Source organism: Hylobates moloch, unplaced genomic scaffold, assembly GCF_009828535.3.
Source record: "Hylobates moloch isolate HMO894 unplaced genomic scaffold, HMol_V3 SCAFFOLD_6, whole genome shotgun sequence".
NCBI lineage: Eukaryota > Metazoa > Chordata > Mammalia > Primates > Hylobatidae > Hylobates > Hylobates moloch.
In genome coordinates, this window is record NW_026652281.1 from 112,046,538 (window position 1) to 112,117,962 (window position 71,425).

The 71,425-nt window shown below is 44.4% G+C and overlaps 2 protein-coding genes across 2 annotated transcripts in view; both read left to right on the plus strand.

Annotated features, from left to right (window-relative positions):
• Positions 1-6,446: 6,446 nt before the first annotated feature.
• Positions 6,447-31,600, plus strand: TXNDC15 (thioredoxin domain containing 15). Its single transcript, XM_032157947.2, has 5 exons — positions 6,447-7,031; positions 19,067-19,554; positions 24,927-25,090; positions 27,717-27,847; positions 30,887-31,600. Exons 1-5 carry the CDS (start codon positions 6,965-6,967, stop codon positions 31,081-31,083), a joined length of 1,047 nt encoding a protein of 348 aa, XP_032013838.1. The 5' UTR covers positions 6,447-6,964; the 3' UTR covers positions 31,084-31,600.
• A 4,576-nt stretch (positions 31,601-36,176) lies between these two features.
• The window catches only part of PCBD2 (pterin-4 alpha-carbinolamine dehydratase 2), a 51,063-nt gene continuing 15,814 nt past the window's right edge, over positions 36,177-71,425 (plus strand). Inside the window, exons 1-2 of the mRNA XM_032157950.2 lie at positions 36,177-36,601; positions 40,301-40,432. Coding sequence (XP_032013841.1) covers positions 36,518-36,601; positions 40,301-40,432 — 216 coding nt within the window. The 5' untranslated portion in view covers positions 36,177-36,517. The remainder of the gene's footprint in view (positions 36,602-40,300; positions 40,433-71,425) is intronic.

Consider the following 71,425-nt stretch of genomic DNA (forward strand, 5'->3'; position numbering starts at 1 on the left):
ATTGTGGCGTGTGTCTGTAATCCCAGCTACTCAGGAGGCTGAGGCAGGAGAATTGTTTGAACCCAGGAGGCAGAGGTTGCAGTGAGCCGAGATTGCGCCACTGCACTCCAGCCTGGGCAACAGAGCAAGACTCCATCTCAAAAATAAAAAATAAAAATAAAAATAAATAACTACAAAGTACTATTACCTCCTCATTATGCCAGGTGCAGAATGAATGATGACTGAAGCAGATTATGATTTTTTCAGAGTAACTCACTGTGGGGCTGTCAGAAAAATGCCAAAAAGAGGGCTTTTTTTTTAAAGCTGTGTTAAAAAAAATTTTTTTGGAAACTTCAAACATATACAAAAAGCAAAAATAGAATATAATGACCTTCTATGTGTCCATCACCAAGCTTTAGCAATTAAAAAGTTAAGACCTTTCATGAGTATACCTGCTTTTGAAATAAAAGCCAGAAAAAAATTAAAAAACAATTCAAAACCTATCTATTTGCATGTATAGCCCCACCCTCTCCCTGTCCCCCTGAGTTATTTTGAAGCAAATTCTCCAAGTCATATTTTATCCTAAAATATTTTAGTACATATATCTAAAAATAAAGCCTTTTTTTTTTTTGAGTTGGAGTCTCACTCTGTTACCCAGGCTGGAGTGCAATGGCATGATCTCAGCTCACTACAACCTCTGTCTCCTGGGTCCAAGCAATTCTCCTGCCTCAGCCTCCCGAGTAGCTGGGATTACAGGTGCCAGTCACCACCCCTGGCTAATTTTTATATTTTTAGTAGAGACAGGGTTTCGCCATGTTAGCCAAGCTGGTCTCGAACTCCCGACCTTGTGATCTGCCCGCCTCAGCCTCCCAAAGTGTTGGGATTAAGGCGTGAGCCACTGCACCTGTCCTAAAGACTTTTTTCAAAGCATAAGCACAATACCATTATTACAATTTAAAAAATCAACAATGTTCGTAAATATCAAGCATCTAGTGTGAAAATTGTCCTGTTCTAGCATTTTAAAAATGTTTTTTAGTTGTTATTTCTTTTTATTTATTTATTTATTTATTTTTCGAGAGGGAATCTCGCTCTGTCACCCAGGCTGGAGTGCAGCGGCAGATCTCCGCTTACTGCAACCTCTGCCTCCCAGGTTCAAGTGGTTCTCCTGCCTCAGCCTCCTGAGTAGGTGGGACTACAGGGGTGGGCCACCATGCCCAGCTAATTTTTGTATTTTTAACAGAGGTGGGGGTTTCACCATGTTGGCCAGTATGGTCTCGAACTCATGACCTCATGATCCGCCCACCTCGGCCTCCCAAAGTGCTGGGATTACAGGCGTGAGCCACCGCGCCCGGCTATTTCTTTTTATTGAAGTATAATTTACATATCATAAATTTTACCCATTGTTAATTGTGTGTGTGTGTGTGTGTGTGTGTGTGTGTGTGTGTATCCAATTAATCTAGCACAATTTGGTGGAAAGACTATCCTTTCCATTTTTTTTTTTTTTTGAGACGGAGTCTCGCACTGTCACCTGGGCTGGTGTGCAGTGGTGCAATCTCGGCTTGCTGCAACCTTCACCTCCCAGGTTCATGCCATTCTTCTGCCTCAGGCTCCCAAATAGCTAGGATTACAGGCGTCTGCCACCACGCCCGGCTAATTTTTTGTATTTTTAGTAGAGACGGGGTTTCATCGTGTTAGCCAGGCTGGTCTCAAACTCCTGACCTTGTGATCTGCCTGCCTCGGTCTCCCAAAGTGATGGGATTACAGGCGTGAGCCACTGCGCCGGGTATCCTTTCCATCTGGAATTGCTTTGTCATGTTTACTGAAGATCAGTTGACTGTAGATGTGTAGGTGTATATCTGAGCTAACTTGTCTAATTTGGTGATCTGTATGCTGATACCTATGCCGATACCACAGTCTTGATTACTGTAGTTTAATTAAAGTTTTGAAATCAGGTAATGTAAGTCTTCCTACTTTTTCAAAATCATTTTGGTTGTTTCATGTAGATTTTAGGATCAGTTTGTCAATTTCTACAAATCTCTAGTTTTTTTAGGAGTTGTATCTATAGATCAATTTGGACAGAATTGCCATCATAACAATATTGTCTTTCAATCCAGAACATAGTATGTCTCTCCATCGATTTTCATCTGTCTTGATTTCTTTCAGCAGTGTTTTTTATGTTTTAGTGTATAAAACTTGAACTTCTTTTGTTGAATTGAGTCTTAGGTATTTTTTTGATGCTACTGTGAATGGAATTTTTAAAATTTTTGATAGTATATATAAATACAGTCTATTTTCTGCATATTGACCTTCTATCTGGCAACCTTCCAAAACTCACTTATTATCTCTGGTAGTTTTTTTTGTTGTTGTTGTTAATTTTTAAATTTTTAAAAAAATTTTTTGGCTGGGTGCAGTGACTCATGCCTGTAATCCTAGCACTTTGGGAGGCCAAGGCGGGCGGATCCCCTGAGGTTGGGCGTTGGAGACCAGCCTGACCAATATAGAGAAACCCTGTCTCTACTAAAAATACAAAATTAGGCAGGCGTGGTGGTGCATGCCTGTAATCCCAGCTACTCGGGAGGCTGAGGCAGGAGAACAGCTTGCACCCGGGAGGCAGAGGTTGCGGTGAGCCAAGATCGTGCCATTGCACTCTAGCCTGGGCAACAAGAGTGAAACTCTGTCTCCAGGAAAAAGAAAAAAGAAAAAAAAAATTGCCAGTACATAGTAGGTGTATATATTTATGGAATAAATGAGTTTCTTTTTGTTTGTGTTTTTTGAGACAGAGTCTTGCTCTGTTGCCGAAGCTGGAGTGCAGTGGCAGGATCTTGGCTTACTGCAACTTCCACCCCACTGGGTTTTTTTTTTTTTTTTTTAGAATCGGAGTCTCACTCTGTTGCCCAGCCTGGAGTGCAGTGGCCTGATCTTGGCTCACTATAACCTCCGCCTCCCGGGTTCAAGCAATTCTCCTGCTTCAGCCTCCCGTGTAGCAGGGACTACAGGCACATGCCGCCATGCCTGGCTAATTTCTATTGTATTTTAGTAGAGATGGGGTTTCATCGTGTTGCCCAGGCTGGTCTCGTGAGCTCAGGAAATTTGCCAGCCTCAGCATCCCAAAGTGCTAGGATTACAGGCCTGAGTCACCGCACCCAGCCACCTCCCGGGTTTTAAGTGATTCTCCTGCCTCATCCTTCTGGGTAGCAGGGATTACAAGCATGGGCCACCATGCCCGGCTAATTATTGTATTTTTTAGTAGAGATGGGGTTTCACCATGTTGGTCAGGCTGGTCTTGAACTCCTGGCCTCAAGTGATCTGCTCACCTCGGCCTCCTAAACTGCTGGGATTACGGGCCTGAGCCAGTGTGCCTGGCCCAGAGATGTTTGGATACAGGCATGCAATGCGAAATAAGCATATCAGGGAGATTGAAGTATCCATCCAATCGAGAATTTATATCCTTGATTTACAAGTAATCCAATTACATTCTTTTTTTTTTTTTTTTTTTTTTTAGATGGAATTTCACTCTTGTTGCCCAGGCTGGAGTGCAATGGCACGATCTCGACTCACCACAACCTCCGCCTTCCGGTTTCAAGCGATTCTCCTGCCTCAGCCTCCTGAGTAGCTGGGATTACAGGCATGCAGCCACTATGCCCAACTAATTTTTGTATTTTTAGTAGAGACGGAGTTTTTCCATGTTGGTCAGGCTGGTCTCAAATTCCCGACCTCAGGTGATCAGCCCGCCTCGGCCTCCCAAAGTGTTGGGATTACAGTCATGAGCCACTGCACCCGGCCGACTAGTTTTAAACAAATTTTGTATCAGTATGAACTCATAGATGTTAACATATGCAGTGTATTTCAGTCTATTGAAATTTTTCATTTTTATGCTCAAATCATCCCATCTTTGGCAAGTAGGAGCCAGTTTGGTTCCTCAGTCATTCTGAATGACCCTAGTACCCTGGTATTCTTTTATTTATTTATTTATTTACTTATATATTTAAGTTTTGCATTTTGATGTAAGATGCCCTAGACTCATAGAAAGGCCTTTTGAGATAGCAAGACAAATTTGGCGGATTTAATTTCAGCCAAAGGAAGAGAATAATGTCAGCTTTTCTCTCCTCACCCCCAGAAATTTGAAAGAAACCAGGACAATTGTGAAGGCAGTTTTCTCACTGAAAAGAAGTGCGCGTTGGTGGTGAGACAGTTAAATAAGGATTCTAACCTGTGGACTGCATTTGTTGTCATTAGAGGGGGTATATACAGTATTTATTCAAAGATGCTCAAGCCTGTAATCCCAGACCTTTGGGAGGCCGAGGCAGGAGGATTGCTTGATCCCAGGAGTTTGAAACCAACCGTCAAACAGTGAGACCTCATCTCTAGAAAAAAATTAAAAAATGGGGTGGGAAGATCGCTTGAGCCCAAGAGGTTGCGGCTGCAATGAGCCATAACTGAGCAACTGCACTTGGGTGACAGAGCGAGACTGTGCCTAAAAAAAAAAAAAAAAAAAAATTGAAAGACAATTCTAACATCCAGTTCTAACACCTGTAAGCATATCTGTCCAAACACAGAGCTAAAGTAAAAACACAGGAAGGGGCCGGGCGCAGTGGCTCACGCCTGTAATCCCAACACTTTGGGAGGCCAAGGCGGGTGCATCGCTTGAGGTCAGGAGTTTGAGACCAGTCTGACCAACACAGTGAAACCCCATCTCTACTAAAAATATAAAATTAGTCACGCATGATGGCGCATGCCTGTAATCCCAGCTACTTGGGACGCTGAGGTAGGAGAATTGCTTGAACCCAGGGAGGTGGAGACTGCAGTGAGCCGAGATCGCGCCATTGCACTCCAGCCTGGGCAACAGGAGCAAAACTCTAGTCTCAAAAAGTCAAAAAATCAAACAAACACACATACAGGAAAGGAAAGGACATAATAATGAAGGAGTAGTAACCACAGGGCATCCATGTTGGAGTATCCAGATCAGCTTCCTTTTCGTTAATCATAAATCCCCTTGGTGCTCCGTCCTGTTGGCTTTTCATGTACCTGCAAATCATGTATGGGGGTATGAGAAAGACAGTTTAAAAAGGAAAGGTTTGTTGTTCCACCGTTAGGGGTGAGGGAGGTACTTAGCGAAATGATGACTAGTAATAAGCTCTAGAACTACGGGCTCTTTTATCCATGTCCATTGTTTCATATTCTTCTGGACCCACAAGATGGCACTTGAGGATCTATAACAGCAAAACCATACCAATGTATTTAGAATAAAAGAATCATCCACAGGGTCAGATTAATGATGCATCTTTCTGGCCTAACAGTGTCTCTTTGATGGGCATAGAGATAAGGGGACTATGGCTACACCATCAGAATTGTATTATTCATTTAATAAAGGCTACCACTTTGAAATGCCTCCTGTGCCCCAGGGCACTGTGCTCATCACTTTACATCTCATTTCATCTATAAGACTTTATATAACTTCATCTCCACTTTACAGCTGAAGAAACTGAACTTTAAGTTACATAACCTGCTGACTGTGAACTATCACGTGCTGAAGCTGGGATTCACCAATTGGCCAAAAAGCCCAGGTTCCCCTTACCATTGCTATGTTAACCAATAGATTGATGTATTTTAAATCAGTTTCTATTTTTTCAACCTCATAAGTTTGAAAAGCTGCACTCTGCACTGATTTAGCACTGGTGGCTGATTAAAACTTGACTTATTCCAGGCCGGGCGCGGTGGCTCACGCCTGTAATCCCAGCACTTTGGGAGGCCGAGGCGGGCGGATCACGAGGTCAGGAGATCGAGACCATCCTGGCTAACATGGTGAAACCCCGTCTCTACTAAAAAAATACAAAACAATTAGCCGGGCGTGGTGGCGGGCACCTGTAGTCTCAGCCACTCGGGAGGCTGAGGCAGGAGAATGGCGTGAACCCGGGAGGCAGAGCTTGCAGTGAGCCGAGATCGCGCCACCGCATTCCAGCCTGGGCGATAGAGCAAGACTCCGTCTCAAAAAAAACCAAAAAAACAAAAAACTTGCCTTATTCCATTTTAGCAGGCCCTCCCCGCCAAAATACCCCAATTAGTGGTGTCATCCTCTCTATTCCAAGAATTTTCTCTTAAGACTCCCGCTCTGTGCGTTTGCTTGTGAAGGCAAAGCCCTGTTCCTCATCTCCCCATCTATGCTTTCTTCATTCTAAGCTCTTTCCTATCTACTTTATGCTCGAGGTGGCTCCACCTCCACCATGAGCCAGAGCCAATGACGCTCATGGCCCCAACCATGCTTAAAGAGAAAGAGACTGCCCTGCAAGGTAAATCAGTTAAAACCAACCTCTCCTGCCCTGAGTGGATAGGTAGGGTTAGGGTTGCTAGATGTCACGAAGTTACAGGATGCTCAGTTTTAAGGTATATCCCTTATACTATAAGGGTTATAGTAAAAAATATTCATTATGTGAAATTCAAATATAACTGGGTATCAGGTATTCTACGTGGCAACCCTAGGTAGGGGAGCACGGGTTAGGCAAGAGATTAGATCTGCAGCCTCCGAAGTTTCTGCACCTCCATGGGACACTAGAACAGGAAGGCTCCTGGGCCTTTCTGGCTGTGGGAATGAAGCCTGGAAAACCTTCCTTAGGCGGGCGCAGTGCTTCAAGTAGCCAAGCTCTGACTTCCGAAGGAAGAAAGGAGGCCATGGGCCTCTGCCAGAGCCCTGCTCTGGACTCTGGGGTCAGCAGAGTTCAAAACGACCGGCAACGTCTGGCGCTTAGCTCCTAAAGAGGTCTACAGTCCAGCGGCGACGGCCAGCGGCTAGAGGCTGTCTGCCCGACTCCAAGATGGCGCCCGCCACAGCTGCCAGGTGTTAAGATGGCGACGCGGGGCCGCGCCCGCGCTCCCAGGCTCTCCTCCCCCAACCTTCCTCCTGCTGGTAGCACGACTCGCGTAGCCGTGCGCTGATTGCCTTTCGGCCTAGGCAGTGGTCCCGGCTGCCGGTCGACGACCGCCCCGAGTCATGCGGCTCCTCGGTTGGTGGCAAGTACTGCTGTGGGTGCTGGGGCTTCCCGTCCGCGGCGTGGAGGGTGAGTGTGGGCCGGGGCGGTGCATGAGATGATGGGGCGAGCTGAGGTCCAACCGGGCGACGCTCTGGACCTGCGCGAAGGCCGGCGGTGCGCGACTCGCCCCTTCTTGGCGTCTTCCCGGACGCGTCTCCCCGACTTCTCTCCCCGTGCACCGCCTGCTCGTGGCCCGCGAAAGGGGGCCGGCGGGCGGAGGGCCAGTGGGCGGGAGCCCGGGGGTGGTTGGGCCGCGTTCAGGCCGCCCTCAGCCCGTGGCTGGTAGCCAGGAGGGACAGTGCGGTAAGCGCTGCTGAGGCATACCTTCTGGTGATGAGCAATTTATTATTAATAACATCATATCAAATACCGACATTGTTGTGGCCGTATTATGAGCCAGGAACTGTGCATCGTGCTTTATTTACATCATTATCCCATTTAATGCTCCCACAAACCCTATCAGATCGGTTCCGTTTAGTGTCTCCATTTCACAGATGAAGATGCTGAGGCCCCGCCTAAGTTTGCGCTTCTGGTAAGTGGCAGAAGCCTGTCTCTCTGACGCCAAAGCCCACGCTGGAGTCCACGCTGCTGGACCACTGTCTTAAGGAGGCCACTCTTGCTCAGCTCCCTGCATGAAAAACAGACGAGAAACACGGGAGACTCCCGGTAACCCCCAGCTTGCCGGTGGGGAAGGCAGCCACCCTAGAGGCATGGCGAGGGTGGAGAGTGGAGGCCTTACTTTCATGCTCCTTCACCCCACTCCTCATAGTCCTGTTAAAGTCCAGACCCTCGGTCTTGCTTGTCTTTCAGACCTTAACAGGAACAGGCAGGTCTTTCTTTTCCCTGGGGTGTCCTGGATGGAGGCAGGACAGCAGAGGGTTGTGGAGAAGGGTGAGTCATAGTAACACAATTACCATGAATGAAAGCACTCACTGTGTACCAGGTGCTGTGCTCAGTGCTTTATGAGCATCATCTTTTGGAATCTTTACTGTTTTGTTTGTTTTTGTTTTTTTAAGAGATGAGGGCTTGCTCTGTTGCCCAGGCTGGAGTGCAGTGGCCGATCATGGCTCGCTGCAGCCTTGAACTCCTGGGCTTAAGTGATCCTCCCACCTGTTTCCCAAAGTGCTGGGATTACAGATGTGAGCCACTGCTCCCGGTTTATGTAATTTTTATTTTTATTTTTTTGAGATGGTGTCTTGCTCTGTTGCCCAGGCTGGAGTGCAGTAGCGCGATCTTGGCTCACTGCAACCTCTGACTCCCGGGTTCAAGCGATTCTCGTGCCTCAGCCTCCTGAGTAGCTGGGATTACAGGTGTCTGCCACCACGCTGGGCTAATTTTTGTATTTTTAGTAGAGATGATGTTCCACCATGTTGGCCACGCTGGTCTCGAACTCCTGACCTCAGGTGATCCACCCACCTCGGCCTCCCAGAGTGCTGGGATTACAGGCTTGAGCCACCGTGCCTGGCCTTAGTAATTTTTAAATGCATATGCAGTAGATGTTATCATGCTCATTTTATAGAAGTAAACTGAGACTCAGAGCCAATAAGTCCTTTGACAAGGTCATACAGCCAGAAGTTGAGGAGCCTTGATTCAAGCCCATGTCTGCCTGACTTCAGAGCCCAACCTCTGCATTTTCACTATACTTAACTGCCAGCCTTACAGAGGTGATGGCATGGGTTGGATATCTTCTGTTTCAGCCCCTCCACCCTGCTCTGTGCCCTGTGTGGCTGTCCTGTGCGGAATAAATACCAACTGTCCTACCGTCTTGCTTCCATTGTGTTGGAATGAGGGGAGAGTGAGGTCAGGGTATTGATTCTCTCCGCTCCCTCCCTGAGAGGTTATTGCAGGCTGGCTTTGCTCCCGGTGGAAAGCACTGAATTCTAGAAAGCTGCCCTCTGTGTTACCCTTGATGTTTCAAGGTTCCGTGACTACTTCTGTCTCCAGACTCTTAAGGTCTATGAGTGATAACTGGCTCCCCCTCTATAGTTACTGGCCTTGGAGTTCCTTACCATTGCTTTTCATTTCTCTACACCCAGCCTACACATTAGTGGTCCCTTCATTAAACTCTCCGCAACTTGCCCAAGTTAAACGTGCCGTTTCCTGGCAGAACCCTGGCTGATTCAGGGTTCAGCTTGGGTCTTTGGTCATCATGGCCAGGCCATGAATGGGGTGAAGACAGAAGAAACTTCACCAGCTGATTTCTTCTCAGAGTAGCTGGAAATCCTAAGGTTTTTTTTTTTTTTTTTTTTTCTGTAGAGGATGCCACTGGCAGATTATGCTGGCCTCAGATGCTGAGGCCCTGAGAGACTAAGCAACCTGGAGGTAGCAATGCTATCCAGGTATCTAGGAATGGAAGCAAACTCCTGGCCTCAATACCCCTATGCCACTCTTCCCTAGGCAGTCAGCTAGCAAATTCTTACTGAGCACTCATCATATGCCAAACACTGTGCTGAGCACTGGGGATCCAGTGGTGAGTCAGAGTAGCAGGCCTTTGGGGAAGGCAGCCACTAAATAACTACAAATTGCTAAGAAAATTGCAAGACTGAGAAATGCATCAAGGAGAGTCCCAGGGCGTTTTTGGGAGCTGTAATGGGAGACTTCCCACCCTGGTCTGAGGGTCAGGGAATGTGTCCTTACAGAGGTGACATTTAGGGTGAGATCTGAATGAGGAGGATGAAGGATTTGGCAGGAGGAAGCTTCCCAGCAGAGAAACAGCCCTCAGGAAGGCTTTAAGGCAGGTGGGGATAGGGGGAGTGTAAATGATCAGGGACTAGAGGGATCTGATGGCCACAGGTGAGAGTGCAGACAGAGGCCACACTGGGGCCTGGTAGCTCTGCTACAGAATGCAGATGCATTCGCAGGGTAGGAGAAGCCACTGAAGGAGTTTTAGCAGGGGAGTGACATGATCAGATATGCCTTTTATCTTTCAGTTTCACTTGTATTGCTGTGAAGATCAGGGTCTGGAGGGAGAATAGCAGGCTGACCAGGGAGAACAGTTTAGGTGGCTACAGCAGTTGCCCAGACGAGAGTTGGCTGTGGCCTTTGCTGAGAAGTGTTAGTCAGGATGGGGAAGGTAGATGGTTTGTGAATGTGTTTAGCAGGTGAATTTTTTTTTTTTTTTTTTTTTTTTGAGACGGAGTCTTGCTCTTGTTGCCCAGGTTGGAGTGCAGTGGCACCATCTCACCTCACTGCAACCTCCACCTCCTGGGTTCAAGAGATTCTCCTGCCTCAGCCTCCTGAGTAGATGGGATTACAGGCATGCGCCACCATGCCTGGCTAATTTTTTTTTTTGAGATGGAGTTTTGCTCTTGTTGCTCAGGCTAGAGCAATGGCACAATCTTGGCTCACTGCAACCTCTGCCTCCTGGGTTCAAGCGATTCTCCCGTCTCAGCTTCCTGAGTAGCTGGGATTACAGGCACCCGTCACTACGCCCGGCTAATTTTTGGTATTTTTAGTAGAGACAGGGTTTCACCATGTTGGTCAGGCTGGTCTCGAACTCCTGACCTCAGGTGATCTGCCCGCCTTGGCCTCCCAAAGTATTGGGATTACAGGCGTGAGCCACCGCGCCTGGCCTAATTTTTGTATTTTTTAGTAGAGATGGGGTCTCACCATGTTGGCCAGGCTGGTCTCAAATTCCTGACCTCAAGTAATCTGCCCACCTTGGCTTCCCAAAGTGTTAGGATTACAGGTATGAACCAGCAAGCCCGGTGTGCAGGTTAATTAATAGAACTTAGTTATTGTGCCTTTCCATCTCTTTGAATTGTAAACACCACTCATCATCATCATCATCATCATCATCATCATCACCACAGCCATTTATGGAGTGTTTAGCCTGTGGCAGGGACCATACACATCTTTTCTCATTTAATCTTCACAGTAGCCTTGTAATTTTCTACATTTTGGTGGTATTGTCTCCATTTGCTAAATGAGCACACAGTATTGCCTATGGAAAATATGGATTGCTGTCCCTCCAACCCCTGGCTATTTTTGGTCCCTCCTCATTTGGCTTTCCTGCCAGAAGCCATTGTGAAAACACCTGCAGCTGGTAAAGAGCCTTCTGAGAAAAGCTGGAAGGGTGTGAAGGTGCTGACCTAGGCTAGGGCTCCCTGGCAGAGTTGGCATGGTGTCCTCACACTTGTCCTTCAGACAACTTCTTTGCTGCCAGTGATGCAATAATTATCACTTTATGTATAGCTCAAACTGCGGTCTCTTAAAAGGCACATTACCAGTCGGGCGCAGTGGCTCATGCCTGTAATCCCAGCACATTGGGAGGCCAAGGTGGGTGGATCATTTGAGGCCAGAAGTTTGAGACCAGCCTGGCCAACATGGTGAAACCCCGTCTCTACTAAAAATAAAAAAAGTAGCCGAGTGTGGTGGTGCACATCTGTAATCCCAGCTATTTGGGAGGCTAAGGCAGGAGAATTGCTTGAACCCAGGAGATGAAGGCTGCAGTGAGCTGAGATCCCACCACTGCACTCCAGCCTGGACAGCAGAGCAAGACTCTTGTCTCAAAGAAAAAAAAAAACAAAAAAAACAAAGGCACATTACCAAGGGAGGGTTCAATGACTGTCACATAGTATGACATTTTTATCTTCGTGTGGAATAATTCAGTGTTTCATTTCTTCCTAATTCCTAAATGAAAACGTTGGTACCTGAAGGCGTAAGATTTTTTTGTTCCTAATCTGTACTGTGTACTTAAATATTTTTACAGTGTGCGGGGGGATGGAGGGGACAACATTCTTGAACTTAAAATACCAGCTCCATGCACCACTTACACTCCCTTTTGATTTTGTGCAGGGGCTGAGGGTCATCAGAGAGAACCAGATTAAAATTTGTGCCCTGACTTTTTTATCTTGAGGTTCTTCATTTTGGCATTCTTCATTTACTTGTGGAACCTAGAATGTTGATTAGGTAGCAAGAGCAAATCTCTGAAGAGCTGTGGTGTTTAGGAGTAGGGGTGGACCCCAAACCTGGCATCCTTTCTTTTCCAGACTCTTAGCCTCTCTGGCTTCATTTCCTGCTTTGTCTTGTGGATGACACAGAAAACGTGTGTTTGTTTTTTCTTCTGATCATACAGACAATACACACTCATTAACCAAAGGCTATAGAAATAAAAGGCTATAGAAATACTGCCAATGTGATCCCGCCCCTCCACCAATTTGGCAAAACTGCCTTCCCTGGCACCCAGCCCCTTCTCTGGATTGTAGTCATGGAAGTGCTTGACCTTCTGCTAAAGACTCACTTTGCTGACCAAGCCTTAAACTCTGTCCTATGTAACCTCCATTGCCACCTCTCCCTTCTTACCTGCTTTTTTTTTTTGGATACAGAGTCTCGCTCTGTCACCCAGGCTGGAGTGCAGTGGCGTGATTCTCGGCTCACTGCAGCCTCTGCCTCCCAGGTTCAAGTGATTCTCCCGCCTCAGCCTCCCAAGTAGCTGGGATTACAGGTGCATGCCACCACGCCTGGCTAATTTTTGTATTTTTAGTACAGATGGAGTTTCACCATGTTGGCCAAGCTGGTCTCGAACTCCTGACCTCAAGGGATCCGCCCTCCTTGGCCTCCCAAAGTACTGGGATTACAGGTGTGAGCCACCCGCCCAGCCCCTTCTTACCTGCTTTCTCATCAGCTTTATGTATCCTCAAATTGCTCCTATGTTCCAAATACCAAAATAGAAACCTCCCTTAGTCTTCCTTGCCTGTAGCGAATCTACCCTACCTTCTTCGCCCCCTTTATAGCTAGATTTTTGGAAAGAATTGTGTATATTTATCCATGTAGTTACCATTTTGGGTTCTCCATTTCTTTATGTGGATCCATATTTCCATCTGTTAACGTTTTTCTTCTGCCTGAAGGAGTTCCTTGAAGATTTTTGTCATGTGGATTTGCTGGTAATGAATTCTTTTAGCTTTTGTATGTCTGAAGAAGTGAAGAAATATTTATTTCACTTTTTTTTTTTTTTTTTTTTGAGATGGAGTCTCGCTCTGTAGCCCAGGCTGGAGTGCAGTGGCGCTATCTCAGGTCACTGCAACCTCCACCTCCCGGGTTCAAGTGATTCTCTTGCCTCAGCCTCCCGAGTAGCTGGGATTACAGGCACCCGCTACCATGCCAGGCTAATTTTTTTTTTTTTGTATTTTTAGTAGATACAGGGTTTCACCATGTTGGCTAGGCTGTTCTGGAACTCCTGACCTTAAGTCATCCACCCGCCTTGGTCTCCCAAAGTGCTGGGATTACAGGCATGAGCCACCATGTCCAGCCAAAATAATTTTTTTTTTTTTTGAGATGGAGTCACACTCTTGCTTGCTTTGTTTCCAGTGAAAAACCTGTTGTTATCCTTTGTTCCTCTCTACATGATGTGTTGTTTTTTTTCCTCTAGCTGCTTTAAAGATTTTTTTCTTTGTCACTGGTTTTGAGCAGTTTGATTGTGATGTGCTTGGTTGTAGTTCATTGAGTTTGGGTTTTGTTGAGCTTCTTGGATCTATGGATTTATAGTTTTCATCAAGTTTGGAAAGTTTTTGGCTATAATTTCTTCAAATATTTTTCCGTTCCTCTATTCTCTTCTCTTGCCAGTACTCCAGTTATCTGTACATTAGACCACTTGAAATTGTCCTATGGCCCACTGATGCTCATAATTTCTTTCCATTCTTTTTTTTTTCCTGTGTGTTTCATTTTGGATAGTTTCTATTGCTGTCTTCAAGTTGGCTATTTTCTTCTGCATTGTCTAATTTGCCATTATTCTTATACAGTGCAATTTTCATCTCAGACATTGTAGTTATTATAATTTACATCTTTAAAAGTACAATTTGGGCCAGGCGCGGTGGCTCATGCCAGTAATCCCAGAATTTGGGAGGCTGAGGCGGGCAGATCACTTGAGGCCAGGAGTTTGAGACCAGCCTGGCCAACATGGCAAAACCCCGTCTCTAGCAAAAATACAAAATAATTAGGCTGGGCGCAGTGGCTCACGCCTGTAATCCCAGCACTTTGGGAGGCCAAGGCGGGTGGATCACGAGGTCAGGAGTTCAAGACCAGCCTGACCAACATGATGAAACCCTGTCTCTACTAAAAATACAAAAATTAGCTGGGCATGGTGGCACATGCCTGTAATCCCAGCTATTCGGGAGGCTGAGGCAGGAGAATTCCTTGAACTGGAACCCAGGAGGAAGAGGTAGCAGTGAGTGAGATCATGCCACTGCACTCCAGCCTGTGCTACAGAGCAAGACTCTGTCTCAAAAAAAAAAAAAAAAAGCTGGGTACAGTGGCTCATGCCTGTAATCCTAGCTACTTGGGAGGCTGACGTGGTAGAATCGCTTGAACCCAGGAGTTGGTCGTGCCACTGCACTCCAGCCTGGGTGACAGAGCGAGACCCTGTCTCAAAAAAAAAAGAAAAAGAAAAAGAAAAAGGCCAGTCCTGGTGGCTCAGTGCCTCACGCCTGTAATCCCAGCACTTTGGGAGGCTGAGGCAGGCAGATCACTTGGGGCCAGGAGTTTGAGACCAGCCTGGCCAATATGGCGAAACCCCATCTCTACTAAAAAAAATACAAAAATTAGTTGGGCGTGGTGGTGGGTGCCTGTAATCCCAGCTACTCAGGAAGCTGAGGCAGAAGAATCGCTTGAACCTGGGAGGCGGAGGTTGCAGTGAGCCGAGATCGTGCCACTGCACTCCAGCCTGGGCAATAAAGGGAGACTCCATCTCAAAAAAAAAAAAAAGGAAAGAAAGCCAGGCACGGTGGCTCATGCCTGCAATCCCAGCACTTTGGGATGCTGAGGCGGGAGGATGACCCGAGGTCAGGAGTTCGAGACCAGCCTGGCCAACATGGCGAAACCCCATCTCTACTAAAAAATACAAAAATTAGTCAGGTGTGGTGGCGGGCACCTGTAATCCCAGCTACTTAGGAGGCTGAGGCAGGAGAATTGCTTGAACCCGGGAGGTGGAGGCTGCAGTGAGCTGAGATTGCACCACTGCACTCCAACCTGGACGACAGAGCAAGACTGAGTTTCAAAAAGAAAAGAAAAAAGGTTGCAATTTGATCTTTTTTTTTTTTCTCCTGAGACAGTTTTGCTCTTGTTGCCCAGGCTGGAGTGCAATGGCACTATCTCAGCTCACCACAACCTCTGCCTCCTGAGTTCAAGCAATTCTCCTGCCTCAGCCTCCCGAGTAGCTGGGATTACAGACATGCGCCACCAGGCCTGGCTAATTTTGTATTTTTAGTAGGGATGGGGTTTCTCTATGTTGGTCAGGCTGGTCTCAAACTCTCGACCTCAGGTGATCTACCTGCCTCAGCCTCCCAAAGTGCTGAGATTACAGGTGTGAGCCACCGAGCCCGGCCAATTTGATCGTTTTTATTTTTATTTAGTTATTTTTCTGAGACAGGGTCTCACTCTTTCGCCCAGGCTGGAGTGCGATGGCTTGATCTCAGCTCACTGCAACCTCTGCCTCCCAGGTCGATTTGATATTTTTAAATATCTTATATTTTGATATCTACTTTACTTTTTTAATGTAATACAGTTACAGTTATTGTTTTAATATCTTTGCTAATTCTGACATGGGTGCAAGTTCTGGGTCAGTGTGGCTTGATTGATTATTCTCATTATGTGTCCTATTTTCCTGCTTCTTTATATGTCTGATAATTTTTTATTGGATGCCAGACATGAATTTTACTTTGTTGAATGCTGGATATTTTAGATTCCCTATGCATATTCTTTTTTTTTTCTGAGACAGAATTTCTCTCCTGTTGCCCAGGCTGGAGTGCAGTGGCACAATCTCGGCTCACTGCAACCTCCACCTCCTGGGTTCAAGTGATTCTTCTGCCTCAGCCTACCGAGTAGCTGAAATTACAGGTGCCCTCCACCACACACGGCTAATTTTTATATTTTAATAGAGACAGGGTTTCGCCATGTTGGTCAGGCTGGTCTCAAACTCCTGACCTCAGGTGATCCACCCACCTCGGCCTCCCAAAGTGCTGGGATTACAGGCGTGAGCCACTGCTCCTGGCCCTGTATATATATTCTTGAGCTTTGTTCTAGGGTACAATGAAGTTACTTGAGAACAGCTTGATTCTTTCAGGTTTTGCTTTTAAGCAAGCAAGCTGTATTTTCTTTTTTTTTTTTTTTTTGAGATGGAGTCTCGCTCTGTCACCCAGGCTGGAGTGCAGTGGCGCAATCTCGGCTCACTGCAAGCTCCGCCTCCCGGGTTCACGCCATTCTCCTGCCTCAGCCTCTCCGAGTAGCTGGGACTACAGGCGCCCGCCACCACGCCTGGCCAATTTTTTGTATTTTTAGTAGAGACGGGGTTTCACCATGGTCTTGATCTCCTGACCTCGTGATCCGCCCGCCTCGGCCTCCCAAAGTGCTGGGATTACAAGCGTGAGCCACCGCGTCCGGCCACAAGCTGTATTTTCTTTAGGGTTAATAGTGCCCCACTACTCAGGCAGGTCCTTTTGTATACTCTACTCAATGCCCTGTGAATTACGATGTTTTCCAGTCTAGCTGGTAAGAAGAGGTACCATTCCCTGCTCTGTGTGAATGTTGGGTACTGTTCCTTCTCATCCTTTCTGGTAGTTCTTTCTCTGGCATTGGGTAGTTTACTCACATGCATGTGCTGACCAGTACCCTGCTGTATACTTCGGGGGGCCTCTGCAGATCTCTGGAGTCCCTTCTCTAGGTAGCTCCTCTCATCTGCAATATTCTGTCTTGCATGGCTTCTTGGTCTCCTTGGACTCTTAGCTCCATCTCTTCAACTGGGAGAGTCTGCTGGGCTCTGCCTGGATTTCCTGTCCCTGAGCCACAGTGGGAACGCCATCAAGGCAGTAAGTTGGAGCAGTTGTAGGGTTCTCTTCATTTGTCACCTGTTTCTCGGATGTCACTATCCTCTGTTGCCTGATAACTAATTTCCTGAAACTGTTGTTTTATATGTATTATCTGTTTATTTGGTTGTTTCAGTAGGTAAGGTAAATCTGGTTCTTGTTACTCCATCTTGGCCAGAAGCAGAATTCATAGATAATGTTTTTGAATCTCTGAATGAATCCACAGAGCTCTATGCCCTAGTGTGAGGTAGATCAGTAGGGTAACTGTAGTTCATAATAGCCTACTGTATATTTTAAAATAGCTAGAAGAGAAGAATTTGAATGATTCTAGCATAAAGAAAAGACAAATATTTAAGATGATGGATATCCCAAATACATTGATCTGATCTTTACAAATTGCATGAATATATTGATTATCACATGTGCTTTAAAACTATATACATCTGTTATGCATCAGCAACAAGAAAAAGCTCTACAGGGATATTCTTTGAAATCTTATACAAATGTTCATACCTTAGGAAGCCCCCAGACCTTCCGAACTTTGAAGTCAGTTGGTCACTGACACTCCAGTGACATGCTATTGGCACACAGAGCTCATCACCCAGCCGGTGGTTTCCTAACCACATGGTGAGCTTTCCTAAGGGCTGCTGGCCTCATTGGTTTCTGCTGATTGGTGCCTGGCACAAAGTCTGGCAGCTGGTGTTGAGTTGATAAGAGTTGGAGGGCAGGAGGCATTGCTACGGAGGTGAGTGGAGATGGGTAAATGGATGTACGAGACTACCTGGGACTCTTCCCTTATCTGAGCATTATGCTCAAGACCCACCTTCTAGCTCCAAAGTGGGGGAAAGTTCTCCTCTTCTTCCTCCTGCTGCTGCCTCTGCACTGCCGAGCCCATCTCCCAGCACTCCTAAGGGCAGCAGCCCAAGGGTGGCAGGCAGGAGAACAAGAGTCCAGCTGTCAGAGGCCACCTCAGGAAGGAGCTGCTGTGTGGCTTGAGCAGTGTTCTTCAGGCAGTGTGGCTCAGCATCCCCGAGGTATCATGGCAGGGAGCCTACGGCTCGTTCTGGAGTAGCAGCCAGAAAACTTTGCTCCCAGACTTGGCTTTGCTGCTTACTATCTGTGTACCATCGGACACTATGCTGAGCCTCTCTGTGCCTTGCCTCGTTACCTGTTCAGTGGTCTTGGTAACCCTTGTCTTGCCCATCTCACAGGACTGTTATAATGTGTGCAAAGATGCTTTGTTCTAGTAGAATGTTGCATAAAACCATGATCCTTTTCTTGGATATTATCAAACAAATGAAAATCTTATCAAAAAATGAAAGTGTTTATATTCTATTTTCCTAATTAGATATCTGAACTGGAATGTTTTTGGTTACAATCCACATGGCAAGCAGCAAGTTTAGGGCAGAGCTGTATGTTTGTCTATTATTTGACATTCATTATTTTGTTTGTTTTTTGAGACGGAGTCTTGCTCTGTTGCCCAGACTGGAGTGCAGTGGCGCAGTCTTGACTCATTGCAACCTCCGCCTCCTAGGTTCAAGCAATCCTCTTGCCTCAGCCTCCCTAGTAGCTGGGATTACAGGTGCCTGCCACCATGCCCGGCTAATTTTTGTATTTTTATTTTTATTTTATTTTATTTATTTTTTTTTTAGACGGAGTCTTGCTCTGTCGCCCAGGCTGGAGTGCAGTGGCGCGATCTCGGCTCACTGCAACCTCCGCCTCCCGGGTTCACGCCATTCTCCTGCCTCAGCCTCTCCGGGTAGCTGGGACTACAGGCGCCTGCCACCACGCCCGGCTAATTTTTTGTATTTTTGGTAGAGACGGGGTTTCACCGTGGTCTCGATCTCCTCACCTCGTGATCCGCCCGCCTCGGCCTCCCAAAGTGCTGGGATTACAAGCGTGAGCCACCGCGCCCGGCCCAATTTTTGTATTTTTAATAAAGACAGGGTTTCACCATGTTGGCCAGGCTAGTCTTGAACTCCTGACCTCAAGTGATCCACCTGACTTGGGGCCTCCCAAAGTGCTAGAATTATAGGCGTGAGCCACTGTGCCTGGCCTTCTTTGACGTTCATTAATGTATTAATAGTACCTGCTTGTGACCTTCTTCCTAACCTGGGAAATGGTGAGTAGCTCTCTGATAGTTTAATGAAAGCAGACCTTTTTGTCTCCAGAGGGGAAAATTTCGTGTTAGAAGGGAACTGTAATTCTTTGGGGTTCATTTGTTTTGAAGTCAAATATGACTCTGAATGTGCTGGCATGTTTTAGTTGCAGAGGAAAGTGGTCGCTTATGGTCAGAGGAGCAGTCTGCTCACCCTCTCCAGGTGGGGGCTGTGTACCTGGGTGAGGAGGAGCTCCTGCATGACCCGATGGGCCAGGACAGGGCAGCAGAAGAGGCCAATGCGGTGCTGGGGCTGGACACCCAAGGCGATCACATGGTGATGCTGTCTCTGATTCCTGGGGAAGCTGAGGACAAAGTGAGTTCAGAGCCTAGCGGCGGCACCTGTGGTGCTGGAGGAGAGGAGGACTCAAGGTGCAACCTCCGAGAGAGCCTTTTCTCTCTGGATGGTGCTGGAGCACACTTCCCTGACAGAGAAGAGGAGTATTACACAGAGCCAGAAGTGGCGGAATCTGATGCAGCCCCGACAGAGGACTCCAATAACACTGAAAGTCTGAAATCCCCAAAGGTGAACTGTGAGGAGAGAAACATTACGGGATTAGAAAATTTCACTCTGAAAATTTTAAATATGTCACAGGTAAGGAAAAATTATTTAGTGCTTTTCTCCTTTTCAGTACATTTATTTTATGATTAATACCCTATCAACTTTGAAATGGAAAGTCATGATCTTGATCATATTGTACGCGAGATAGCATTTAATGGCTGCTTCAGTGAAAATCGACTTTGCCCTCTGTGATGTTTATAGGGAGACGAGGAAATATAACTAGTGTTGATTATGCTTTTCAGGTGGCCTAAACCTAGTTATCCTTGGGCCAGTCCCACCACCAAACCTCACGATAAAAATCCTGGTGGACAGATAGTTGCTTGGCACTAAAATCATAGCATTTTTCTTTTTGAGACAGAGTTTTGCTCTTGTCACTTAGGCTGGAGTGCAATGGCATGATCTCGGCTCACTGCAACCTCCGCCTCCTGAGTTCAAATGATTTTCCTGCCTCAGTCTCCTGTGTAGCTGGAATTACAGGCATGCACTACCATGCCTGGCCAATTTTGTATTTTTAGTAGAAATGGGTTTCACCATGTTGGCCAGGCTGGTCTCCAACTCCTGACTTCAGGTAATCCACCCGCCTCGGCCTCCCAAAGTGCTGGGATTACAGGTGTGAGCCACCATGTCCGGCCATTTTACTTCTTCCAAATGAAGTATTTATTTATTACAGAGGCAATTTAAACATATCTGGATTACTAAAATTATAATTTACCATTATTTAGACTAGTCATGCCCCTGGAAAATATGTTATATTGATGAAAAGTTTCTCTTTCATCAATGACTGACAATTTCTGTGGGGTCGTTCAGAAGACAGAAGAGTAGGATGCATTCACACTGCTTATGTAAGAGAAGTAAATCCTGACTCTAAGAGCTGTGACTGTTTGTTGTCAATGAGGGCACAGCACCTTTAGTGCACATAGCTCCTCCAAGGGCAGTGCTCAGCGCTGGCTTTGCATCCACTCCTGAGTGCCTGTAGATGCTGTGGTCTGTGGGACTCCCACAGGTGTCACTCACATGACTGGGAGAGAGCAGTTTAAACACTCTGAGTTATGGATTAAACAGGTGGTGGCAGGGACGGTGTACTCTTTTTCTTTTTTTGACACAGAGTCTCGCTCTGTCACCCAGGCTGGAGTGCAATGGGATGATCTGGGTTCACTACAACCTCTGCCTCCTGGGTTCAAGTGGTTCTCCTGCCTCAGCCTTCCGAGTAGCTGGGATTATGGCACATGCCACCATGCCTGGCTAATTTTTGTATTTTTAGTGGAAACAAGGTTTTACCACCTTGGCCAGGCTGGTCTCAAATTCCCGACCTCAACTGATTTGCCCACTTTGGCCTCCCAGAGTGTTGGGATTACAGATGTAAGATACTGTGGCTGGCTAGGACAGTGTACTCTTGAATTGATCTAACCTTTGGCCAAATACATCGATATGACTGCTTAGTTCAGACTTAGCTCTGCTGAGATGATAGTTTGGATTTGAGATCATAGTCCTCTAATAATTCCATTTTAGGTGGTTTGAGATGCACAATTCAAAGGTGGGGGCAATTGCTCGGACCCTGTGAGTACTTAGTACAGGCATACCTCAAAGATACTACAGGTTTGGTTCCAGACCACTGTGATAAAGCAAATATTGCAGTGTAGCAAATCATGTGAATTTTTTGGTTTCCCAGTGCATACAGAAGTTATACTATATTGTAGTTTATTAAGTATGCAGTAGCATTATGTTTAAAAAATATATATACCTTAATTTAAAAATATTTTATCGCTAAAAAATGCTAACGATCATCTGAGCCTTCAGTGAGTTGTAATCTTTTTGCTGGTAGAGGCTCTTGCCTTGATGTTGATGGCTGCTGACCGATCAGGATGGTAGTTACTGAGGGTTGGGGTGGCTCTGGCAATTTCTTTGAGACAGAGTATTGCTCTGTCCCCCAGGCTGGAGTGTGGTGGCGAGACCATGGCTCACTGCAGCCTTGACCTCCCAGGCTTAAGTGATCCTCCCAGCTCAGCCTCCCAAGTAGCTGGGAATACTGGCATGTGCCACCATACCTGGCTAATTTTTTTCTTTTTTTTGTAGAGATGAGGTCTCACTATGTTGCATAGGCTGGTCTCAAACTCCTGGGCTCAAGTGATCCTCCTGTCTTGGCCTCCCAAAGTGTTGTGAGTCGTGAACCACCATGCCTGGCCTACAGTTTTCTTTTCTTTTCTTTTCTTTTCTTTTCTTTTCTTTTCTTTTCTTTTCTTTTCTTTTCTTTTCTTTTCTTTTCCTTTCCTTTCCTTTCCTTTCCTTTCCTTTCTTTTCTTTTCTCATCTCTTCTCTTCTCTTTTCTCTTCTCTTCTCTTTTCTTTTTTTTTTGAGATGGACTCTCACTCTGTCACCCAGGCAGGAGTACAGTGGCATGATCTCAGCTCACTGAAACCTCCATCTACCAGGTTCAAGCTATTCTCCCACTGCAGCCTCTTGCCAAGTAGCTGGGATTACAGGTGTGCTCCACATGCCCAGCTAATTTTTGTATTTTTAGTAGAGACAGGGTTTCACCATGTTGGTCAGGCTGGTCGCGAACTCCTGACCTCAAGTGATCTGCCCACCTTGGCCTTCCAAAATGCTGGGATTACAGGCGTGAGCCACCACACCTGGCCTGTGGCCCACAGTTTCTTAATTCCTTTCACGAAAGAATTCTCTGTAGCATGCAGTGCTGTTTGATAGCATTTCACCCACAGTAGAACTTCCTTCAAAGTTGGAGCCAATCCTCTCAAACCCTGCCGCTGCATTATCAACTAAGTTTATGGAATATTCTAAATCCTTTGTTGTCATTTCAACAGTGTTCACAGCATTTTCACCAGGTGTAGATTCCATCTCAAAAAACTACTTTCTCTGCTTATCCATAAAAACCAACTCCTCATCTCTTCAAGTTTTATCATGAGATTGTAGCAATTCAGTCCTATCTTCAGACTCCACTTCTAATCCTAGTTTTCTTGCTATTTCTACCACATCTGCAGTTCCATCCTCCATTGAAGTCTTGAATTCCTCAAAGTCATCCACGAGGGTTGGAGTCAGCTTATTCCAAATGCCTATTAATGTTGATATTTTGACCACCTGCCATGAATCACAGATATTTTAAAAGTCATCTAGAATGGTAAATCCTTTCCAGAAGGTTTTCAATTTATTTTGCCCAAATCCATCAGAGGAATTGCTATCTATGGCAACTATAGCCTTACGAAATGTATTTCTTAAATAGTAAGAGTTAAAAGTTGAAATCCTTCCTTGATTCATGGGCTGCAGAATGGATGCTGTGTTAGCAGGCCTGAAAACAACATTCATCTCCTTGTGCATCTCCACCAGAACTCTTGGGTGACCAGGTGCATTGTCAATGAGTATAATATTTTGAAAGGAATCTTTTTTTCTGAGCAGTAGGTTTCAACAGTGGGCCTAAAATACTCAGGAAACCATGCTGTAAACAGATGTACTGTCATCCAGGCTTTGTTGTGCCTTTTCTAGAGCACAGGCAAAGTAAATTTAGCATAATTTTTAAAGGCCCCAGGATCTTCAGAATGGGCAATGAGCAATGAGCATTGGCCCTGCGGTTGCTCATACCTATAATCCCAGTACTTTCAGAGGCCGAGGTGGGTGGACTGCTTAAACCTAGGAGTTCCAGACCAGCCTGGGGAACATGGTGAAACCCTATCTCTACAAAAAATACAAAAATTTGCCAGGCGTGGTGGTGGGCACCAGCTACTTGGGAGGCTGAGGCAGGAGGATTGCTTGAGCCCAGAGGTTGAGGTTGCCGTGAGCCGTGATTGCGCCACTGTACTCCAGCCTGGGTGACAGAGCAAGACCTTGTCAAATAAATAAATAAATAAATAAATAAATAAAAAGATTTATTGTCAAATAAATAAGACCCCAGCTGCACTGGCCTCTAAAAAGAGTCCGATTGTCCTTTGAAGCCAGGCATTGACATCTCTTATCTAGCTATGAAAGTCCTAGAAGCCATCTTATTCCAATAGAAGGCTGTTTTATCTACATGAAAATTGGTTTTTGAGTATAGCCACCTTCATCAGTTCTCTTAGCTAGGTGTTCTGGGTAGGTTGTTGCAGCTTCTCTCTTTTTTTTTTCCCCATTGACCTTTGATGTTACTATGTTGTAGCTTCTCTATCAGCACTTGCTGCCTCACCTTGCACTTTTATGTTCTAGAGACAGGTTCTTTCTTAAACCTCATGAGCCAACCCCAGCTAATTTCAGACTTTTTCTCTGCAGCTTCCTCACCTCTCTCAGCCTTCATAGAATTGAAGAGAGTTAGGGCCTTGCTCTGGATTTAGGCTTTGGCTTAAATGTTGTGACTGGTTTGATCTTCTATCTGTAGCATTAAGATTTTCTCCATATGAGCAATAATGCTGTTTTGCTTTCTTATCATTTGTGTATTCACTGAGTAGCATTTATTTTTATTTTTATTTTTAAGCATCAGAGGTCACCACACTGGATGGAGTAGCACATTAACTTCCTTTAAAAACGTTTCCTTTGCATTTATAATGTGGCTGTTTGGTGTAAGAGGCCTAGCTTTCAGCCTGTCTCCTATGTTGGCATTCGGCATGGCTTCCTCACTAAGTTTAATCAATCATTTTTGGCTTTGATTTAAAATAAGAGATGTACGACTCTTCCTTTCACTTAAACAGAGGCCACTGTAGGGTTATTAATTCACCTAACTTCAATATTGTTGTGTCTCAGGGAGAGGCCTGATGAGAGGGAGAGAGATGGGGAACAGCTGGTTGGTGGAGCACTCAGAACATAGACATTTATTGATAAAGTTCACTGTCTTCTATGGGTACAGTTGGTGGCGCCCCAAAACAATTACAATAGTAACATCAAAGATACTTATCATAGATCACCATAACAGATATAATAATAATGAAAAAGTTTGAAATATTGCAAGAATTACCAAAATGTGACACAGACACAAATTGAGCACATGCTGTTGGAAAAATGGTGCTGAAAAACTTGCTCGATGCAGAGTTGCCACAAACCTTCAATCTGCAGAAAATGCAATGTCTGCAAAGTGCAATGGAGTGAAATGCAGTAAAATGAGATATGCCTGCATTTGAAATGATGAATTATGAAAAATATTAAAATAACTTGTAATATTAGGAAAGTGCAGAGAAAAGTTTAAAACTTTCTGCTTAATTCAGCAAGACTTAAAAAAAGTGAAAGTTTATAACTTGTCATTTGATCATACTTTTTTGCTGATTCCTGGATTCATTGGTTCAAAATCCAAAAGGTTCCTGAGGGTCCCTTCTCTCGCTGCTCCCACCCACCCGTTCCTCTCCCTGGAGCAGCAGTGTGTCCTGTTTCTTGGGTATCCTTTCGGAAAAATGTACTTTTACTGCTAACTTTAATGCTTGTTTCTTTTACCACAGGACCTTATGGATTTTCTGAACCCAAACGGTAGTGACTGTACTCTAGTCCTGTTTTACACCCCGTGGTGCCGCTTTTCTGCCAGTTTGGCCCCTCACTTTAACTCTCTGCCCCGGGCATTTCCAGCTCTTCACTTTTTGGCACTGGATGCATCTCAGCACAGCAGGTATCTTCTGTTGGTGGGGTTTACATCCATCCTCCTGGCTGATGGTTGCAGTTATTTGGAGGTCCTAATTAGTTAAGTTAGAAGCAGAAGAGGGGGGGCATGAGCTTTGTCCTTGGATTGAAGGCAAGGCAAGAGTGAATAGTGAAGGTTGTCATACTGCTGAGGGAGCTGGTGGCGTCACTTTGTGGAGGCCCCTGAAAGAAAGTGGGCTGTTCTCTGTGTGGTGGATTTAAAGGTGGCAAGTGATAGCACCTGATGGCAGGGGAGGGGCCAGAAGACTTTTGAGGGCCATAGCCAGACTGAATCAGCACAATTGGTATCACAGTAGGATATTCCTTTGTGACTTTAAGGTGCAGGTTAAATCCCCATCCCAGGCAGCCTAATTCCCAGCACCCCTGTTTTGTGTCTACTCAGGATTTCTTCCCTTCCTTTTCTTTTTCTTTCCTTCTTTTCCCTTTCCCTCTTTCCTTCTTTCTCTCCTCCATACTTATTCTTGCAGTCATGTTCTGTAGTAGGCACTCGATCAAGTCATGAATTAATTTAGCTCTTTAACATGACATTTACCTTTGTTTTATATTTCTCTTGTATCATTCACTGGGTTTTTGTCCAGGCTGGCCTTGAACTCCTGGGCTCAAGCGATCCTCCTGACTTAATCTCCTGAGTAGTAGGACTACAGGCATGCACCACCATGCCAGGCTGGTCTTTTTTTTTTTTGAGGTGGAATCTCGCTCTGTCGCCCAGGCTGGAGTGCAATGGTGTGATCTAGGCTCACTGCAACCTCTGCCTCAGCCTCCTGAGTAGCTGGGATTACAGGCACCTGCCACCACGCAAGGCTAATTTTGTATTTTTAAACGGGGTTTCACCATGTTGGCCAGGCTGGTCTTGAACTCCTGACCTCGTGATCTGCCCACCTCAGCCTCCTAAAGTGCTGGGATTACAGGTGTGAGCCACTGTGCCTGGCCCAGGTTTGTCTTTTTTAAATGTTTAGTAAAGTAATTTACAGAGAACTTTGTTGAGATGGTATGTGTTTCTCCTAAGTGCTGCGATTGTGCCTGAGTTATAAACTGTTCTTCTCTTCCAAATCAGATGCTCCTTAGCAGGTCAGCCTCAACAAGGAGGTTGTGTGTAAATAAATCTAGAACATCTGAAAAATGGTCAATTGGTGGTAAAATGAAGTTGAGTAAACTTCTATTACTCTGTACTTGAGGCCAGGTGCAGTGGCTCACACCTGTAATCCCATCACTTTGACAGGCCGAGGTAGAAGGATTGCTTGAGCCCAAGAGTTTGAGACCAGCCTGGACAACATGGCAGAACCCCATCTCTATAAAAAAAATACAAAAAATTGACTGAGGATGGTGGCACATACCTGTGGTACCCCAGCTACTTGGGAGGCTGAGGTGGGAGGACTGCCTGAGCCTGGGGAGGTCAAGGTCACAGTGAGCCATGATCCTGCCACTGCACTCCAGCCTGGACTACAGAGTGAGACCCTGTCTCAAAAAAAAAAAAAAAAAAAATTGTATTCCACTGATTTTCGTTGTGGGAATATAACTGCCAATGTTTACCTGAAACTGTTCATGAAGAAAGAAATGGCTCAACAAATTAGTAATTTTCATATAGGCTTCTGGGTGATATCTAAGTGACTGGACCCAAGGAAGCAGACTGATTGGAAGGACAGATCACGTCAGTGTCCAGCTTTGGTGGGGCCTCCACTGCCCCCAGACATACTCAGTGCTCTTTGGTTCTGGGTCTCACACTGTCCCTCCTGCCTCTCCCCCAACTCCCTCCCCAACCAGCTTTCTTCTTTCTTTCCTTCAGCTCCATGTTGTACCTGGTATGGCACCTTAATTATGGAGACTAAGGCTCTTGCTGTTATTATATGGGCTGGGACATGTTTGCTTCTTATGTTAGTATTTAAGTTACAGCATGTGTACAAAAGAAAAAAATCCTAGTTATACACTATTACTATTTTACTAATGCGGAAAATTGAGGCTTAGCGAGGTTAAATAATCTGCCCAGAGTTCACATTGGTTCAGTGGCAGAACTGAGGCTTCAACACAGAGTGTTTTGACTTGGGAGCTTATCACCACTAGTCTATATTATATAAAGGTGAAATAAGCCCGCACAGTTATATTCCTTCCAAACAAGTCATCCTGCCCTAATTGTGAACATCCTGGTGTGTTTGTTAGATCATATACTCCCTTGTGCCAGCTTACCAAACCAATTGCCTACTGTAAGTTGATCTTTTTTGAGGGACAGGGATGGGCATTCTGAAGAGTTGGAAATTTTTTCCGTCAAATAAATTGACACAGTGTGCTTTGTCCATGAATTAGAGTTTTCTTGTCTGGTTTGTTTAGACAGGAACTTAACTAGTGGAATAATTGTGCCATGGGTAGATCCATATTATAATTGAAAGCAACTCAGATTGCAGAAAAGGAGTGCCCCCAGCCATGACCCATAAGCAAAGAGGTCAGAAACAAATGAAAAAGCCGAAAGTTTCAAGTATCAGAAATCTCCATAGGTCACATGCAACTTCCTCATTTATTTCTGTCTATTCTGAGATGGTAATTGTATGAGAAAGCCCTCTATTAATAATAAATTCAGGTTATTTGACTTCTTTCTCTTGTAGCCTTTCTACCAGGTTTGGCACCGTAGCCGTTCCTAATATTTTATTATTTCAAGGAGCTAAACCAATGGCTAGATTTAATCATACAGATCGAACACTGGAAACACTGAAAATCTTCATTTTTAATCAGACAGGTATGTGGAAGTAATGTGCTGAGGACGAAGATATTCTATTGCTGGGGGTCTGTGCCTTCTGTGGGTTCTGATCTGCCATAATCCTTAAATGAAGGATTCAAGACTGACTTTGAGTTGTAAAACTTCTCTTCTAATGAACTGTTATAATCCTGTTAAATACTTCCCAATCAGTATGAAGCTTAACATGAATAGGTAATTTTAATTATTATAGATACTTTTTTTTCTTTTTTTTTTTTTTTTGAGTCTTGCTCTGTCGCCCAGGCTGGAGTGCAGTGGTGCGATCTTGGCTCACTGCAACCTCCACCTCCCGGGTTCACGCCATTCTCCTGCCTCAGCCTCCTGAGTAGCTGGGACTACAGGCACCCGCCACCACACCTGGCTAATTTTTTGTATTTTTAGTAGAGACGGGGTTTCACTGTGTTAGCCAGGATGGTCTCAATCTCCTGACCTCGTGATCTGCCTGACTCGGCCTCCCAAAGTGCTGGGATTACAGGCGTGAGCCACTGCGCCTGGCCTTTTTTTCCTTTTTTTTGAGGCAGAGTCTCACTCTGTTGCCCAGGCTGGAGTGCAGTGGCGTGATCTCAGTTCACTGCAGCCTCCGCCTCCTAGTTTCAAGTGATTTGTGTACCTCAGCCTCCTGAGTAGTTGGGATTACAGGCATGTGCCCAGCTAATTTTTGTATTTTTAGTAGAGACAGGGTTTCGCCTTATTGGCCAGGCTGGTCTCAATCTCCTGGCCTCAAGTGATCCACCCGCCTCGGCCTCCCAAAGTGCTGGGACTACAGGTGTGAGCCACTGTGCCCGGTCTATTATAGATACTTTATTGTTTGATTGATTGAGACGGAGTCTCGCTCCGTCACCCAGACTGGAGTGCAGTGGCATAATCTCAGTTCACTGCAACCTCTGCCTCCTGGGTTAAAACGATTCTCCTGCCTCAGCCTTCCTAGTAGCTGGGATTATAGGTGCACGCCACCACACCTGGCTAATTTTTGTATTTTTTAGTAGAGACAGGGTTTTGCCCTGTTGGCCAGGCTGGTCTTGCACTCCTAACCTCAGGTGATCTGCCTGCCTTGGCCTCCCAGAGTGCTCAGATTATAGGTGTGAGCCACCGTGGCTGGCCTATTATAGATTACTTTAAAACAAGTTTTATTGAAATATAATTCACGTACCATACACTTTTCTTATAACTTTTAACGCACATTTTTCATTTAATATTTACAGAAAGATATGCATAAATCATGAGTGTACAGGGTGATGAATTTTCACAAAGTGAACACCCTGGGTAACCACTCTGATCAAGAAACAGAACACTGGCTTATGCCTGTAAACCCAGGACTTTGGGAAGCCTGTGCGGGCGGATCGCTTGAGGCCAGGAGTTCGAGACCAGCCTGGCCAACATGGGGAAACCCTGTCTCTACTAAAAATACAAAAACTAGCTGGGCATGGTGGTGGGTGCTTGTAGTCCCAGCTACTCGGGAGGCTGAGGCATGAAAATTGCTTGAGCCCAGGAGGCAGAGGCTGCAGTGAGCTGAGATCACAGTACTGCATTCCAGCCTGGTTGACAGAGTGAGACTCCGTCTCAAAAAAAAAAAGAAACAGAACATTACCAGCTTCCCTTCAGCACCACTGCTCCTGCCTTCCCCAAAGATAACCACAGTCTTGACTCCTAATATCATAGACTGTGTTACTTGTTTTGGACTTCATATTAATGGAGACATGCAGGATGTTTTCTTTTGTGTCTGTTTTTTTCATCCAACAGTATGCTTGTGAGATGCACCTGCATTGTCATGTATGGTTATGTTTTGTTCATTTTCTTTGCTGCTACTGTTCCATTTATTAATCTATTTGTAGATGCTATCTTAGTTCCTTAATATTTGCCAAAACATATGGCCTTATTTTTTATTGTTCGTAAAACATTGTAAAGCATTGTAAATTGAAAAAATTACCTCCATTGGAAAAGTTCATTCCTCTAAAGCCTCACTGTCTCAGTTGTGAACATCCCACTCTTCCCAAAGTAAACTCAGTGGAAATAAATAAAAATTATAACACACATTGCATATATATTAAGTTGCATATAATCATTTTAGCTAACACTAAAGAAAAAAGAGCTGAGTTGGCTGATAGGAGTAAAAGTAAGATATTACAAGGTGGTTAGCTAGTCCAAGTCTTGTCATGGATCCCTGATTGTCATTTCGATTGATGTGTGGAGAGGGAGCCGTTTTGTTCAGTGCTCTAAGAAAACCTAGAACACAAATCTGGGAGTCAGAGCATCTTTGGTAATTTCTGTTTCCACTGGTGGCTTGTTGTTATAACAGTTCTTTCAGTAAATTATTAAAAGCAGTTTGGGGCTGGGTGCGGTGGCTCACACCTGTGATCCTAACACTTTGGAAGCTGAGGTGGGCGGATCAACTGAGGTCTGGAGTTCAAGACCAGCCTGGCCAACATGGTGAAACCCCGTCTCTAATAAACGTACAAAAAAATTAGCTGGGCATGGTGGTGTGTGCCTGTAATCCCAGCTACTTGGGAGGGTGAGGCAGGAGAATCGCTTGAACCCAGGAGGCGGAGGTTGCAGTGAGCTGAGATCGCACCACTGCACTCCAGCCTGGGAGACAGAACAGGACTTCATCACAGAAAAAAAAAAAGCATTTTGAATTTAGCATTACTTAACCTGTGAAAACATTCTGTAGACACCTGAGAGGAGTTTTCCTAGTTACTTACTGAACTTTGGTCTCAAAAGACACCAAAATACAACTCTTATAAACACATTGACTAAGAAACTTCTGATGAGTTCACAGAAATTCTAGTGTTTTAGTTGTGAACAGCTGAATGGATTCCTGATCCTTTGATGCAGTGGGGAGAAAGGCAGCTTACAAATTACAATGACAGGCAAGTGAAATCCATCCCATATATTTATATATATACTAGTGGCAATGCTTATTTTAGGACTGCATGTCATTTTGCATACCATACATAATACTTGAGAAAAATCTGTGGTGGGTGCTTTTTCTGTCTGATTTGAAACCAATGATTTTTCTTTCAGGTATAGAAGCCAAGAAGAATGTGGTGGTAACTCAAGCCGACCAAACAGGCCCTCTTCCCAGCACTTTGATAAAAAGCGTGGACTGGTTGCTTGTATTTTCCTTATTCTTTTTAATTAGTTTTATTATGTATGCTACCATTCGAACTGAGAGTATTCGGTGGCTAATTCCAGGACAAGAGCAGGAACATGTGGAGTAGTGATGGACTGAAAGAAGTTGGAAAGAGGAACTTCAATCCTTCATTTCAGAAATTAGTGCTACAGTTTCATACATTTTCTCCAGTGACATGTTGACTTGAAACTTCAGGCAGATTAAAAGAATCATTTGTTGAACAACTGAATGTATAAAAAAATTATAAACTGGTGTTTTAACTAGTATTGCAATAAGCAAATGCAAAAATATTCAATAGAGTGCACTATTCTTGATTTTACTGCATGAACGTAATCCAGTATTTGAAAAGTAATCCAGTTTGAAATGTGAAGACGTATTCTGGTAGAATAGTGAGTAAGACATGCTTACTATACAGAAGGCAAAAATAGGACTCTCAGATAATAGTTTAAGGAAACCCTTGATTCCTTATATATGTTTAAGAAGGTTAGTTTTCTGTTTCTTTCCAGTTTTTCTTCTAGAGTCCATAGCAGGAAAGTATGTAACCAGAATTGGTTAGTGTGACCCTCTCAAGTAGCAAGTGATGGAAAATAAAAGAGTCAAATACCTTGATGTTTGTGATCTCTACTTTCACTTAAAAAATTTGAAGTGTTTTAAGTTGTTTCTGGGTAAGGGAGATGTTAGGAGAAAGGAAATGCTGTAACTAAAGCTCAATTATTATCAGTTCTATGCTAATGTATACATTTTAATCATAGTTATCTAAGCAGCATGCATTAATTGAAACTTAAAATGTTCCCAGAAGGCTGGGCGTGGTGGCTCACGCCTGTAATCCCAGCACTTTGGGAGGCTGAGGAGGGAAGATCACTTGAGGTCAGGAGTTTTGAGACCAGCCTGGCCAACTTGGTGAAACCCTGTCTCTATGAAAAATACAAAAAATTAGCTGGGTGTGGTGGTGGGCGCCTGTAATCCCAGCTACTTGGGAAGCTGAGGCATGAGAATCACTTGAACCCAGGAGGCAGAGGTTGCAGTGAGCTGAGATCACGCCACTACACTCCAGCCTGTGCAACAAGAGCGAAACTCCATCTCCAAAAAAAAAAGAAAAAAGAAAAAGTATTGAAGTGTAAAACACTGTTCTTGCCCACAAGTTGATTCTAGTCTAGTTCAATACACATTTAGTAAAGAGACAACATGTAATTTAAACAAAAAAAATTTTTTTTTTTTAGATGAAGTCTCACTCTGTCACCCAGGCTGGAGTGCAATGGTGCAATCTCGGCTCACTGCAACCTCTGCTTCCCGGCTTCAAGCGATTCTCCAGCCTCAGCCTCTTGAGTAGCTGGGACTATAGGCCTGTGCCATCACGCCCGGCTAATTTTTCTATTTTTAGTAAAGATGGGGTTTTGCCATGTTGGCCAGGCTGGTCTCAAACTCCTGACCTCAGGTGATCCACCCCCCTCAGCCTCCCAAAGTGCTGGGATTACAGGTGTGAGCCACTGCGCCTGGCCTAAACAAACTTTTTGAAAAGCTGTTTCTAAAAGATCCCTTAAATTCAGATATGACAGCTAATTACCTCATCATAAATTACTTTTATACTAATCGTTTCCAGGGTTTTAGAGTAGTTGAATGTTTATTTCATAAGGCACCCTAAATTCTATAGAAATAAAACCTCAGATGAGTCTCCTTCTTAGAGTGTTACAATGAATGGGAGTTTACAACTTTTATGTGTCATGTTGCCAACAGCTGTGTTTGGGGTGGTCACTGGCAGGAGGGGACCATATCTCAGAATGGCATATTATTTCTATTTCACAAATGAGCAAATTGAGGCATAGAGAGTTAGATAACTTGCCCAGGTTACACAGATTGTAAGTTGATGAAGCTAGGATTTGAATCTTCACATGTGTGTACTTACAAATACAAATGTAAGGAAAACTCTGGTGAGTCCACCTCTTATATTGAGTTATTACTGTGTGAGTGCCAAGTATTGTTTTAGATGCTTTACATATACTATTTTGTTTAATATCCTCATTTTAAAGAATAAACTGGCTTGGCGCAGTAGCTCACGCCTGTAATCCCAGGACTTTGGGAAGCTGAGGCAGGTGGATTGCTTGAGTCTCAGGAGTTCGAGACCAGGCTGGTTAACATGGCGAAACCCCGTCTTTACTAAAAGCACAAAAAATTAGCTGGGCGTGGTGGTGCGTCCCGGTAGTCCCAGCTACTCAGGGCGCTGAGGTGGGAGAATCACCTGAGCCCAGGAGGTTGAGGTTGCAGTGAGCTGTAATCATGCCACTGTGCTCCAACTTAGGCAATGAGTGAGACCCTGTCTCAAAGCAAAAGAAAAAACCTGAGGCTCTCAATAACTTGCTTTCGTTCATGCAGCTTCCAGTGGTTGGACCAGGCTTTAAATTTATTCCAAAACCTTTATGTGGGATGGCACCCTGCCCTGCCTTTGCACCATGGCCCAGCTACATGGGGTTCCCCTGGAGGGAAATGTGGAGCAGAGCCATTCCCTGGAGAGGAGGTTCAAGTATAGAGAGGATCAGCCTCAAAACACTGGTGCTGCCAGGTGCGGGGGCTCACGGCTGGAATCCTAGCACTTTGGGAGGCTGTGGTGGGAGGACTGCTTCAGTGAGTCATGATCGTGTCACTGCACTGCAGCCGGGGTGACAGAGCGAGATCATGTCTCAAACCCCCAAAATCAGAAAAACAAAACAAAAACACCAGTAGTGTTGAGGGAAGGGGAAGGAAGTGATCAAAGACCAGCTAAACAGCCCAAGCTAAGCATGGTTCCACTACAGAGGATGTGGCCGGTAAATCTTTGCTAAGGGACTTAAATCCTATTAATTGGGGAGCTACATGTGTGGGCAGACAATTCACAGCCCCTGTGATGTGATCCACTGATATCATCATTTCCCTGGGCCCTAGCATCTGCCGTTTGCTGCTTTTTTGACTAGATATGAACGATCAAATTTATTTTATTTTTTTGAGATGGAGTTTCACTCTTGTCGCTCAGGCTGGAGTGCAAGTGCAGTGGCCCGATCTTGCAACCTCTGCTGCCCAGGTTCAAGAGATTCTCCTGCCTCAGTTTCCTCAGTAGCTGGGACTACAGGCATGCGCCACCCTGCGCGACTAATTTTTGTACTTTTTTGTAGTGACAGGGTTTCACCATGTTGCCCAGCCTAGTTTCAAACTTCTGGGCTCAAGTGATCTGTCCGCCTCAGCCTCCCAAAGTGCTGGGATTACAGGCGTGAGTCACTTTGCCTGGCCAGTGACTGTATCCGAGATGCCAGTTTCATACAGTGGTATTAAGGAAGGAAAATGATGGAAGTAAATTTACTGAAAATAATGAAGGTTCACTTGTTAACTCACATCCACTGGTTCATTTTTCAGTTCTTACTTTAATGAGCAAATCTGAGTAGTAGTTTTCATGATCATAAACACTCAATGTCAATGTTGGAAATACAACTTTTAATTCTTTAGGACCAGCAATACTTGATCAGGGCCCCCAGAGTGATTCCTCCCGAGTTTTGGTTTTGAAATGGTTACATCTTTTTTTTTTTTTTTTTTTGACAGTCTTGCTCTGTTGCCAGGCTGGAGTGCAGTGGTGCAATCTCAGCTCACTGCAACCTCCACCTCCCAGGTTCAAGCGATTCTCCTGCCTCAGTTTCCTCAGTAGCTGGGATTACAGGCACCCACCACCATGCCCGGCTAATTTTTGTATTTTTAGTAGAGATGGGGTTTCACCATTTTGGCCAGGCTGGTCTCGAACTCCTGGCCTCAACTGATCCACCCGCCTCACCCTCCCAAAGTGCTGGGATTACAGGTATGAGCCACTGCACCCGGTGAAATGGTTACATTTTGTCAAGTGGGCAAATGGGAAGAACAGAAGCCTGTGAATTTTGGGCTACTTTGAGGTAAAATGCTTTATTTTTTCTAGGTCCATATGGATGGACTGCTAACAACTGCTCAGTTGAAGTTAAATGGACTCTTGTTCTTAAAAAATATATATATTTTGCCATATCCTCTGCAAAACTGCTTATTTGCATAAACTTTTTTTTTTTTTTTTGAGCGGGGTGAGGGACAGGGCATTTTGCTGTCGATGGAATGCAGTGGCGTGATTTCGGCTCACTGCAGCCTCCTGGGCTCAAGCCATCCTCCCATCTCAGCCTCCCGGGTGGCTGGAACTAGTGGCACATGCCACCACTGTGGCTAATTTTTGTATATTTAATAGAGATGGGGTTTTACCATGTTGCCCAGGCAGATCTCGAACCTAGCCTCAAGTGATCCTCCTGCCTTGTCCTCCCAAAGTGCTGTGATTACAGGTGCGGGCCACCATGCCTGGCCTGCTTAAACTAGTCAGTTAAGAACAAACAAACAAAAAGAGGCCGGGCGCGGTGTCTCAAGCCTGCAATCCCAGCACTTTGGGAGGCCGAGGTGGGCGGATCACGAGGTCAGGAGATTGAGGCCATCCTGGCTAATACTGTGAAACTCCATCTCTACTAAAAATACGAAAACAAAATTAGCCGGGCGTGGTGGCGGGTGCCTGTAGTCCCAGCTACTTGGGAGGTTAAGGCAGGAGAACGGCGTGAACCCGGGAGGCGGAGCTTGCAGTGAGCTGAGATCACGCCACTGCACTCCAGCCTGGGCGACAGAGCGAGACTCCGTAGTAAGTCAATTACATCTCAAAAAAAAAAAAAAAAAAAGAATAGAAGAATACCTCCCCAAAAATGATACAAGAAAAGATTCACCTAAATCTGTTCACAGCTGTCTGCAGAGCTCCGACTGTGTGCTGAGCCTGGGGGTAAACAGGGCACGGACACGTTTGGGAGGGGATTACAGGCCGGGTTTCCACACTTTTTGGTCCAGGCAAACCCAGACGAGCCAGCTGGCTCAAGAACTTCGCTGCCGCGCGATGACTGAACAGAGCCTACTTTCGAACCCACGGCTGCAAGACTTAGGAGCCCCCGATGGGAACTGCCGTGGTTCACTGCCCCAGCGAGTACTGAATGAACGACAGTGGGAGGGTGGTCCCCGAGCACCCGCCGCTCAACTGCCCCGCCTGGCCTGCGACATCCTCCCGCCCGCATGGACTGCGCGCAGCGCCGCCCAGCGGGGAGCCCAGCTCGGTGCTAGGGCCCGCGAAGCGGAGGAGGCCGGCGCCCGAGGCGGGGCAAAGTTCCTCCTAGCGCAGCGAGGACCGGAGGGCAAGGCCAGCGCGCGCCGGGCGGCCTGCGTCCCGGGCACAGACGCGACGGGCCCGCACTGGGCGGCTGCTGGGCCTACGGCTGTGGGGCGCGCAGAGTCCACCTGGCGGCCAAGGGCGCTGGCGACCGCTGAAGCTCCTGGGGGTCTTCGGGGTCCGGGCTGCTCCTGTGCCCGCGGGAAGGCTGGGCGCTGTGCACACACAGACCCCGCTCCGGGCCAGCCCCGCAGGGAGACAACCGGGGCGGCGGTTGTTGGGCGGGGCCGGGTCGGGGGCGGCTGTTGGAGGCCGGCAGGCAGCGCGCGGGGCAGCCCTCGGCAGACGGCCAATGGCGGCGGTGATCGGGGCGCGGGGGGCGACGCGGCGCTTGTTGGCTGCGCTGCGAGGCCAGAGCCTAGGGCTCGCGGCCATGGTGAGTGTACAGCGGCCGCGTGGGCGGGGGTCAGGGGTCCGGGGTCTGGGGGCGGTGCGAGGCCCGGCGGCGTCGGCTGAGGGGCTAGCGGGAGTGGGGCGGCCCCGGCGTGGGCCGGGCCTTGGAGCTCCGGCGTCGGGTCACCGCGTCCCGGGACTGAGCACCTGTCCGGCGCGCCGCTCAAAGACCCGGGGGGCCGCAGCCTCCGCCACTTGCCCTTGACTTTACACCTCCGCCGAAGCCTACGAACTTGCCAACCGGAAACAAATGGGAACGAATTTTGTTCAGCAACTACAAAAGGCAGGTGTGAAAAGTAGTTGCAAAACATGGGTGCCCGCCGCCGCTCGCTGCGCTGAGGACGAACGGCGCTGCGGGCCCGGTTCCCTATGGCGGCTCCCTGCTCGCGCTTCACTCCAGCGGGAACTTCCCCATAGAGGTTTTGGAGGAGTTATCAATAAATTGTTTTTTTTTTGGTGACATATTGGCTTTTCTTTCCTTTTTCAAGGGGCCGTCAGTTTTCCTGCTGTAGAAATTAATATTTTGGAGTAAATGGAGGGAAAGTTTTAACATGCAGCACCACCTAGTGGAAAAGTGGTGCGTTTAACTCACCATCTCATTTTAAGTTGCATTTTAAGCGCCCATTTCAGTTTGAAATGTTTTGTTTTGTTTTTTCGAGACGGAGTCTCGCTGTATCGCCGAGCCCAGAGTGCATTGGCGCGATCTCTGCTCACTGCAACCTCCGTCTCCTGGGTTCACGCGATTCTCCCGCCTCACTCTCCTGAGTAGCTGCGATTACAGGCGCGTGCCATTTTGCCTAGGTAATTTTTTATATTTTTAGTAGAGAGGGGTTTTCGCCATGTTGGCCAGGCTGGTCTCGAACTCCTGACCCCAGGTGATCCACTTGCCTCGGCCTTCCAAAGTGCTGGGATTACAGGCGCGAGCCACTGCGCCTGGCCTGAAATTCTTTAACAGAAGAAATTTTTTTTTTTTTTTTTTTGAGACGGAGTCTCGCTGTGTCACCCAGGCTGGAGTGCAGTGGCGCGATCTCTGCTCACTGCAAGCTCCGCCTCCCGGGTTCACGCCATTCTCCTGCCTCAGCCTCCCGAGTAGCTGGGACAACAGGCGCCCGCCGCCACGCCAGGCTAATTTTTTTGTATTTTTAGTAGAGACGGGGTTTCACCATGTTAACCAGGATGGTCTGGATCTCCTGACCTCGTGTTCCACCCTCCTTGGCCTCCCAAAGTGCTGTAATAGAAGAAATTTAAAATAGCTCGAAGACGGAGGAAGATAAGCACTCCGCCGCTTCTTGGCCACGTAAGGGGAGAACACAAGTTGAGTACCTACTGTCACCTAGGCATGTCTTGAGGCGTACTCTGCCCCAGGTGCTAGTGATCCGGTAAGATTAGGGTGTTCTGGGAAGGAATGAATCAAAAGACGTGATTTGAGCGCTGCCACGTGCCATGCTCAATGCTAGGTACCCTCACATTCAAGATCTGTAAGCCTTTCAAAAAATCTTGGCAGGTAGATATTATAATATCCCCACTACGGACAGAAGGATCCGGGAATTCAGAAAAGCGAAGTTTAGTATCCCACAGCTAAAAGTAACAAAGTTAGGTCTTAGATGTAGTTTACTCTCTTCAAATCCTAGCCTACCCCCACCCCTTGAAAAAATTAAGCCCACCACCAAGGGTTCTGCTGTGAATGTGCCCTCATGGGGGCCTTCGATGTTATGTAGATGAAGTGGCTCCATTTCCCAATCCGGGGAGTGGTCCCCGCTGCTGGGCAGGTGTCTGTTGTGGGCATAAAGTGCATACCATTGATCTTAGTGGGGATGTGGATGGTCCAGCACTCAGAGAAAACAGCTCAGAGTGTGTTCCACAGACTCCAGGTTCCTGGGAGGCAGAGGTTGCAGTGAGCTGAGATCACACCACTGCACTCCAGCCTGGGTGACAGAGCAAGACTTGGTCTCAAAAAAAAAAAAAAGGTACTCTCATTCTTTCCTTTTGTTAGTTGTGGGAAAGAATAGCCGACCTAGCAAAGAAGAAAAACTAGAAAACTGATTCATTAGTATTTTTTTCTTCATTTTCATAGAATAAGTTATCTAAAGGTAAAATCTTTTTCCTCTCTTAATATTAGTGATAAACGATTTTAGGATTTCTGAAGTGGGAATGAGTTGCAGCTTAATGGCAGAGAATCCAGGGAATGCAGCTTAGCCCACAGTTGCCCTTTGATGAGGAGCCTTCACTAATGTTCATCTTTCTGGGTGACAGCCTCTCTCTCACCTGAGCCTACAGTAACTCTGCAAGTAGGTAAGGCAGGAAGTATTGCCTGGAATGAGAACCCTGCTTTCCCAACTTCTAGTCGAGTGTCCATCTTTTCTCTCTGGCCCTGATGTTTAAAGTTATTTCAGTTAAAAAACCAATAGCATGGGAAGTGTGGGCCTGTTAACCAACAGAACCTGGCTTTGTGAATGTCATCCCCAGGGTGAGTAGAAACAGGCCAGACAGTGCACACAAGTGCTCTGGACTGGGCAGTACTCTGGCCAAACTATGGAGAGAGTTTGTCTGACTGGTGCTCTGAGAAAAGGGCTTCATAAACCCACCCCATTGAGGTCAGGGCTTTTTACCTGTAGTCCAGAGGATCTGTGGACCCCCAGAAGTTAGAGAAAATCCTATGTAAATGTGCATTTGTTTTTCCCCATCCGGGGATTGGTTTTCATTAGATGTGACAGGAGATGGTAATTCCAAATAGTTAAAACCATCTTTCATTCCATTGTTCTCAAAAGACAGACCAAAACAAGGCTAGCTCTGTACAAAATAAGCTGCCTCTATGGTATGTTCCCTCTGGCCCCCTTACTGCTGCCTCAGACGTCACAGCTCAGCTTCTCTGGCTTATTAGAGATACAACAGAGAGTAGTGAAGGCTACTGAGGTGATGTAGGGCCATCCAAAGAGCAATAGACCAGGAGTTTGGAGCCTTGAATTCTAATTCTGGTCCTGCCAATAGACTTGCCACAAGTCCTGGAATTCTGCAGTGTCCAAGATGGCCAGTGGTACTAGTCAATCTTTGTTGTATCTGTAATAAACCACAGAAGGGCTGGGCACAGTCACTCATGCCTGTAATTCCAGCACTTTGGGAGGTCCAGGCAGGCGGATTGCTTGAGCTCAGGAATTCAAGGCCAGCCTGAGCAACATGGTGAAAATTCATCTCTACCCAAAATACAAAAAATTAGTTGGGTGTGGTGGTGTGCACCTGTAGTCCCAGCTACTCGGGAGGCTGAGGTGGGAGGATCACTTGAACCCAGGAGGTGGAGGTTGCAGTGATCCTTGATTGCACCACTATGCTCCAGCCTGGGCGACAGAGTGAGACCCTGTCTCAAAACAACCAACCAACCAACTAACCAACCAACCAACCAACCAAACCAACCAACCAACCAACCAACCAACCAATCAACCAGAGAAGCTGAATTGTGAAGTTTGAGGCAGCAGTAAGGGGGCCAGAGGTGACATGCCGTGGAGGCAGCTTATTTTGCACAGAGCTAGCCTTGCTTTGGTCTCTCTTATGAGAGCAAAGGAATGAAAGATGGTTAGAATTTGTTGCCTTTCAGACTTTTCTACATCTCTGCTTAAGGTAAGGAGCCGTAAGTTTGAGTCTGAGTAAACTTGCACATTTTCAGATATGAAATGTGTTCTCTTCATAGTCATCAGGTACTCACAGGTTGACTGCAGAGGAGAGGAACCAAGCTATACTTGACCTTAAAGCAGCAGGATGGTCGGAATTAAGTGAGAGAGATGCCATCTACAAAGAATTCTCCTTCCACAATTTTAATCAGGTAATTGTTATAAATTCTTGCTAGGGCTGTGGTCTATTTTAGTCCCCTTAGGCTGTAACTCTTTCTGATTCTGCCAGTTGTCTGGTCCCATGTAGATGTAGGATTCAACTCTTCCCTTCTTTAAGAATTCAGTGATAGAGTGACATCCTTGTTGACAGTTGCTACTACCCACCTGGGTGATGTTTAGCTCTAAGGGAAGATGGTGGTTTGTGTTATTTGGAAAACAAATTATAAAACCACTATTGCTTTGATTTGGTGTTGGTTAAGATATGTAGTTTCTTTTGAAATTTCAAATAACATTAAAAGAGAGTGTAAGCTTTTTATTATTGATTATTATTTTTTGAGACAGGGTCTTGCTCTGTTGCCCAGGCTGGAGTGCAGTGGTATGATTGTGGCTTACTGCTGCCTTGACCTCCTGTGCTCAGGTGATCCTCCCACCTCAGCCTCCCGAGTAGCTGGGGCTACAGGCGTGTGCCATGCCCAGCTAATTTTTGCATTGTTTGGAGAGACAGGGTCTGGCTGTGTTGCCCAGACTGGTCTCAAATTCCTGGCCTCATGCAATCCTCCTGCCTTGGCCTCCCAATGTGCTGGGAATACAGGTGTAAGCCACTGTGCCCAGCCTAAGCTTTTTATGCTTATCAGAAAGAGGCATGAATAAAACTGGTTGAGGAAGATGTACCTGCTTGACTTATTTTCTCCGACTTTTCTGGGCCGTTGGTAATTTTTCTTTCTTCCTGCAGTTAAATTTCTGTCTTTCAGTCATCTCCCAGGCTGCACCCTTTTCCCTGATTGGCTTATTTTTCTCCAGCCCAGTAGCCAGATCCTGAACCTTTTCTTAAAACCTGACCTCCCCCTTGGAAGTCAGTTTTAACAAGGTAACTGTTCCATTAGGGACCCACCCTGTTTAGAGAGTCATCTCCCATGACTTAACCTTCAGTTATTACACCACTGCATTTGTATAAGGTAAATGCTTTTGACTATTTTGTTTGTTCAGTTAGTTTGATAATCCTTTGGACAGATTTATTGTTTTTATTTATATTGGGTGTCGGCATCTAGAAGTCAGAGACCATGTTTGCTTAAATAACTGTCTATTGTACCTAACACAGTTCTGGGTACAAACAGGCATTTGATAAATGCAGACATTGATTACAGTGTTTGCTAGTTTCTAGAAGGGTGTGTGAGGACCAGATTCGCACCAAAGAAACCTTTGGCATGTTTTCCTAGTAAATGCCGTTGGCTCCACTGAGCTGCATGCCTGATTCTGTTCTCTATCCATCTGGCTGCCAGCCTCTGCTGTGAGTCTCCAACTCCTAAGAAAACCTGGACCAAGCAGACTCCCTGTCCCCGCTGCCCCACGTGCTCGACAGCTCTTGTCAGGGGCTTAGCACGCTGTGGCTGGTGGCAGGGAATCCCATTGGTACAGTAAGCCTGTGCATAAGCTCTAGGTAGTATTTTCCAAGCTTATTAAAATTCTTACATGTGTACAGCTTGACTTCTTTAAACCTGGCCTAATTTATTGGGCTTGAACATGTGGCTTAAAGTACTTGAGTGGTGTTGCCTCAGGCCCTGTCCATGATTCAGTCCTCCAGCACCATTCTGACCCTACGCTCAGGGTGACTTTCAGCAATGGTAGGGAAGCATACTGGATTCATTGTAACATTATTCACTGGGGCATTTAATTAAGTAGACTTTTTTTCCCATTCACCCAACTTTTAGGAAAAAGAGGCAGATGACAAGAAAATCAGCTGATGTCAGGGAATGTATTCAGAGAACCAACACTGAGATTATATCCGGGGGTCAGTTTTCCCACCAGGCTCCTATGACTTCTGCGTGTACCGTGGCCTGTAATGGTAACTGGTGTCCTGACAGTTGTCAGTGCCCTCCAGCGAAACACAACTAGGAACACACCTACAGTTGAACAAGTTGAGCTTATTGCTTATTGCAGTGAGGGAGAATGCACACCAAAGGGCACCATGGGGTGAGCCAGCATAGGATTTGGGCTTGTGGTAGTGATTTGGGGACTTTACTCTGGATTAGATACTGTCAGGAAATGGGTAACTCTGTCATTTAGTATTTTAGTAAATCATATCTATAGGGAGAGTAGATTAAAGCAGTGCCAAAGCTGAAATTGAAGAAGAAGCAATAGTCACTCGTTAGCTGGGAGAGGAGGATGTTTGGTATTTTGTGGCTTGGACAATGTTCATGTTTTGTCGGTGTTCAGATATTGCAGAGTGGTGTTGTTTTTGTCATCATCCGTCATGGTCACAGAGTGGCCTTGTCTGATGTTGATGTTGATGTTCGAAAGGAGAGCACCAAGGACTGGTTGATAGTACCAGGCCAGCGCCCAGGTGTCAGGAGCTGCTTTTCTCTTGCTCACAACTAGTGAATAGAGTAGTGACCCTCTGGCACTGACAGGTCCTCATTCATCTTTCATCTAAGACAGAAAAGCCATTGTTTTTTATTGTAACAACAGCATAACATTAAAATAGGATGGTGTAAATAAAAAAAATTTCCAATTGCAACTACTTTTATTTTTCTCTGTTCTCTTCTGGCCCTTCTCCATAGGTAAGTTTGTTTGCCAAGTATGCCGGAGCATGCCAATTATACATGTGGTTACATTTAAAAAAAAATTTTTAATTTTATCATGAAATATTTATTAACTCAACAAAGATTTACTAAGCATTTTCTGTGTGCTAGGTACTACTCTAAGCTCATACAGCTGCCATCCCAGTGGGAAAATAGACAATAAACAGATGAATAGGAAATATAATTTCAGCTAGTGATGAGTACCCTGAAGAATAAAGTAGGGAATTGGAGTGGAGGGGAACAGAGGCACTCTTGGAGGTGGAGTGGTCTAGAAAGGCCTATCTGGGGAGGGGACCTCTTAGGCCTGAATAATGTGAAGGAGCTGAGCACATGGTGATCCAAGGGAAGAGCTTTCCAGCTGGAGAACAGCAAGCACAGAGTTCCCAAAGCAGAATGACCTTGGCATGATTGAGCCAGAAGCAGAAGGCCAGTGTGGAGTGGAGCAGGCGAGGAGATGAGGGGAAGGGTCAGAGCATGGGGGCCTTCTTGGCATGGTGAGGAGTTTAGATTTTATTCTGTGAAGGAAAGCTAATGGAGGATTTCAGGCAGAGAAGTGTCATCCTGTGGCTGTGTTCTAAAAAATCACCCTGGCTGTTCTACTCAGAATAGGTGGTAGGAAGGTCAGAGTGGAAGCAGGCAGACTCTGTAGAACACTGTTGCAGATGTCTAGACTGGGGATGATGGGGGTCTTATGGAGGTATCAGTGGGGATGGAGAGAAATGTAGGGTTCCACATATTTTTAAAGTAGAATAATCAAGACTTGCTGAATGATTGGATGTGCGACAGGGGAGGGTCAAGGATGGCACCAAGGTTTTGGTTCAAGCTATAGTGTCAAGGGTAGTGCCACTGGAGCCATTTACTGAGCTGTGGAAGACGGGGTGCAAGGTTGGGGGCAGGGGTATGGAGGTGAGAATCCTGTTTTGACATGTCAGGTTTGAGGTACTTATTAGTCATCCAAATGGAGTTATTGGGTTAGGAGGTGGGTGTAAGAGGCTGGAGTTCAGGCTGAGGCAGCAGTTTGTGAGTTGTCAGAGGGGATCATTGTGAGAGCATGGTCCGGATAGGCAGGAGAGGACAGGATCAGATGGGCAGTGGAGGCACAGCGATGATATGTCCATTGTGGTCTAGATGCCAGTAGGCCGTTGCATTCATCCTGGGAAAAAGAGGGCCATTCTCTCCAGATTGCTTTTGTTTTTTAGTGAGATCATCAATTGAGAGCAAGTAGGGGTGGAAGGGAAGAGTGTTGGAGACCTGGGGAAATAAGAGAAGGAGTGGAATAGTCATTTTGGAGACTAAGAGTGAAAAAACTTGAGAAATGTGGCTGGTTGCTGGGCAGTTCTCAGTGTCACTACAGATTTGGGGTCAAACATTTAAAGTGAAAATTTTGTATGTTTTTTTTTCTGCTGTGTTCAGCTGCTGTGCACAAGCTGGAGTAGGTGCAGAGTTGGGCTTAACAAGGACTGAACTTTTGCCAAATGAATGCAATGGAGGAACAGAGGGACAAGGGAAAAAAGGGAGGGACTGAAACACTGGCCCTCGGAGTCTCGGCCGGGTAGGGACGTGCAGCTGTGATGGGGAGGTGATAGTGATGAGCTGACAGTGTCATTTGACATCTATTTTTTTTTTTTTTTCAGATGGAGTTTCACTCTTGTCACCCAGTCTGGAGTACAATGGTGCGATCTTGGCTCACTGCAACCTCCACCTCCCAGGTTCAAGTGATTCTTCTGCCTCAGCCTCCAGAGTAGCTGGGATTACAGGCGCCTGCCATCATGCCCAGCTAATTTTTTGTATTTATAGTAAAGATGGGGTTTCGCCATGTTGGCCAGGCTGGTCTTGAATTCCTGACCTCGGGTGATCTGCCCGCCTCGGCCTCCCAAAGTGCTGGGATTACAGGCATGAGCCACTGCACCCAGTCGACATCATCTTTTTGAAGGGAAATTGAGCAATGCCTATCAACTTTTAAAACTCACATACCAGGGCCAGGCGCGGTGGCTCACGCCTGTAATCCCAGCACTTTGGGAGGCCGAGGTAGGTGGATCACGAGGTCAGGAGTTCGAGACCAGCCTGACCAACATGGTGAAACCCTGTTTCTACCAAAAATACAAAAATTAGCCAGGCGTGGTGGCGTGCGCCTATATACCAGCTACTCAGGAGGCTGAGGGAGGAGAATCGCTTGAACCTGGGAAGTGGAGGTTGCAGTGAGCCGAGATCACGCTATTTCACTCCAGCCTGGGTGACAAAGCAAGACTCTGTCTCAAAAAAAAAAAAAAAAAAAAAAGGACATATCCATTGTTCTAACCTAGAAATTTATCTTCTAAATATTGTTCTGCATGTATGCAAATAGGATATATGGGGATGTCCATTAAAGCCTGATGGGCCTCTATTTTTTTTTTTTTTTTTTGAGACGGTCTAATTCTGTTACCCAGGCTGGAGCGCAGTGGTGTGGTCATGACTCCCTGCAGCCTTGAACTCCCTGGGCTCAGGCGATCATCCCACCTCAGCCTCCTGAGTAGCTGGTACTACAGGTGTGTGCCACCACGCCTGGCTAATTTTTGAATTTTTTTTGCAGAAAGGGGGTTTCGCCTTGTTGCCCAGGCTGGTCTCGAACTCCTGGGCTCAAGTGATCCTCCTGCCTCGGCCTCTCAAAGTATTGGGGTTATAGGCATAAGCCACCACACCAGGCCTCTAATTTTTTATTGTGAGCAGCCTTTCCATGAGCATATGCACACCATGGTGAGAACATATCTCCCTTGCTGCAACCCTGCCCTCAGTGGGGTTTAAGGGAGGCCTGCTGTGCTCCATATACTCATAGCAATGGCAGCACCTCTCCTGGCCTGAGCTCTACAGACTGGACAAAGCCACAGTCAGAACTAAAGACACCCTCTCCCTGAAAGAGTATGACCCACACTTGGTGGTGTCATATTGAAAAAAAATTTGGGGGCCAGGCACGATGGCTCACGCCTGTAATCCCAGAACTCTGGGAGGCCGAGGTGAGTGGGTTGCTTGAGCCAAGGAGTTCGAGGCTAGCCTGGGCAACACAGGGAGACCCCATCTCTACAAAAATAAAAAAAGTTAGCCAAGAGTGGTGGCATGCACCTGTGGTCTCAGTTACGTGGGAGGGAGGCTGGGGTTGGAGAATCATTTGAACCCAGGAGGTAGAGGCTGCAGTGAGCCGTGATTGTACTACTGCACTCCAGGCTGAGCGAAAGTGTGAGACTATCTCAAAAAAAAAAAAAATCTTTGCTGAATATAGGGTTAAAAAATTCATTTTGTTTGTATTGCTGAATAGGTTATGAGCATTTTTCAGTTCTTTATTTTTAATAAAAACTTTTTATTTTATCTTTTTATTTTTAATAAAATTTTCAGAAGTATGATTTTACTTGGTTGGGTGTCACAGTTAAATGGTTTGCTTATGTAGTTTGTGTGCAGTGGTATCACAAGTTTGCTTTAGTCTTCATTTCTTTTACTGCTATGAAAAATGAACTATTGTGGAAATATTTCAGTGACTGTTTCCTGAAGCTTTGAGTTATTCCAGGTTTACTATAAGAATAAATAGCCCGCAAAACACATTTGAACTTCTTTTCTCTCAGAGTTTTATTCTAAGGTATGGTTAGTTCCAAATAATCCAAATTCATTGGATAGCTCAGATAGCTACAAATACTTGGAGATTACAAGAACAGAATTTTCAAGGGATTCTCCTAGCATAGGGGGATGAAGTAGCCATAGGCGTCAGTTGCTGTTAGCCTCCTGTTTCCACCCTTGGTGGTGGTACACGGGCTCTGCAGTGCGTCAATGGACAGTATGTTGGTGACAGACAGTGACTCTGTGAGCAGACAGCATGGCAATGGTGGGACTCGAGGCAGGGAGTTTCCACACTAGGAGTGCTTGGACCCAGACAGGGTGGGATTGGCATTTGTAAAGGAACTTTGCTTTTTTGTTGTTCCTGTAGACAGAAGGTGGGAGAGGTCTGCAAGTGACATATAAACTTAGGTGTTTGGCAACTGCAGGTTGTCTGCGTTGAAAGAACAAAATGTCAGGTAGAAATGTGGGTGTGAGAGTCCCATAAAGATAGATTTTGTTATGCATTGACATGTATGGGATGAACTGGAAGCTTACAAAATCCGAGGAGATGTTAAGTTTAAAAGTAGGTGTAGAAGGTGAGGCTTTGGAACCTAGGAAATAGTTATTACAGGTGCCAGCAGGTGGAGCCCTCCAGGGCAGGAGCCCAGCCGGGCCAGGCGGCAACACCCCTCTCTGCCCCCCAGAAGGCTGTCCCTGTTCTTTCACTTCTGAATACCTGGGGCTACCTTGTTCAGCATGGAAATAAGCTCAGGATCAGGAATAGGTAAGCGGCAGTGGCTGGGCGCCTGGGCGAATGATAAATTTTGTGTGTAGGACATGAAGAGTTTCCAATGGTGATTCAGGAGGAAGGGACCAAGCTTTGTGAGAATCAGCTGTGGTTCTCTGCGGAGGAGCTCCTGGGCCCTGTCTGTGCTTTCTTCGGTGGGCCTGCCCAGCAGGGCATTCAGTCATATTGGATGAAATCATGTGAGCTGGTTGATATTCGGGGCAAGGTCTAAGCTTTATTGGTTTTGTATCTTGTTCGTCACCCTCACCTTTTGGTTGCTGTGCTGCTGCCACTGAAGCTTTCTGGAGCTGGAGCGGGAGGGAGGAGGAGTTCTCTGGGCGCCCAGGCTGGGTTGGTGGTGCTCTGCACATCCTAGCAGCAGTAGCACCATATGTGACTTTGGGGTTTGTAAAATGTTTCTTTTCCTGTGCCCACAGAGACTCCTGCGTAGAGCAGTTCAAAGTTACTGTTGCTGCCTTACTTTATAAAAATGTTTTATTGAGGAATTTGATAATAGGCTTATGGTGAACATTTTGAAATGCTTAGTGAAGTCAAAGGCTTGATGATACCAGAAGAAAGACAACTGCTGATGAAAGTCTTAACAATCTTCCACAGAATATTGGTGGAGGTCTCGATAGCTCTCATTGTGAATGAATTATTTTGGGTTTGATTGTTCTTTGTTGTGCACATCAAAGTTATGAGTGAGTAATGCATCTGTGCACTCTTGAAAGGGGATTTTCTACCTGTGGAGGGTAGGGAAGCATTCCCAAAGAGGATGCCTGTGGCCTGGGTGTCATATAGGTTAGAAAATGTCATTTTGTGCTGGGCATGGTGGCTCACACCTGTAATCCCAGCACTTTGGGAGGCCGAGGCAGGCGGGTCACCAGAGGTCAGGAGTTCGACACCAGCCTGGCCAAAATGGCGAAACCCCTTCTCTACTAAAAATACAAAAATTAGCTGGGCGTGGTGGAAGGTGCCTGTAATACCAGCTACTTGGGAGGCTGAGGCAGGCAAATGGTTTGAACCTGAGAGGCGGAGGTTGCAGTGAGCAGAGATCATGGCACTGCACTCCAGCCTGGGTGACAGAGTACTCCATCTCAAAAAATAAAATAAAAACTTAAAAATGTCGTTTTGATTTGAAAGTATAAGCTAGTGTTTGTGTGTCCGGCACCAGGTAAAGTGAAAACTCGTATGGCTGTCACACACACTATTGCATTTAACATGTGCCCATGATTGGCTTTGTAACCACAGCAGACTAGAAACCTGAGAAAGTGTTCATAGTTTTCATTGGAATAGAATAGAGACACTCATATTTTAGCAAACTTTACCTAAAGTGTGAGAAGCTAGTAAAAATATCTGTGTAGTGTTCATTTTGGTGTTCCCTTTGGAGTTCTTCCTGAGCAGGACCACGTTGATGCTCCCAGGAGATGGCTGGAATGTCAGTGTTGACGTCCACCAGGGTAGGGAAATAAAAGCCTGAAATGTTATCGTTTGGAGCTTTGTTGCTGCTGATTGTGTCGTACAGTAGGTCTAGACCTGGCGTGTGTTTGTAAAAGCGCATGCAGTAGATAGATGAGGAGAAATGTAAAACAGGTGTCAACAATGCAAATATGACACCACACTGCAGTGTGAAAACACCATGGTCCTTACACCATCCTTTAATAAAAATGGACTTTTAACTGCATCATTTTCTCTTAGTCGTGTAGTAAATCTTCTGTTTACAGAACTTAGCCTGAGTATTTTGTAAAAGTCAAGCAGCCAAGAAGTATAATTTCCTCAACAGTCTTTGTCTTGCCCTTTTACAGAATGAGTAAAATCAGGTGTGTAAAAATAAAAAAGCAGTTTGAGCTGACGTGAAAGGTATTTCAGATTTATGCTTTGCAGATGATATTGGTATGATTAATGCATTCATTGCTTTTTTTTTATTGCTTTTCACAGATAATGTACATGATGCATGGAAAATGTTGTGGGTTTAAATCTGTGCCAGGTTTAGACTGTGAATATCAACAGATGTTATTATATAAGTACCATAATTATTATAAAATAAAAAATTTGTCATGAAATGCAGTGACATAAATTTCATTTATGTAAATTGCTTTCATTAGTATAAAACCTTAGTGTAGCTGTTAGGGTTTGTGAAGCACTTTAGATGAGATTAACTTGGTATAAAGTGGTCACAAATGGGTTGCTTTAAATTTAACTGACAAGAAAATAACACTCAAAACTTAGGAAATTACTGAGGCATTTGCCTGCATTGCTGGTACTGCTTAAATAGGTTGACTATGAATTAATAACAATAGACTGCTGGCTCAATAATTGCAGAAAATAATTGAAAGGAGACCTTAAAAGTATTTGGGTCTTGCTCATGTCTGTTCTGTTTCTGGTTTTCTTTGGTGTGCCTGCCCACCGCTTCAGTACTGCCATTATCAACAGCTTTCGGGTTTGCCCCGCAGGAGTTTTGCCCATAGTTGTGGTGCGTTAGGGCCATGACACAGAACTTGCATTTAGATATGTCAGAATACAGATATTGGGTGCCGGATGGAGCAGCTGTAGCGGCTGAGCAGCCACTGTGTTCTTAGCAGAAACAGTGCTGCACTCACATTCCTGTGGCTGGAGAGCAGCCAGTTGCTTTCTGCCCTCAGGAGGGATTCGGTCCAGCGGTGTGGGCAGGTGGCTGAGGTTCTTCCTGGCTCTGAGCTCTCCGTGTTTTGCTCTTTTTCTTACATCCTTTTAAACAAAACAAAGCAGTAATATTCTCTCCCCTGTGTTGCAGAGAATTATTATTATATTGCGCTTTTGATCTAGGTTAGAGTGGGGCATTCTGACTCATTTACTGAATTTCGCAGAAAGACACTAAACCAGATTGAGATCATGGAATTACTTGTGGTCATACTGGGTCATGTCACAGTTACCAGATGCAAGACTCACATCCCTGGTTCCCACAGCAACATTTTTAGATCCTACTGTGACATACAAAGGTTTTTTTTTGTTTTTGTTGTTTTAGGTGAGATCTTGTTTTCCAAGGACTACTTGCTGGATTAGTTTTCTCCCTTAAATGGGTTTTACCATACTTCCCAGAGGAAGGGAATATTCACCAGCTGAAACAAACAAAGCTGTACTTGTTTGGGAGTAGCCCAGGTATCACTGTTGAGCAATCAAAGGTCATTTAATTGTATCATTAAAATCAATCCTATCAAAACAGCAAATGCTGCTAATGACTCTGTTTGCTCGTGTGCTCTCTGCCAACAGGGCAGGATGGAGGCTTTTTTTTTTTTGAGACGAAGTCTCGCTCTGTCACCTAGGCTGGAGTGCAGTGGTGTGATCTTGACTCACTGCAACCTCCACCTCCTAGGTTCAAGTGATTCTCCCGCCTCAGCCTCTCAAGTAGCTGGGATTACAGGCACCCGCCACCAAGCCTGGCTAATTTTTTGTATTTTTAGTAGAGATGGCGTTTCACCAACATGGCCAGCATGGCCAGGCTGTACTTGAACTCCTGAGCTCAAGTGATCCACCCGCCTTGGCCTCCCAAAGTGTTGGGATTACAGGCGTGAGCCCAGCTGCTGAGGCTTTTTGCTATATCATACATCAAACTGACTTCAAGTGCCCTGTCCTCGCCATCTCAGCCCTGTCTGTGGACATGCACCAGATGTGTGGAGCAGCCCCTGGCTGGCTGGGCCAGGAGTCACATGGTGTGGTTCTGTCAGGATTCGTGAACCCAGCAGAGCTGTTGGGCTTACATCCACTGCGGGGCTAGTGCCGCTCTGGATCCAAGGTGTGGAAGGAGGAAGAGGCAACAGAAGGACCTAGTTTCGTTTCTGCCCAGAAGATCTCCTAGTTTTGCTGGGGAGGTGGCACATCTGAATTGTACAAGGTGATTGATTTTTTTCAGCTTACCATGTTAGTCAGGTACTAGAATGTGAAGTGCTGTGCTAATAAGCCACAGGAGGTACACTCCAGGGTGGCTGCTGCCTGGAGAAGGGGAGTTTTGAGTTGGTTCTTGAAGATCTGGTATGTGGTTGTAAGGGAAGGCACTAAGGGAGGGGTTAGTAGGTGGCATAGGTCAAGGACAGGGAGTAAGAGGACATACCTTGTCTGCAGTGTGTTGGGAAATGAGGGCCCTAAGATGGGTTCGGTGAGCTGGGCCACAGAGTACAGGGCGGGTTCCTGTGGCGTACTCTCCTGGGGTAGCTTTCCCACCAGTTTGGGGCGTCTGAAAGCAAACTCTTGTCTCTCTAACTGTCTTTCAAATGGCTTGTTCCTCTCAGTAGCCGCACCAGCGTCCTCTCAAGCACCTAGACCTGAAACGGAAGAATTATCCTGGTGATTTGTTACCAAGAACTGGTCAGTCGTCCTGTAGTGCCTTTCACAGGACTGTGCTGCTAGCCTGGATACAGCTGCCTTCCCTCTAGAGTTCTGGTAGGAGCTTCCTGGCCACATGTTACCTTTAGGCTCTCCTTGCTCCCACTGGCCTGCATGCCACTTTGTCATGACCAAGTTGGTCTCTGCTCAGATAATCTCACTGCCTTCCGATTATATTTTATAGGGCATGCTTCATCTTCTCAGAGGTTTTCAAAGCTGCCCACAGCCCAGCCCTAAGCCTATCTCACATTACTCTGCAAGAAGCCTCTTTCCTCAGGGGTTAGAACTGCAATGTTCATGAGAGGTCACCCAGTCATCCTTTTCACTGAAGAAGTGGGGAAAACAAGGCTCAGACAGGGGGAGTACCTTGACCAAGGCCACAAAAATTAGTGGCCATGCTGGAATTGGAACCAAGGCCCTTTTCATCTCAGTTCAGTGGTTTTTTTGTTTTTGTTTTGTTTTTAGAGATGGGGTCTTGTTCTGTCACCCAGGTTGGAGTGCAGTGGCATGAACATATCTTACTGCAGCCTGGAACTCCTGAGCTCAAGCGATCCTCCTGCCTCAGTCTCCTGTGTAGCTGGGATTACAGGTGTGAGCCACCACACCCAGCTCCTCAGTTCAGTTCTTCTCTTCCTTTATTCAAACTGTTCTTCTCCTTTCCATGCCCCATCTCACCCTATCCTGCCCCTTCTGTTCACATCCCACCTATTTCTAGAAAGTTTTTCTTGATTTTTATGCACTTAACAATAAACAGTTATTGAACACTTACTGTAGGCTAGACACTGTGCCAGACACTGGGGTATAGCAGTTAACAAAGCCAGCACTGTCCCTGTCCTCACAGAGCATACAGTATAGTGGGGGAGGGAGAATGTAAACAAAGAAAAAAGTGAATATATCATTACAAGTTATGCTAAGTGCCAGGAAGGAAAATCTTTTTTTTTTTTTTTTTGACGGAGTCTTGCTCTGTCATCTAGGCTGGAGTGCAGTGATGCGATCTGGGCTCACTGCAAGCTCCACCTCCCAGGTTCACGCTATTCTCCTGCCTCAGCCTCCCGAGTAGCTGGGACTACAGGCACGTGCCACCACGCCTGGCTAATTTTTTGTATTTTTTTTTTTTTTTTTTTTTTTTTAGTAGACACGGGGTTTCACCATGTTAGCCAGGATGGTCTTGATCTCCTGACTTCGTGATCCACCCACCTCGGCCTCCCAAAGTGCTGGGATTACAGGCATGAGCCACCTGCCCGGCCCCAGGAAGGAAAATCTTAACAGCAAATGGTTAGTGAACACTTAAACTATGGGCCATGGCACTATGGGAAGGACTTTACATGTATTCATTCATTTAATCTTCACAGAACTCTGTGAAATAGATTTCCCGAATTTTACAGAGGAGGAAACTAAGACTTAGACTAAGTGACTTGCCCAAGGTCTCACAGCTAGTAAGTGTGGAGTCAGGATTGGATTCCAGGCAATCCATACTGTTAGTGGCTCAGATACTGCCTCTGCATCAGAAAGGGGTGCTGTGAGAGAGAATAATGGGAAGACCTAATTCTCTTTGAGGAGCATGGTCAGGGAAGGCCTTGGTAAGGCCTTCCCTATAAGCTGATGCATTAAAAAGACCAATCAGAGGATAGAGTAGAGGGGACAGAAGGTAAATCAAGGAGAGTAGTAAGGAGGCTGTTACATCCCTCCAGGTGAGAGATCATCACTGGGGTGGACATGGCATGAGATTGTGAACTGGGACAGTGACAGAGGAGAAGTGGAGAAATGTAGAGTCTGGAGCTTCAGGAGTTCACATGAGCAGAAACCTGTGGTAGCACACATAATTCTTACAGAAAATGCAGATATAAAGAGAATACCCACGTTTCTCTGACTAGCTAGGAGTGGTAATGGATGATAAGGAAGAACAGTGAAGGGTCTTATGACTCCCAGACTGGGCGCAGTGACTCACGCCTGTAATCCTAGCACTTTGGGAGGCCAAGACAGGCAGATCATGAGATCAGGAGATTGAGACATCCTGGCTAACGCGGTGAAACACCATCTCTACTAAAAATACAAAAAAATTAGCCGGGCATGGTGGCAGGCGCCTGTAGTCCCAGCTACTTGGGAGGCTGAGGCAGGAGAATGGTGTGAACCCGGGAGGTAGAGCTTGCAGTAAGCCAAGATCATGCCACTGCATTCCATCCTGGGCGACAGAGCGAGACTCCATCTCAAAAAAAAAAAAAAAAAAGAATGACTCCCAGATTTCGGGCCTGGAGGAAATAGGTGGCTGGAAGTGATATTTACTGAGCTGGGGAAGTGTGGGAGAGGAATGGGTTTGGGATGCAGGGATCAAGATTTCTGGTTTGGACACTGTTTATGGAGTGCTGTGAGACATCCAAATGTCAACTTCCAGAAAATTTATGTCTGAATTAGAAAGCCAGAGGTGAGGTCTGGGTTGGAGATAATTGGAGAATCATAGGTATGTATGGAAAAAAGCCAAGGTAATAGATGAGATGACTCAAGAAGAAATTATAGTGTGAGAAGAGAGGATGGCTCAGGACTTGGTCCATTTAGGGGTGAGTTAGAAGAGGAGGAGCTGGCAAAGACAAGAAAGATTTGTTAGATAAATGGAAAAAGGCTGCAGGCTCATGCCTGTAATCCCAGCATTTTGGGAGGCCAAGGCAGGAGAATTGCTTGAGGCCAGGAGTTTGGGGCTGCAGTGAGCTATGATTGTGCCACTGCACTGCAACCTGGGTGACAGAGCGAGACCTTGTCTCAAAAAAAAAAAAAGGAAGAAAATCAGGTCAATGTCATGTCACAGAATCCAAAAGAAGATGGTGTTTCAAAAGGAGGGAAGTATCAATTCTGCTGAGACACCAAGTAAGATGAGTACCAGAAGATGCCCATTGGAGGAAGCAGCATGGAGGACATCAGTGACTGTAGCAAAGATGGTTTTGGTGGGTGGGGCACAGGCCAGCCTGGAGAGGAGGTGGAGCTCTTATGCTTTATACAGATCTGATAGTCTCAGATATTAGTCTGTTGTCTTTTCTTTCCATTTAGAATTCACTCCTAGACTTATACTTGTTTGTGGTGTTCTTTCAGGCTTATTTTTTAAATTAAAAACATTGTTTTTAGAGATGGGGTCTTCCTCTGTCATCTAGCCTTGAGTACAGTGGTGTGATCATAGCTCATTGCAGTCTCCAACTCCTGGGCTCAAGTGATCCTCCTGCCTCAGCCTCCCAAGTAGCTTGGACTACAGGCACATGCCACCATGCCTGGCTAATTTTTAAAACATTTTTTGTAGAGACAAGGTCTCACTATGTTGCCTAAGTTGGTCTTGAACTCCTGACCTCAACAATCCTCCCACCCCAACCTCCCAAAGTATTGGGATTACAGGCATGAGCCATCGTTCCCAGCCCAGCCTTGTTTTGATATTAATTAAGCATCTTAGAGCTTTGATATAGGGCCTATCAATATTAGAGCTAGAAAGGATGGGGCAACTGAAGCCCAGGGGTAATGTAGTTTGCCCAGGGTGACGACGAACTAGTGGCAAAGTTAGGACAAGACTAAACGCAACTTAGATTATGAACAGGGTCATGTAACTGTTTACTTGTGTCTCTCTCCAGCTAAGGTATAAGCAGCTTGAGGACAAAGACTTGGATTGTACCTGGGTACATCTCCCATAGTACCCAGCCCAGGGTTACCTAGTTGTATTTTGAATGCATGAGGGCCCCTGATTAGGTTCACCATGGGTGATCCTAGTCAGTGCACTTAGCCCCAGGGGAACATAGGGTTTCATCTTTTTGTTCCCTACAGGATACATACAACCCTTTCTCACCAGGGACTTTTCCTCTCCCTCATCTCCTTACTCCTAGACATCGATGATTCCTAATGGTGACCAGCTTATCTGGCTGCTAAGTTGCTGTGTCTGAGAAATGAGAGAGGGTGCTCTGCAGTGCCACAGGGTGCTTCCCAGAACAGCAGCATTGATTGTGCCTTTGTTCTGCATGCAGTATTGAGACATCAGAGAAGAAAATGGGCTGCTCATGGTGTCCTAGTCAGTTGCTTCCAACCATGAGAGAGACTAAGACTGGCATTCAGTATTTTAGCACCACGGTTTCAGCCACCCACAACTACAGCTACAGTTGATTGAGAATATTGATGTCCTGAGGGCCCATGGCAGATTCTTCTAAGACTCGACCAAATACCACACTGGGAGGCTGCCACAGGCCTGTTCGCTGGCTATCCATTAGGCATTCATTTCTGTTTCAAGACAATTCTTTAATCTCAAATTCTTTCTTTTCCTTTCCTTTTCTGTGACCACTGGTCCAGCGTTCTTGGCTGATTTTTCTTTTTTTTTTTTCGAGACAGAGTCTCGCTCTGTCACCCACACTGGAGTGCAGTGGCGTGATCGTGGCTCACTGCAACCTTCACCTCCCAGGTTCACGCCATTCTCCCGCCTCAGCCTGCCGAGTAGCTGGGACTACAGGCACCCGCCACCATGCCCGGCTAATTTTTTTTTATTTTTAGTAAAGACAGGGTTTCACCATGTTAGCCAGGATGGTCTCGATCTCCTGACCTCGTGATCTGCCCGCCTTGGCCTCCCAGCACTTTGGCCACCGCGCCTGGCCTTCTTTTTCTTTTTTTTAAATCATAACTTGGTGGTGTGCTATAAAGAAAAGCTAAAATATATTGGCAGTATTTTTGAGGAATTAATTTTAGAAATTTGGATATAAAAATGTTGCTTTAAGGTCATTCTGTACACAGGTAACTCTTAATATTGCATCATTTACCTGAAATGCAGTCCAATCAGTTTTCTTTGTGACAGATTAGAGGGTTACAAAGTATTTTATGAACTAATGAGTGTTTGTGTGTCTATTGGGTGTAGTAGCTCATTGTTAGGTGACCTATGAAATAACATAGGTTGTTTCATTGAAGCTTCCCAGAAGCCTTCTAAGGTTAGGTGTTCGTATTCCCATTTTGCTAATGGTGGAAAAGTCAGGGAAGTTAAAGAGCTTGCTCAAACTTCCAGAGGCAGTGGGCAGTGGGACCATCATTCCAAGGCCAGATATCCCACCCTAAGGTGACTGCTCTTCTCTTAACACAAGTCTGTATTTTGAAGGATTGTAGAATTACAAAGGAACAAAGGATGTGGATTGCAGTTTTGTTTAGGAATGTCTTAGAGTTTTGAATGGGCAACTCTGCTATTCAGAATTGAATCTGTTTCTTCTGTTTAGGAAGAAATGTTTATTTTGGAGTGCTCAAAGGAGGCTGTATGTTATTTGCATGTTTTGAAGAAAAAGATTGCCAGCTACTGAAAGGAATTTGACTTGTAAATTGCTACATGGTTCCCTATGCCCTACCCTGAAAGCATTAGTTTATAATACTGGATTGATCAATGATCAGTTCTAAGTCTATTACAGATTGGAGGTGAGCGTCTGTCTATAGGGGAAAGTCACTTCCGGATAGGTCTGCAGAGAGCAGCTGAAAACTTTATTTGGAGAAGTGGAACTCTGTATACAGAAGATAAACTTTGAAGCCACTAACCGTATAGCTGTGGATACAGATGTATAGAAGAGAGGGCCATTTTAATTCTGAGTTTGTTTAAACAATTTTTTTTTTGTTTCTTTTTATTATTTTTTAAGAGATGGGGTCTCTGTTGCTTAGGTTGGAGTGCAGTGACGTGATCATAGTTCACTGTAGCCTCAAATTACTGGGCTCAAGCGATCCTCCTACCTCCGCCTCCTGAGTAGCTGGGACTATAGGTGCATGCCACATTGTCTGGCTAATTTTTTTTTTTTTTTTTTTTTTTTTGAGATGGAGTCTTTCTCTGTCACCCAGGCTGGAGTGCAGTGGTTGCGATCTCAGCTCACTGCAACCACCGCCTCCTGGGTTCAAGCGATTCTCCTGCTTCAGCCTCTCAAGTAGCTGGGATTACAGGCATGCGCCACAACGCCCAGCTAATTTTTGTATTTTTAGTAGTGACATGGATTCACCATGTTGGCCAGGCTGGTCTCGAACTCCTGACCTCAAGTGATCCCCCCTGCCTTCACAGGCAGGGATTATAGGTGTGAGCCACCATGCCCAGCCCTGGCAAATTTTTTAATTTTACTTTTTTTTGTAGAGATGGGATCTCACTATGTTGCTCAGGCTGGTCTTGAATTCCTGGCCACAAGTGATTCTCCCATCTTGGCCTCCCAAAGTGCTGTGATTACAGGCGAGAGTCACCACACCTGGCCAATTCGGAGTTTCTTAAAGTATGATTCTGTTATGTAAGCTTGTGGGTGAGTCTCTTCCATTTTTCTATGTGTTTAAAACTGCAAGCTTTAAATAGAAGGGTTTAACATTTATAGGTTACTCATACTCCACAGAGATCCACATCCACCAGGCCTCTCATTCTAATAGGAATGATACCCTCCTGTTAACATTTGAGTGGCATGTTCAGCTGGTAAATACATTTTTTTATGATTGCATAATATGTTTTATAATTTGAAAAACAGAAGAGTATAAAGAAGAAGAATATACCTGTAATCTTTCTGCTCACTTAAAAACGATATCTGTGAATGTTTATTTGTGTGAATGTTATGTATGTATATATATTTGGGATCATATTATAGATACTTTTGGTCAGTTGCGTTTTTCATTTCATGTATAGTGAATATTTTCACATCAGTAAAATATTTTACCTCATGATTTTTTGTTTTGGTTTTTGAGACAGGGTCTCACTGTGTCACCTGTGCTGGAATCAGTAGTGCCATCTCGGCTCACTGCAGCCTCTATCTTCTGGGCTCAGATGATCCTTCTACCTCAGCCTCCTGACTAGCTGGGACTACAGGCATGCACCGCCACACCTGGCTATTTTTTGTATTTTTTGTAGAGACTGGGTTTTGCCATATGGCGCAGGCTGGTCTTGAACTCCTGGGTTCAAGCAGTCCACCCACCTCAGCCTCCCAAAGTTCTGGGACTGTAGGCATGAGCCACTGTGGCTGGCTTACCACATGATTTTGAATGGTGGGAGATATATAAATTATGCCATTGAACAAAAAAGCCATATTTAATTTAGCCAATCCCTTTCTACGGTAACCATCCTCACAGAAGAGGCTTTGTGAGCCCACCTTTTCTAAATGCTCCGTATTAATGCTGTCAGTCGGACACAAAAGTGTCAGGGAGCTGTACTGGGTGGTTCTTGCTAAATATACTTAGGATCTTCATGCCCATTGAGATCAGGCATGATCCAGTCACCTGTTAAAAAAGTAAATAGAAATCATCACCTAGATAGAATTGATGCATTGAAGCTAAAAAATCAAGTCCTTCAAGTTACTTGAGACAGCCGGAAGGAAAATGTTATGTTATAGGGCTTTGTAGCCACCATTCTCACAGCTTAGTGCAATGGTGTAGGAAATATTTTCACAGAAATGTTTCTCTTTTAGAGAGTTTTTTCGGATAAAGAAGGCTTGTTTAATTCAGGAAGAGTTATTTCATAGGAAATTAAATCTTTGTAAATCCTCTATCACATTTCCACACTTGCTAGTTCTGTGGCAAATGATGGCTTTTGAGTGGTTCAGGAAGGGTTTCTTGAAAGCAAACAATTCCATGCTTTATACATATTTGTGTTTTTATTTTTGAATTGGATAAGTAAGGGACATGTACTTTCCCCTTTGTATTTGTCTCTGGGTGATGTTGCTGGTTCCCAAACTCAGAATGGTAATTAATTACTTATAATGATTTTTTAAAAAAAATTTCACTTGGTGAGAATGTTTTCTTGGGCCTGATGAATGACCCCAAAGAACTTTTACAACACAACCAGTGATGTTGGGCAGGCGCTGGAGAGTGGCTGCTGCTTAGAGATCAGTAATTGTTACATCATGGTTTGGTATGCTCAGTGGTGTCTAATCAGGTCGTGTGCTTGGGAACCATGAAATAATTCTCTTTTCAAGTCTTAGTGCATCATTTTTTCCGACATTGATCAAAGATTGGAAAACTAGTATTATATTTGTAGCCACGGTATTCATAACTGTCTTGCATTCTTAATCTTTTGGCTTTTTGGTTGAAATACATCTACGCCTCTTAAATATTGAAAGCATAATATCCTTTAACCTACAACTGCAGAGTTAAAATGAATTTTATGTGAAATATTTAGTCGTGGACCACATCTTCAGCTTTTTATATGCCACAGTGGTCTTGTTTTTTTCCCTTCCATTGTCTGATAGTGAGGTCATTTTTAGTCCTCTGAGAAATTCTATTCCCAGCCAGATGCGGCTCATATATTAAAAGTAGCACCTGTGGCTAATATCACAGCAGCTTACCATAAATTTACATGGTAACTAGGATTATATCTGTCAAGACTGTTAAAAAACATCTAGATTTAATTTGATTTCCAGTATTGTAGAGGCTCTCCAACATTTTGCTTCATAACTATATTTTAAAAGTTAAAAATCACTCCATTGTTAAGTTTTATAGCACTCCTAGTGCCCATTAAGTTGATTTGTTCAATGGAGGTCAGAGTAAAGCAACTTGGCTACATTAAGATCGGAAACCAACCCATTTGTGACAAATTTAGTCCTTTCGTGTGAATCTTCTTAATGTTTCTACACTGATTGGATTCAGGTGTAGCTTATGTCAGTAGCATTTAACCTCAAAAGAATGAGCAATCTGATTGGGTTGTTGTAAATTATGAAGCATTTTGCTTTTGCTGGTTTAAATGTAACTGTTGACTCTGCTGCCCGTGCCTGACTGTGCCAGTGCATCTGCCTGAACACGAGTGGTTTGGGTTTGAAGACATCTCAGAAAATTGGGGTACATGCCCTCATCCCTTTCCCTCCTTTATGTGACCTTCCTAAACTCCTTTATTCCCCATTATCCTTTGAGTCATCTCCCACATGTTACGATTTGCACACCTGCAGTTATAAAATTATTTTGGGGTGTCATTATATCATGTTGTTCACCAACTTTCCAGCATTTATGAATACAATAATGATTCACTGTAAATCAAAATAATTTACAAGTTACAGAGAATCTGCTCCTGCAAATAAGAATTGAATGATGAATTTCTTTGGTGTCCTCTCATTTGACAAAGAAACTGGTAACATATTTCTTTGTATTTGTAAAATTTAGCTAGCAGTCCAGAATGGAATTAAAGTATAAGTTCAACTTTCTGGAAATTTTGTGTTTTAAAACATGTTAAAAAATATAAACCAATTAAGAAATAAGCAAAGTCTGTTTCCTCATTAATAGTTGCAATTGGCTTGGCAGTTGTCTTGCTCCTGAATGAGACAGTTGTCATGTTAAGTGTTGGCGCTGAGGCTAGGGCAGCGTGTGTAGCCCTGAGTGGAAATGCCCGCTTTAAGCCGGAACTCAGTGTGGAGGTTCTTTCTGCTCTGTTGATCTTTCTGGAGGAAAGTTGTAAGCTTCTTTGGCCTGGGTCTCACTAAGGAAGTGGAACGGCAGCCAAGAATTATTATGCTGAAAATGTTGTGGTGATAGAAAAAAGATGATTAGAAGTGAGGCTAAAATTATAATTTAATATGTTACCAAGTGTAATTAGTCACTTAACAGTATAAGAAAATACCATTAATAACTGATTTGGAACCTTGTAAAATATTTCTTGGCGAATTTTGACGTCTTTTTTGTGTACCTAGGATCAGTTGAGCCCTGTGGGTAACTTGGGTGCCCCGTTTGTGACCCTGGCTTGCTGTGCAGGTTCCCCTTGGACATCCGTGGAGAGGAAGAGTAAGAAGGAGTGGCTGTGCCCAGCCCTGGCCTCTCACACAGCCTTCTGGATTGTTTTCCCTCTGCTCCTTCACTCCTTAATAACTCTCCATGGTTAACCTTTCTGTCCTCCCCAGTCGCACTGGACGCTCCTTGAGGAACAGGAGCTGTGACCAGGGCCAGAGCCCAGGAAGGTGCTGGGTACAGAGCAGCAGATTGGTAACTGTGTATATCACATGCTTTCAGGAGCAGACTGTTGGGAAGATTCTGGGATTTCCAGACATGTTAAAGGTTTCAGATCCTGTGTGGAAAGCAGAAACGTAAGAAACTGATAACTTGTTTTGCTGACCATGATCCTTTTTCTCTTCAGGTCATCCATTGCAGTATGATTTTGTTTCTAAAGGTATCAGTTAATGTTCTGAAGGGGACAGGATTCATGACGTGCTGGTGATAAGGCTGCTTGCCAGGTAGCTACCTTTAAGATCCCCAAATTTAGCCTAAAAGGGCCCAGGAGCTGCATCTGTCCAGTGGCCAAAGACAGAACCTTAGAAGGTTGATTTTGAGAATAGAAGACCTGCTTATTTTCAGGGAGAAGCATTATTTCTCTCTTCAACTCAGAGATGAGTTAAATCCTAAAATGATCATTGAAGTGCACATTGCCAGCTTTTGTCACTCATTAGTGCCCTATTACCTTAGATATAGGAAAAATGGCTATAATTTAAAACCAAATGAGCCAATTTTATATCACTAAATAGGTATAAACTACTTCTGCGTGCATTGACTTAAAAGGCAATGTTTAGCCTGGTTCTTTCATAATTAACATTCCATGTTGAAAAATGAAAACTGTGGTATTGACTTTATTTTTATTTAGAATTTTGTTTTAAGCTATGTAAAATAGTATTGCGTATTTGTTTCTTCAGATTTCAGATTACAATACATAAGTAAAGCATTTATTTCTTCTAATGAAATCCTTATTTAGCAAATTTTGGCTCTTATAATAATATGGTTACTATTGGATGAACAGATAAATCCATTTTACGTGAAAATATTTTTTTCATTCCATCTACAGATATTTCTTTTTAAAATACATGCAACTTTTCCCTTACTAAAAAAGATGAATTTTATTTGAGAAATCAGTTACTTTGGTATTCTGAGACTAGGTTATAAGTCTAATATTGCAGTGTTTTAGTACTATAATTAAGAATAGGTTCTGCTGGTAAATGTTGGAAAGAGGCAAAGAAGAAAGTTACAATACATTGCCTATTTACCAATTAACCATTACCTGCCAAAAGCACATCAGACTCACACAGCGGACATCCGCTAATCCAGTGGTTAGCTGTTCCGGGCTCTAATGCACACTGTTTTACACGTTAACGGTTTTGAAGTTCCAGGCCAAAGCTGACCTTTCACATGTGCTCCGTTCACAGTAGGAATCTCCACTCACTGCTTCCTGTCAGAATGGATTATGGTGACACAGCCCAGGGCCCACTTTGGCTGCAATTAAGTTTTTGATCAGAATTATTTCGTTCACAAACAATCACATTTGTTAAAATGTTACATCTGCCCTGAGAACCACTGGCAGACTCTCAGTTTATCAGTGTGATGCGAGCATAAGTCTTCATTTGTTTTTCATAAAATGGCAAACCGTCTTATACATGTTATTTAATTTTATTTTTTTCTTTTGTTGGTGTCTGCCTTTCATTTCATTGGGTTTGGAAGGAAACTGTGTCTTGAAATTAGTCTGAAGCCGCTTGAAGACTTTGGGAATTTGAATGGAATTGCTTTTGGTGCAGAACAAAATTATCCAGTTGGGAGCCAAGACTCAAATATTATTTCCAAAAATTGTTAGTGGTGGTTCTGTTTCTCACACGAGGAAACGTTTTAGCCTTGTGAGTATGGGGCTTGAAGCTCTGCTTCTTGGTCTGCAGTGCCTGTAGCCGCCATGCCTACGACGTCGCTGCCTTTTGGTATTTATCATAAGGCTTGTCTACAGATCTGTCACTGTTGCCATCGACTTTGGTGCCAGAAGTGAAACCAGTCCTGCTTCAGTAGACTTGCCTCTCATGCCTCTTTGCCTTCCTTTTAGAAGTCATTTTCTCACTAAGGAACAGCAGCAGAGACACTGAAGGAACCTTTTCTCTGAATGAACATTTTTTGTTTATAAAATGATGTGGGTATTGGTGGAACTTTTGAGTTTTATAGCTGATTTTCACTATTTGACGAGGGTGTCCTCTCACCCTTTTGTGACCTTCCTATTCTGGAGAAGAGTCTGTGTGATTGGGAGCTTTATGTGTTGGGTGGGGTACTTTGGGAACACAGGATTAGAGTTTGGATTAGAGTTTGACTTAGAATGGAAATTAACCTTTGACTTAATTGTGTGTGAGAGTGGAGAAGGGGGAGGGGATAGAGTTAGGAGGCTGTGAAGTTAGGAGTGCTTGAATGCTGTCTGAGAGGTTTAGAAATGTTAATTACCTTAAAAAAATATATACTTAGAATACTGTTAAAGGAATTTTTACCAGGTTTTAAAATATTGCATTAAAACTCAAACTATTTCCCATTTGTTTTGACGTAACCAAACTCATTTATTACTAACTCATAAAGTTACAAGGGGCAAAAGAAAGGTGTTGTACAAAAAACCTTTTTAGCTATAATTTTTTAAGCTTTTTAATAAAGTAGGGCCTAGCTGCACATTTAAAATCCAAAGACTTTACTTAAATGGGATAATGTAAACACTGGTTATATTAATACAGCCTTCATATTGTCAGATTTGTGAGCACGCATAAATCTGTTTTCTTAAATGTATTATTATAATTATTTTTTACTCTTTTAAAAATCATATTTGGAATATACCTGATTATACTTACTATTTAAAGGAAATATATTTAAAGAAAATATTGAATAGTATTATATTTTGAAAGAAAACCCCAACATATAACCTTCCAAAAATAGACATTCCTAAGGTACTGTCATCATTCAGTACTGTCCTGTCTTCTTAAAAAGTGGTACACAGGCAGAAGGTGCAGAATTTGTATCTTATTACAAGCTCATGTTAATGTAGTCATTTTTTATTTTCAGGTTTTGATGTTTTTTTCTTTTTTGAGATTCTGAAGTTTTAGAAGTTTGTATTTATAACTTTTTAAGCCCATGTAATGCATATGGGGCATCCGCTGGGCCATAGGAGGAATCTTCACTTTTGGAGGGTGTTTTTAGGGAAATCGGAAGCAGTCAGGAGAAAGAATGGTGCATAGTGCCTCTGTCTGTTCAAAAAAAACCAGAGGCTCCTAAAATCCTGTGTAGCATCTACCATGTACAGACAACCTCCATTCTTAAAACTTTAAATGCATCTAAGGAAGGGACAGCCTTCTGCCTGCAATGAGCAACAGCTTCACATGGACACCCAAGAAGGTTCAAAAATACTCTTTCTGAAAGGCTGATACAGACATCTGTGACTTGGGGTCTGCCTCACAGTATATGAAACGGAAAGATAGATTGGACACTTAACTACCTTAAAGTTTTACTAGAGCTTGTAAAGACACTTCTGAGGTCCCAAATAGGTCCTTTATGCCAGACAGAGCCCTCTAGATTCTTTCCCAACCACCATGAAAAACTAGCCCTCTCTTCCTAAACAATATAATTGCTGGCGTAAGGAGACCCCCACTCTGTAATATGAATTTTTTTTTTTTAATCACCAGGAACATGGCACTTTTTTCCTTATGTTGGCCATCAGGTCACACAGTGGGAAGAACTCCACCTATCATTGGTCCACTCACTTCTTCTCATTATGGGAAGGCTGAGGCTGAGAGGCAGAAGTAACTCTCCCAGGCAAGAGAGCTCGACCTGCACCCAGGTACAGCTTCTTTTCTCTATCTGTGGACTTCCGATGTCAGAGGACTATTTGAGTAATTTTCCATTATATTCTGCATGGCCCAGAGAGATTTAAAGTTAAAGCAGAGTACCACTCTTATAAATAAAATGAAATCAAACTCTAATAATTGTAAGGCATGATTTTCCAAACCTCCAGGGTTTAGGGCAAGTAACTGCTGCTGTCCCTGCTGTCTCCAACCCTGCTGGTCTCCTGAGTCCTGGTTCTGGATTGTACATTTCTTTTAGAACCACCCCAGTTTATTTCTGACCTTGCGCCCATACCCCATAGTCGTGGTGCAGCATATATATATATTTTTTTATAACCCTGGATGTGCAGGTGGTCATATTTCCTAAGGTTTCAATAAAGAATGTATCTCAGAACACCAGGGTAGGAATGGCTCCCAAGTTTGCACTGGGTGCTTGAGGTAAGATTAGGCAGACCCAGAGTATAGTGGAGACTTTGACCTCATTATGAAACCCTTTAAATATCATAATTTTGAAAACATAAGGTATGAGTTATTTCAGAGCAGTACTCTGTTCTCTGGGCACTAAAGATAGAAATGAATGAAGCTCTTTTATCCTGACTTCTCAGCCTCCTCACAATCCGTTGGTGAGTGGCCCTCGTTTGGACAAGTGCAGGGGCTGAGTGTGGAGGTTGAGTGTCATGTCCACAGACACATATGACAGGAAGAAGTATTTTGAGCATAAGAACTTGGTTCTTGGCCGGGCATGGTGGCTCATGCCTGTAATCCCAGCACTTTGGAAGGCTGAGGAGGGCGGATCATGAGGTTGAGACCATCCTGGCCAACATGGTGAAATCCCGTCTCTACTAAAAGTACAAAAATTAGCGTGGTGGCGCATGCCTGTAATCCCAGCTACTTGGGAGGCTGAGGCAGGAGAATTGCTTGAACCAGGGAGTTGGAGGTTGCACTGAGCCAAGATCACGCCACTGCACTCGAGCCTGGGCAATAGAGCGAGAGTCTATCTCAAACAAACAAACAAACAAACAAACAAACAAAAAAACTTGGTTCCTGAGAAGTCTACTTTGAGGATCTTTCCACAGCACACACTGCCTGCACCTTGGAGGATTCGATGATGATATCCTTGCCATTTCAGTTTTGGTAGGTAGATTATTTGTTCTGACAGGTTTAATTGTCATTGTTTTGGCACACTAGACTGTTAATACCTGAATTAATTGGTTGCTTTAATAGGTGTTCAGCTAAAAGAGGACTTTATCGTATTATCTGATGTTTCCACTGGGAGTTGAAAAAAGGGATTTTAAAAAACCTTTTCATTTATTCCATAAATCTCCAAGTGTAGAATTGCTCTTCTAATTTTGCCCCTGAAACTGCAATGTATATTGGTAGAGAGTTCAAAGAATCTTTATATTCAGAAGGCCTGGCTTTTAAAAGATATATTTGGTATACATGTCTCTCTTCTACATGAAACCATAAAATGGTTTCTAAAAGAGACGGTTACTCGCTGTATGTGAGACTGTGAAGCTTCTAAAAATAAGTAAAGAAAACCATGGTGCCACATGGAGAATGAGTAGGATGTTTTAATAGTATAAAGTGATTCAGGATACACAATTCAATAAATATTATAACAATATTGGAAAAAAGGGCACAGGGAAAGAAACTACATAATAATTTTTTCTTTTTCTAAAACCTGTTATACTTTATCTCTTATAATTAAATTTAAAAAATTAGAGGGGCTGGGTGCGGTGGCTCACGCCTGTAATCCCAGCACTTTGGGAGGCCGGGGCGGGTGGATCACGAGGTCAGGAGATTGAGACCATCCTGGCTAACACGGTGAAAACCCGTCTCTACTAAAAAAGTACCAAAAAAAAAAAAAAAAAAAAAAAAGCCGGGCGTGGTGGCGGGTGCCTGTAGTCCCAGCTACTTGGGGGGCTGAGGCAGGAGAATGGCGTGAACCCGGGAGGTGGAGCTTGCAGTGAGCCGAGATCACGCCACTGCACTCCAGCCTGGGCAACAGAGCAAGGCTCTGTCTCAAAAAAATAAAAAATAAAAAGATTGTAGGAAACTTATTTTTGCTAAAATTTACTTTTAAGTAAAAGAAAAAAAATAGAAAAAGTATAATCCGACATCAGGGATTTGTACCTAAACATGCACACATGGAGGCTTTGGAGCTGGACATAGGGGACTTGAATTTGCATCCCAGCCTCACTTTTTATGAGGTGTGTGACTCTGGGCAAGCGATTTAACCCCTCAGAGCCTTAGTTCTCTTCTCTGTAAAATAGGAATGATAAACCTGTTCACAGGGCTGCAGTGAGTACCTGGTCCAGAGCAGTTATTTTATAAATGCTCATTATATTTTCCCCTCCTCTTCTTCGTCCCTAGAACTGAATGATGAGAATCAGTGGTCAGAGTAATGGCGCTGAGATACACTCAGATCCATAGTCAGCAAGAATCAAGTTAAGTTCAGAAGGTACTACTTGATCAGAAAAGAGGCTATTCAGGTGTTGCCATGTAAATGATGAAAATAAAAAAGTAATTTATGATTAATACCAAAATAGAAGATAATCAGAGATATCCTGTTCCTTGTGTATACTAGATGATAATATTATTAGTTTTAAATTTGAACATTACTGTGTATGTAAGGGCACTGTGCTGTGTGATTGGTTCATATCGTCTCATCTTACCTAGATGGGAAATGCAGCCCAGCCAAGTCATATAGCTTGCTCGAGGTCTGGGTTGAGAGCCCAGGTTTTGGATTCCTGGTCTGATGTTCTTTCCATCATATTGCACTGTTTCTGATACAGTAAATGTATTTTTAAAATGTCTTATTCCTTTGCAAATCAAATACATAAATTAACTATCATTTATTAATTTCCTTATTGATGGACATTTAGAGTCTTTCTGATGGTTTTTATTATGGTCAGTTCTGTAACAAGCATCCTGTGTCTCCTTGTGCACAAGTATAAGAGTTTCCATACGGCATAAATCTAGAAATGGAATTGCTGGGATAACTTGTGGTGCACGGATTAATACAAATGAAAAACCAGAATTGTGAGAAGGTCTGGGCTTGATGACATTCACATTATAGCCCAGGGACAGGCTCTTTGTCATCAGAAAACCCCTTCCATTCATGAGGCCATAGAAATCCATGGCGACTGAAGCACTTGTGACTTTGGAGCAGTGTGATCTGATTTTGAAGTGGTTTTGAAAACTGGGGACGGTATACATAAGGTGCAAAGATCATGGAAACATGAATTAGCAAGTGGGGCCTCAGTCTAGGTTACGAGTGCTTTAGGACAAAAAAGAATCACTTTTAAGGAAAAGTCACTGTTAATAGCACTCAGAATGCCACCAGTATTGCAGATTTGTAATCTATTACTTTAAACTTTTACAAATGCTCATGGTGTAAAGTTCAGACCCGAGTTACTGAATGTCTGTTGCCTGAAAAGAATACTTCAAAATTATATTTTCCTTTTAATTTCCTGAATCAAAAGGCTCCAGGTTGTGACAGAAATGTCACTACTTACTGTCTCCATTCCTGTACAGAGACCCACAAGAGACTGAAAAATGGTGTTGGTCAAGTTGTCTTAGGTTCTGTGCCTTCCGGGACCGGTAGGAATGCAGTGTGGACTGCAGTGGAGCTGGGGTTTGGGAGCAAATGCCTGGTCTGCTAGTACTGTCTCATCCACTTGTGTTTTAGTAATCTCATTGCTTTCAGTGGAGGGATCCTATTTTACACTGATCTTTATGGGCAAAGATAATTATATATATTTGCCTGGGTAAGCAAATTGATAAACTTGTAACAAAGTGTATCAGACCATTTCTTTGGCAGGACCTACCAGAAGTTTGTGAAGCAGAGCTGTTTCCATTGGAGCATGAAAAGCTTTGAAAATTCTCAGCAACAGCAGAAAGCAATATTTGAAACCACCCTTAAAAAATTGTTTTCCTCTTCCCCAACCAAGTTTATAAAAATTTGGTCAGACAGGCGTTTTGTTTTGATTTAAAATATTTGCAGTGAATTGTTATCTGCTGAATGCACATGTGTTCCTGCACTTTTTCTTTCACAATTGAAACTTTAAACCCTTCCCTTAAGTTCCCCTAAAAACCTCCCTGTGCCTAGTAAGGTTTTGCATATGTGAGGAGGGTGAAGGTATTTGGACCTTGGAGAAACCTTGCAATTTGAAATCTGCCTATGCAGTTGTACACCAGAAATGAACATGGTCAATGCCATATTGTGCTCTTTGTCTTTTTCTCCGACCAAGATTCCTCACCCCTAAGAGACGTTGGTTAATATAGGCATTTTGGTTTGGTTAATCTGATGATGAGTGCCTGTGAGCATGGCATGAGGCATGATTGAAGCAGTTATAAAAATTTGGCTCAGAGTAAGCCCCATAATTTGTTTTAAAGAATTACCTCTTCAGTGACATTAAAAAAAAAACAAACCCAAAAACAACAACCAAAAGACTGTGGTTTATAACACCACACCTGGTCCAGATTGTACTGGATGAATCCATATTTGCTTCGCTGTAAATGATTTTAAGGGTGGAATTCTTGGATTGTTTTCTATCTTATAAACCCTTGACATTGTACTGGTACCTGTATGCTCACAAACCAACTGACATGGGAAAGACCGGCTCAGCCTCCCACTGAAATGTAGGTTGGCTGCATTTATTCTGCATGTTCCTAGAATAAGGAAATGATATGACAATAAACAGAAATGCCCTTGCTGAAGAGAGAAGGGAAGCTGGTGTTTATCTGGTCAGGTGGTTTAGATTAGCTGTGATGCAGCTCTGTATTATGTTACTTTAAATCATTGTGTCCCAACAGGACATAAATTATGAAGATTGTTACAGTATGTTTCATCCTATGTAAGATCAACAAATTGGAATAATTTTTTATAGGAAAATCACAGTGCTTTTGGCAAGGCTATTGAAGCCTTTAATTTGACTTGAGTATGTCTCAAATATTATTGCTTAATATATAAAGTATGATTTGCATAAGGTATGAAATAATACACTTTTAAAAACAAAAGGGAAGAATTTCCCTGTAGCAGTTGCATCAAATGGCAGCGCACTCCTGCTCCAGCAGTGTGCTTTTTTTGCCCTGATGGTTTAGAGCCAGTTGCATGACCTTCCTCTGATTGCGAATGAGCTGAGCAGTCTTTGCAGAGATGGAGCTTTGCTGTGTGCTGCCTGCCTGTCAACCCTACCTGCTCAGAGAAGGTGATTGCTCCGTGGTGGAACAGAATGGGAGCCTCCTCTGAGGAGGAGAAAACAAATGATCTTGTTTATATACACTCAGGAAAACAAACCATTTTTCTTTCTTTCAGGATATTGTGAATTACTTATATAAAAAAAAGCCAACCTCTCCAGAAACTTCCTAGATCAACAGCTGAAGTTAAGATAATTTATATAGAAATGCAGAAAAATTTGACTTAAGAATTTATTATTTTAAATGTTTTCTCTTCATTGCTATTTTCTGAGTTACTAGCATAATTTGTGAATTTTTGACACAGAGACTTAAAATTTTTCATTTATATTCAAGATGCAGCTAAGTTTGGCTACACAGAACAAATTTTCTAGATTTTAAAAAAGTGTCATAAAATTACTTTATGTGTGATTCAAGCAAATTGGAACCGCTTCAGTGTCCCAAAGAAGCACATTTTGTGTGCAAAGCACTCTGTGCATTTTTGTGAGACCTCCTCACACCCGATAGTGATGTTAAGAAGTAGTAGAGCCTCAGATTTACAGACTAGTAGAGGCAAGAGAGGTTTAGGATTTGCCCAAGGCCATAGAATGAGACATAGCTAGGATTAGCATTTTTCAGGGTATGAGGATACCACCCACCAGACTTTGTCTTCGATACCAAAAATAGGGTTTAAGTGCTAAGCTTACTTTACTTTCTTTGTGGCTATAAGCCCTAGTATTTTTCTTAAACAAATAATTAAAATTATTATTAAATAAATAAATATACTTAAATAAGATTGTTTAAAACACAAAAACAAAAAATCCCTACTTTCCGTCTGTAAGGGTAGGAATGTTTCTCTCCTTAAGCCTACCCTTATAGGTTGGATAGGCTTAAGGAGAGAAAAATAACAGGTTGAGGATAAATCCTGAATATATTTGTGGTTTCCTTCAGCTCGATGTCCGAAGATTCTCACAGGTTCAGGGA

Coding starts and splice junctions, on each gene's coding strand:
- TXNDC15 (XM_032157947.2), top strand. CDS start 6,965: ATGCGGCTCCTCGGTTGGTGGCAAGTACTGCTGTGGGTGCTGGGGCTT. Junction 19,555..24,926: donor AAATTTTAAATATGTCACAG/GTAAGGAAAAAT, acceptor CTTTTACCACAG/GACCTTATGGATTTTCTGAA. Junction 25,091..27,716: donor GATGCATCTCAGCACAGCAG/GTATCTTCTGTT, acceptor TTTCTCTTGTAG/CCTTTCTACCAGGTTTGGCA.